The sequence below is a fragment of the Panthera leo genome, chromosome C1 (genome assembly GCF_018350215.1).
Source record: "Panthera leo isolate Ple1 chromosome C1, P.leo_Ple1_pat1.1, whole genome shotgun sequence".
NCBI lineage: Eukaryota > Metazoa > Chordata > Mammalia > Carnivora > Felidae > Panthera > Panthera leo.
Window position 1 is genome coordinate 77,026,147 of NC_056686.1, and position 72,089 is coordinate 77,098,235.

Below are 72,089 nucleotides of genomic sequence, written 5' to 3' on the forward strand. Positions count from 1 at the left end.
CACACCTTATATACAGGGCATATCTATCCTGAATGTTCATATTCTCTCACCATTGACTCTAGAGTAGCATATTCTCCTGTTTTGGGTGTTTTCTCAAAGAAGAGATATGTCTGGAGGCAAGTGCCATGTTAGTGACTTCTTGGACCAATGACTTTGACTGCTACTAGCTCTCCTCTTCAGGAGGAAGCCCAAAAGGTAGAATCAACGCTCAATCCATCACCCAGATAAAGCAGGACACACATAGGAAGCACCTTGTGTGTCCAGGGCTCACGTTGTCCCCTCCCTAACCCCTCCTTCCAAGAGGACCCACTGCTCACTAATCTACCTCCTGTAAAAATATCTACATAAAAATAAGGTAAATAGTTTTCATTGGCTAATTTGTTCCTACATCCACACATTAGAATCACTGACCTAGTTAATATTGCTTCAACCGCTTTCTCTTGCAAAGGAAACCACACTGGCAATTCTAGAAACAACATTCTTTCAGTCAAGTCAGCAATAACGAGAACATGGTTGCTACTTTTCATTCTTGTACACCTTTTAATTCATAAACAAACTATAGTCTTGCTCTCCTTTCAACATCCCTCAAGGAGATATAAACACAATATAGAAATGACTTGTACACAGCATAAAGCCTTATGAAGAAGTAGACTCGAAAAATTGAAGCTTTTCCAAAAAGAGACGATTTCAGGTCATCTATTTCAAGTTCTCGCTCTTGCTGACTCTAAACATTTATTGAATAGGTCATGCAGCTTGTAACCTCTTTCTCTTATAGTTTATTTTCTGTACTCTCCTCAAAGTGATGTTAATACAACTCAAGTTTATATTTCTCTTACCCTGATTTAACACCTTTATTAGCCCATTTTGAGGGCTAATTATTGCCCATTTTGAGAATAGCATACAAGAATGCTCATGATGAGGTCTGTGTCTACTCTCTGGCTCATCTCTCTCCAATCTTTTTCTATTTGTGTTGAAATAATACTAAATCACTTATAGTTCTGTGAAGACATTTGTCTGTTTCAGTTCTCCTTCAATGGCTAAGAGAACGCCTCTTTCTTTCCCTACTACTAGGTGTAGTGGTAAACTCATATTAATTTTTCAAACCTCAGCTTGGACTTCAATTTCCCCACAAAAAGTTCTCTGATTCATAGTTAATAACTCCCTCTTCTTTGCATTTATTCCATTTTACTCATTCATTCATTGGACAAGATTCAGTAACATTTGATAAGTATTTCCTGACTTACTTAATATATGTCAAATATTGTGCTAGGGAATCTCATCACCACTGTTATCCTCCTGGCTAATACTCTCATAGAGTTCACCGTGTGCCAGGCACTGTTCTAAACAATACACATTTATTAATTTATTCACCTAAGCACAACCTTGTGAAGTGGATACCATCACCATTGTATAAATGAAGCAACTGAATCCCCAAGAGGTTAAGTAAGTTGCCCATGGTCACCCTGGCAGTCCAGCTTCAGAATGCATGTTCCAGACCAGTCTCGTCCCCATCATAAGAGATAGCAAGTATAATGACAAAGGTCTACATTAACAAGTAATTATAACAAAATGTGACAAAAGAAAGAGTACAAGATGTTATTGAAGAATACACCTAGAGACCTAACCTGTTCAGTTGGTGAGGCTTTCTTGAGAAAGAGGTGCTTAAAGTCATATCATAAAGGATGAATATGAAAACTGTCTCCTTCAACCCTCAGATAGACTTCATGCCACTTGAGAGAGGAGTCCTCTTCTTACTCATCTCCATATGACAGGATCTATTCTATTGCTAGGCATGAGTATGAGAAAGTGTTGAATGAATGAATTAATTAAAATGTATGACTACATTAAAAAATTTTTTTAATGTTTATTATTTTTGAGAGAGAAAGAGCAAGCAGAGAAGGGGCAGAGAGAGAGAGGGAGATACAGAATCGGAAGCAGGCTCCAGGCTCTGAGCTGTCAGCACAGAGCCCGATGTGGGGCTCAAACTCACAGACCACGAGATCATGACCTGAGCTGAAGTCGGCCGCTTAACTGACTGAGCCACCCAGGTGCCCCTGTATGACTACAGTTTAATGTAAGGTATGATTAATCAATGTATGATTAATTAAAATCTATAAGCTCTACCAGAAACCTTAAATGTTTTCTTAATCTGCGTAACATTTCTGCAAGGCAGTTATTTTTTACCTCCTGCATTACTAGTTGAGAAACTGAACTTCTGTTCATTCATTTATATATTTCAAAAATCCTTGCTATTCCACTGCAGTTTCAGAATTGAGTCATAGCTCTTTAACTTTTAAATAATTTATACTTTGGGGGCACCTGGGTGGCTCAATCAGTTGAGCGTCTGACTCTTGATTTCTGCTCAGGTCATGATCTGAGGGTCATGGGATTGAGCCCCATGTTGGGCTCTGTGCTGAGCGTGGAGCCTGCTTAAGATTCTCTCTCTCTCGGGGCGCCTGGGTGGCTCAGTCGGTTAAGCGTCCAACTTCGGCTCAGGTCACGATCTCACGGTCCGTGGGTTCGAGCCCCGCGTCGGGCTCTGTGCTGACAGCTCAGAGCCTGGACCCTGCCTCAGAGCCTGGAGCCTGCTTCGGATTCTGTGTCTCCCTCTCTCTCTGCCCCTCCCCTGTTCATGCTCTGTCTCTCTCTGTCTCAAAAAAAATAAACGTTAAAAAAAAATTAAAAAAAAAGATTCTCTCTCTCTCTCTCTCTCCCCCTCCCTCTCTCTCTCTCTCCCCTTCCCTCCCTCCCTCCCTCTGCTCTCTCTCCTGAACTCTCCCATGCTCTCTCTCTATATATAAATAAATAAATATACACACACACATAAAATAATTTATGCTCTTATTTTTGAAATGGCTTCTTCCCATGAAATGCTATGTTCCATGTATATTTTACAATGAATGTGTAGAATTTTATTTTATAAGGTAGGGGTTTATTTCATTTACTTATTTTTGTTGTAGTCCATTCAGGCTGCTATACTAAAATACTGCAGATTTGGGGGCTTAAAAAACAAACATTTATTTCTCGCATTTCTGGAGGCTGGCAAGCCCAAGATCAAGGCCCAGACAGATGAGAACATATTCCAGGTCCACAGATAGCAGCTGTTCTGCAATGTCCTTACCGGGTGGAAGGGACCAGGGAGCTCCTTGGGGTGTCTTTATAAGGACACTAATCCCAATGGAGTCGTCTGCTCTTAGGACTTAATTCCCTTGCAAAGGCACCACCTCTTTACACCCATCACAGTAGGGACTAGGTTTCAAAATCAACATGTGAATGGAGGGGGCACAGAAACATTGAATCTACAGCTTTTGATTGCCCTAAGAGAAAATTTCTGTTCACATCCAAAAGCTACATATTTGCTTTATCTTTATCCTAGGTTATCTATCTTTGAGGATTTCCTGAGAGAGTGCTTCAGCTTAATAATGGAGGTAAAACACAAACAAACAAAAAGTGGGGGAGGGGATAAGACCTCCAATAACTTTTCCTGTTACTAGTTGACTGCGTGGAGAGAAAGAAAGATGAACAGAATTCTTTGAACGTTACGCTGGGAACTTATTCTGAGTTGACTATACAGCTGACAGGAACTCCCTGCTTTTTCTTGAGTGACAGACTGTACCCGATTCAAATTCCTCAACACCCAAGGTCTCCACCTGCTGGGTACCTGCTTTTTGCAGATAAGTTGTCTATAATTACTTGGCGTCTAAACACAGATTGCCTGATGCCCAAGTAGTTTCAATCCCACTAATCAGATTGTCCCCGTGAGTTCCCTATAAAGAAAGAAGAACAGTAGGAGGGTAGGACAATCTTTGCCGCAGAATAGACTCCCAATCTCACTGGCAACAAGAGGTCCATGACTTCTCTTGTTCACCGTCAGCTAATAACTTTTCCCAGTAAAGTTTATTCCTTTACCCAAACTGTGTGCCTCCGATACTACAGAATTCATTCTTAGCCACCTTGGAGGGCAGCCCTAAATGATTCCTTATTTGTCAAATAAAAATTTCTGCTTTACTTAGCACTCAGGAGCAAAAGGTTTTGAGAGGGAGCTGTGTTAAAGGATAGAGGGTGAGAGGAGGTGCGCTGACAGGGGAGAGATTTCTAACACGATAGGATAAACACAAGAGGACTTGGGGCCATATGGTACCCAGGCCCCAGCCCAGGTAGACAATAGCTAATTGTCCCCCTAACTTGCTCACTCCTCTAATGGAAAATGAACAGGTTTGGGGACATAAAGAGGAGAATCATAAATCCTGACTCATTTACTGTTGCATGAACTTATTGATCAGGTTCAAGTTCCAACTCAGCTGTTCAAAAAACTGCTGCAATTATTTATCTGAATCCGATTTCATTTACCTCCGAGACATCATTCTGCTGAGATGGTAAGAAATTCAATCTCTGCATCCCCTCTAATCCTGGCAGGAATTATGCAAAGATTCGGGGTGGGAGTGGGGAGTCTCATGCAGCACCAAGGCACTGGGGAAACCACCTGTTAGTGATAAGGTACCCACTGTCCAGCCCACTTGGTCCTTCCCTGCTCCTGTCAACAGGGATGAGCATCTTGCCAGGTCTGGGAAGCAGTCTTCCTGTAACTGCTGAGTCATTTCTCCATTCAAGATTTCCACCTCCCCCTCCAGTGGACAGGACCTACCAACCTGGTCACACCCCTCTGAAGGACGCTTATCTCCTCCCCTATTTACTTTAAAAAATTTTTTTTTTAATGTTTTATTTATTTCTGAGACAGAGAGCGACAGAGCATGAGCAGGGGAGGGGCAGAGAGAGAGGGAGACACAGAATCCGAAGCAGGCTCCAGGCTCTGAGGCAGGGTCCAGGCTCTGAGCTGTCAGCACAGAGCCCAATGTGGGGCTCGAACTCACAGACCCCGAGATCATGACCTGAGCCAAAGTCGGACGCTCAACTGACTGAGCCACCCAGGCGCCCCAATCCCCTATTTACTTTTTCCCTTCCATGCAGAACATCTAGAATAATAAGATTAAAGCCAGCACAGTGATCTGTATTTTCATATGTTAATTCCCTTTTCTACTTCCACTTTCTCTTTCTTACTTCCCTTTCCCATTCCCTATCTCTTACTTTTGAAGATGAAGAAGTCAAAACATTTATTTTACATAGTCATTGTCTTTTCTCTGACCCAGTTTAGAACCATAAAAGGACCTATGTAATAATAAGCCCTGTTCTGATATCAATTGCCGAAAATCATTGCAGAGCTTTCTCATGCCTTTGAAATAAGACTACCTCCTAGATCCTTAACTGTCTCCTGTGGAAGTGGAGGAAAGAGAAAACAACCTACTGGATAAACAAACTCCCTTCCTCAGAATATGAATTCATCTAAATAGGATAAAAAGACTCAGTACATATATTCTACACTTGAAACTAATATAACACTGTATATTAACTAACTGGAATTAAAGTAAAAGCTTAATTGGGGGGGTAGGGGAAAAGGGAAAATGGCTAAAGCGCATTGAGGAGGAGGGCACTTGTTGGATGAGCATTGGGTGTTCTATGTAAGCGATGAACCACAGGAATCTACCCCCAAAACCAAGAGCACACTTTACTAACACTGTGTGTTAGCCAACTTGACAACAAATCATATTTTAAAAAATAATAAATACAAATTAGGAATAATTATTATAGAAAAAATAAAAATAAAAAATAAAAACTTAAAAAACTCAGTACATGTTGATGATGACTGCAAAAAGCATTAGTAAAACAACTACTCTGTGGCTAGCATGGAATTAAGTGCTATGAAGAATTAAAGAAATCCTTGGAAGACAAGGTCCTTCACAAGATTGCAGTCAAGTTGGAACATGAAACGCACAGAAGAGCAGTGTACCTCAGAGAACATGAAAGTATGTTTAATAAGGAACTAAAGTGTCCAGTGCAGTTAATTAGAAAACAAAACAGCATGTGATAAGTTTACTTGTAGATGGTCCATAAAGAGTTAACCATGAGGAAAGGGACAAATCCTCAGCAGGGATATCTGAAGAAATGGAACCTTCACTAACTTTGGAGGATGCATAGGTACAAACAAAAGATAAAAAGAAGACACACACACACGCACACACACACACACAGGCCTGTGGAGTCTGAATAAACATGCTGTGAAGGAAAAATAGTGAAGGCACTGATCTGACCCTAAAGAAAACTTTGTGTTACATAGTTACCAACATCCCTAAGTAACAACTATTAAGTCAACCCACAAGTCAAAAATTACTAAATTTTTATTTAATAATTAAATGTCAAGTATATGCCCATTTATATTATTAAACTGAATTTTATAATCAAAATTCAACAATCAACCCATCTTCAATTTGCGCTTGGAGATATAAATGTAACCATTTAAAACCTAAACTCTAATTGTTCATTAATTCCACAGCTATTTTTTGTGTCTCTACTATGTGGATGGCACTGGGGATAGGACATAGGGAAAGGGGAAAAAAACCCTACTGTAAATTAAATGAGCTAACATAGTCAGGCCTGCTATGCTAAGCACTTTACATGTTTTATCTCACTTTATCTAACTCAATCCCTCACGCCAAACCAAGCAAGAACTGTGTCCATTTTACATTTTTGAAATAGAGACTGAGTGTCAGAGATACTGAGTAATTCATGCAGGCTACACAGCTAGTATAAAGCTTATAAATAATTTGAGACACAAGGTACAGTCATTCAAAGAAGTAGTTACTGCACACTTAGTATAAAAGATACAAAGAAGAAGTTAAAGATTGTACAAGTATATAATTGAGGAGAAATAACTTTGGCAAGGATTATGATAACAGGCTTTACAGATTAATGTGACCAAATCTAAATTAGTGGTTTTCACTCTGTTGCACATTGTAGTCAAATGGGGGAGCTTTAAAAGAATCTGATGTTTGGGGGCACCTGGATGGCTCAGTTAGCTGAATGTTCAACTCTTGATGTCGGATCAGGTCACGATCCCAGGGCCACGTGTCAGGCTCCTCACTGAGTGTGGAGCCTGCTAAAGATTCTCTCTGCCCCCTCCCCTCCTTGTGTGTTCTCTCTCTAAAAAATAAAATAAAATAAAATAAAATAAAATAAAATAAAATAAAATAAAATAAAATAGTAAAGTATAAAGTAAAGCAGGGTAAAATAAAATAAAATAAAATAAAATAAAATAGGAGTCTGATGTTTGGATTCCACCCCCAGAAATTCCTTTAAAAAAAAATTTTTTTTAAATGTGTTTATTTATTTTTGAGACAGAGAGAGACAGAGGATGAGCAGGGGAGGGGCAGAGAGAGAGGGAGACACAGAATCTGAAGCAGGCTCCAGGCTCTGAGCTGTCAGCACAGGGCCCGATGTGGGGCTCGAACTCACAGACTCACAGATCGTGACCTGAGATGAAGTCGGATGCCTAACCGACTGAGCCACCCAGGTGCCCCTCCACCCCCCAGAAATTCTGATGTAATTGATCTGAGGTGTAGTTTGGGCTTCAGAATTTTTAACAGTTTCTCAGGTGATTCTAACGTGCAGGCAAGGTTGAGAATCAGTGTTCTGGAACAGTGCTTCTGGGGCTCCAGAAATCATACAAATAACCTGGAGACCCTATTATACTGAAGATTCTGATTCAGTAGGTCTGTGGTGGTTCCCAGATTCTTCATTTCTTTCTTATACCTGTGTCCTAAAATGGCAGCATGCATAAAATGCTAATGGGACCCAAAGGAGGGCTATTACTGCCTGGGGAGAAAATGGATTAAGCAAAATAACTGATACCTTCCTGGCCTGAGCATGGGTTTTGGACTCAGGATAATACAATCTGTTCACACCAAAACAGATCTCCCCTCCCCCCGCCTCTCCCCTCACCCCTGCCGCAAAGTTAACTACCCTCTCGAATGCTCTTATCTAAGAAAACCCAATTTTCATCACCCCATGCCCCATCTGCTAGCTCTATCCTTCTAACTCAACCATATACTTCAATGATATCAATTCTTACACTACAGAGAGAGTTCCAATCCATAGTTCCCAGCACTTTGTATTTGTCTATGTATCGACCTGTCAATCTATATACCAGTTATCTATCACCTTCCTATATAACTTTTCCTTCTTGCCTGCCAAAGATTCCATGGTGCATTATTCCAATCACTTCATTGTAAACACCCTCACTTGCCCCTGTGATATTTATCCTTAGTTAAATCCAACCATTCTTTTCCATGTCTGCATACTCTTGACTGAAGGTTGAGAAGATCATACCAGTATGCCATCTGGACTGTATATATTTTTAAAGTTTATTTATTTTGAGAGAGAGAGAGAGAGAGCAGATGACAGAGAGAATCCCAGGCCGGCTCCCTGGCACTGTCAGCGCAAAGCCAAACTCAGGGCTCAAGTCCACAAACCGTGAGATCACGACCTGAACCGAAACCAAGAGTCAGACACATAACTGACTGAGCAAGCTACCCCGGTGCCCCCAGACTACTTTAAATTGAAAATGGGCACTCAACCATGCTGGCAATAGCACAATCTTTCCACAGTTCACCTTCTTACTCTCAGAACATCCCTCTGGTCTTCTCACTCCTCCAACCTCTTATACCCTCTCTTGCCTCATTCTCAGCTGAAGACCTCATCTCATTTTATTAAGAAAATGTATGTGATCTGGTTGGAACTACTTTATCCCCCCACCCACACACAAACCACCTGCATCTGAATTCATCTTATGTTTTTCCCTTGTGTTAAAAGGATGGGAATCTGGGTTGTTTTCAAAGGCCCACTTATGCTTTGGATCCATTCCTTCATTCTCCCCTATAATTTCATTCCTGTAGGTATTCCCCTTTTATCCAACATCAACAATTTCTTTCTGTACTACATCATTCCCACCATAATATAAGCATTTATCTGCCAGCACAACAACAGTAACAAAAAATTTCCCTTGCTCTACTTAACCCACCAGCCACCATCTTATTTCTCTAATCTTCATCCTCCTCCCCACCAAAAAAAAACAACCAAAGAAACAAAACCTTAAGACTTGTCGCTGATTGTACATCTTTTGTTCTTCAACACACTTGTCTTTCTGTCTCACTACACCTTGAAATTATTCTTGCCAGAGATTCTAATGATTGCCATGTTGCCAAATCCACTGGTCATTTCTGTGTCGTCACTACTTCACTTCTGTGCAGTATTTACCATAGTTGGTCACTTCCTTTCAATTGTAAAACTTCCTTCTCTTGAATTCTATGACATCACCTTCTTACCTCACAGGCTGCTCCTTCTTGGTCTCTTGCTGGCTCTTCTTTCTTCCTCCTCCACCTAACTTTGAAATGTTGGAGGTTCTCATAGACCAGTTCTCTCTCTGAAATCTGCTTAGATAATCTCATCTAGCCCCAAGGTTTTAAGGTTCATATATAAACTCATAATTGCCAGTTTTATGTCTCCAACTGAGACTCCATTGCAGACCAATATATCCATCTGTTTACTTGACATTATTACTTGGGTACCTAATAGGCATCTCAGACTTGATTATTGTCAATGCCTACCAACCAAAGACCACTAGGAATAAACCTGTAGTTGAACAATTTGGGTTTATTGTTTCAGTAAGTGAGAATACCTACCGTGGAGAACCGTGGGTATCTCAGTAAGAGTGTTAGAAGTTTGGAGTTGTTAGGTAATTTAGGGGAGGGTTCAAGGAAGAGGAACTTTATTCTGAATTGGAAGTTGTAGGGAGGCAGGAGTAATTTTATAGTTGGGTATTTTAATAAGGAGTATTATTTACTGGGCTGAGACTATAACTGTAATAGGTAAAGAAGCAGCAGTCACTCATATTAGCCAGGATAGGAAAACATTTGCTCATTTTTGTGGTTTGGACAATGTTTTTGTTTTGCCTATGTTCAGATATGATTACAGTTATAATTACAAAAATAATTTTTATTTTTGTCTTGATTTATCATGGTCAGGGTGACTTTGTCTGATGTTGATGTTCTGTGAATTTACAGTCACACACCCCGCCAATACACCAAGTTCATTTCTACCTTTGCACTTGCTCTATCCTTTGCCTGGCAGTCTCTCTTTGTTGGCTCCCATCATGGTGCCTCCTTCCTAGTCACTAACACATCCTTCTACTTTCTTTCAGAGCACAGATGAGTATCTGAAAGAATGTTGTTCTTCATTTGTTCATTTGTTCCTTACTGGAATTTGTTCCTCCTTACTGGAATTTTACTTCACAAAGAGATGGTGGTTTTCTGTGGTGTTCACCTGTGGAACCTCAGCCTCTAGAAACCTGCCTCGCAGCCACAGGCTCAATAAATACACTGAATCAGTGTTTGAATGTCTCTGGGCTCATTTCTGCGAATAAAGTCATAAACAACCAACAATTGCAGGTTTTGTTTGTTTTACTGAAGTAGGGCACTCAACAAAAGGAAGTGAAAAGCAGGGGGTCGGGAAAGTAACCACCTTTTACTCAGAGTGTGCCCGGTTTCTTGTGTGGCCACGGTATGTCAGGATGTGTCAGTACTCCTAGAACCTGAGACTTTTCTATTTCTGAATTATCCTTCCTGATAATTGGGCTGGATCCTTAACCTCACGGTTCACTATTCTTTAGCAAAGAATCATTCCCGGGCTTTATTTCTGTAACCGCTCTTTTAACCAACCACCGCCTAGGGCAGAAAACCCAACCCTATCGCGCAAGCGCTCAATGGCTGATGCCGCGGCACCAAGGCCTTTACAGTGCGCATGAGCAACTAGAAGCAGCTAGGCGGGAAGTGTTGCGCAGGCGCTTTTGGCAGAGTCGCTAGGTGGGGATCTCTTGGCAGCGGCGACCCAGGCAGCTGGGGAGCCACAGAAGTCGTATTCCCTTAAACTGTGAGTTTCCGACGGTTTGTTCCATGGCGCGGGATTCTGAGGGATTAGAAACGAATTCTGGATCGTGACTTCGGTCTTGTCGCAGCGCAGTAACCCATCCTCCCACCCCTGTTCGGATCCCGCTGACCCACGGCGGGAAAGTCATGCGCCTGCGCACTAAGCATCCCGTTGGGTCTCGGGTCTGAAGGAGGAAGGTCCTTCCCCGCTGAGCTCGCGGCCGGTGCTCCCAGAAGGATCCCATTCATTCCCTCTTTCTCTCCCCTCCGCTGGTGGCCAGTATCGGATCAGTTCTCCATCAACTTGCATGGGGCCTTGAGCGAACCTCCTGTCGCTCCTTTTCAGTACTCATTCCTCCTTAATTTCCCTCAGGTCAAACCGCTCTCCCCATAAGGCCTGCCGTACCCGCCCCTGCTCCCCTATTTTCCAGCTGGCTTGTGTCCCGTCGCGCTGCCGCCCCAGTTACCGCCACCACCCTTCGCTCCGCCGCCGGCCGCCGAGGCGGCTCCCCTGACTAGAACATTTTCCCCTCTCCCCCTTGCCTGTGTTGCTGTAAGGTAAAAGGGAAGTAAATGTAATCCTTAGAAATGGCCCACAGTTTTACCCCCTTTGGGGATTTAGACATACGGTGCGCTTTTAAATATCTGCCCCTGTGGGGACTGGCGTTTTTTTACTGCTTGGTTCAGTGAGTGATTTAAACTTCTCATCTTCTCCAGTATTCTAATTTTCACAGCTGCTTTGCTCCCCCGGTGGACATGACCCCTTAGCTGGCATTTTGCATCCCAGTTGTTTTGTGATGGAGGCATCTTTGGGGATTCAGATGGATGAACCAATGGCTTTTTCTCCCCAGCGTGACCAGGTTCAGGCGGATGGCTCGTTAAAAAAACATGAGCAGAATTTTAAACTACCAGGTATGTGTTTAATTCCAAGGATGTGCAGGCAACAATTCTGTGATTTCGGTTATTTTTTTTAAAAGGAACTTCCCGAATGGTAAAGTGAGTTGTATGTTTACATGGGAGTGTTTTACATATCAGTAAAGCTTCCCGAGGTCTGGATTTAAGATTGGATTGCATTTTAGAAGGATTGTAATCCATCCATGTCATTTTACAGAAGTTGCTAGAGTCTAAACATTGGTGGTTATCCAAGAACAGTTTGTTGATACCCAAACTAGAATTTCTTCTCCCAGATCTATGTTCTTATCTGTCTTCATATTGCATTAAACTTGGATTTAGAAGTCGACGATGGAGGAATTTTCACTGGAAGTATTGAAAAGCAGAATTCACTGACAAATAAATAATGAAATATATGTAGCAGTACAAAAGCACTGCATCTCAGTGTACATCTCAGTGTTGACCTTAACCCAGACCCTGAAGTGAGGAGAGGGTCAAACAATACCTGATCTTATACACTAAAATGTGTGCACCTTCATTCCTGCTCTAGCAGTGCCTGGGACATAATAGGCATTTAATAAATATTTGTTAAATAGAGAAGTTCCAGGTGACCATTTCCTTTTTCCTAAAAAATAGCTAAATCTTCTTTTCCATCTTTGTTTTAAGCATGTTTTGGTTGTCCAGAAGATACTAATTTTGACCTTCTATCCATGAGATCTATTTATCCACTACAAAACAGACTTTAACAACACTCTAGAAAAATGATATCACATGCTTTTGCTTTCTGACTAAAACTTAAACTCTTCTTTGGTGTCAAAATGAGTACCCTTTCTAATGTCCCAGTTGTTCCAGTTGCCTGTGCTTAAAAACTCTAGAGTTGTCTTCGACTTAATGATTTATATTTGCTTCTCATAAGAAATTACCCAACTTTATCTTACTTCTTTTTTAATATGTATGGCATTGCTTCTTATTCCTACTTCCACCACAGTAATCTGTTCTCTTACACCATGCTCCTGAATTACAATGAAGTTTCTTACCCTAAACTGCCTGCTTTCACTTCTTTTCCATCCTCCAGTTCATTTGGTACACTGCTACTAGAATAATCTTAAAATGCCACTTCATCCAGTTTCATGGTTGCTGTCCCTCTTCCATTTGTTCTGTTCTTCACAATTCAGCTTTCTCCTGTGTCATTGGACCCATAATACAATAACAACAGTCATTGTGTTATCCTTCTTGTATCTTTTAGCATTCTGTGTATTTTGTCTTTTCATTTCTACTGTAAGCTCCTTAAAGGCAGTATCTCATATAGCTCCTGGTGTATCTTGTGCTTTAGGCAGAGTGTATGAACAGATGAATCCGACATGGCTTTAGCATTATGTTCAGGTGAAAGCTACTATTCTAATATTCTGAAAATCTGGGAAATAAAGAGTAAAGTGAATTGTAGTCTAAATTTCTAAAGTTTTGTGACTTTTATGTAACAGAACATTGAACCTTATAAGCAGTACCTGTAATAACTCATAAAACATGCTGAAATTTTATTCATACTTATTTTTAATATGATGCTTAGTAAAAGCTAAGGTTATATAAAAAATAACTTCAGTAAGGAGTAAAGCTAATGATATCCAGGCCCATAACTGTCTCATGAGCTAATATGATTCACTTTCTCTTGATGGAATAACTTTTGAATGGTAGGACCTTTTTGTATATCTTTGTATTCCCAGAACCTAATAGTATCCAGCACAGAGTAGGTGCTTAAAAATACATGAATGAATGGTTTAAGGCAAGGATATAAAGTTAAATACTTAGTGTAATGGACGAATAACATGGCCCTTTGTTTTAGGATATGTTAGCTTTTGTAGCTCTTTTTTTTTGATAAAAAGTGTATGTGATTATTGATGAAAATTTAAAAAGTGTAGAAAACTCAAATAAGGAAATAACGTCCAAATTTTATACATTATTATACAAATATTGCCCCGTTGACCTTTTGTTACAGTCCTTTAGTCATCCTGTGCATAACGAGATACATTTCAAACAAACAAAACTAAATTAGGATCGTAGCCAACTTATTTCTAGTCTTTATTTTTTACTTAGCAATATGTAACTTGAACATTTCTTATGTAAATTATCTACAGCTTGGTTTAAGTTGACTGGCTAATGTTTCATTGCATAGTATGCTACAATTTATTTAATTACCCTTTTTAGTAAACGTTTAGATTGTTTTCCATTTTTTCCTATTAAGAAAAATGCCACAGTGAACAAAATATTGGGCATAATATTGTATTTAATGTTTACTTTCCTCTGTATTGTTGAACTATAAGTTGCGCTTGTGATGTGTTATATGGATGCTCTTAGCTCTTGCTACTAAAATGGGTTATAGTATGATTTGTGTGGGACAGATCCAGTTTATGCCTGTTGTCACACTGTAATTGTTATTAGTGTCCCCTTTCACTCTCAAGAGTGCCTAAGTTTGGGCTAAATTATATGATCTTCCTAGCTTAAGAGATGTAAGTCAGACAGTACACGAAGCTTCAGAATAAGCATCACATATATTCCTAGAGTGGCAGTTTTACTCCATTGTAAGTAATTGAAAACATTTTGTTTATATGATGAATATTAAATATTATGAGCAATTACTTTTCTAGGTGCTAGAATAAATCAGTGCATAAAACAGACAAAAATCAATGCCCTCAATCTACTGGAAAGATAGATGATAAAAGAAATAATATGTTCAAAGGTGGTTAGTATTGTGAAGAAAATATAGAAGGGAAGTGGAGATAGGAAGTGTTGGAGTAGGAGATTGTGATTTTTAGGAAGTGTAATTGGTCAGAGAAGACTTCAGCGTGGTAACATTTGAACTAAGACTTGAAGGTGGTAAAGTGATGAGCTACATAGATATATGGGGGAGAGCATGCCAGGCAGAGGAAACAGCAAGGGAGAAGGCCCTGAGATGGGAGTGTGCCTAGCATTTAGGAATAGCAAGGCCTTGTCCAGGTCCTTGTCACTGGAGGCTGGAGGGTGATGGGAGTGATGGCAAAGAGAGGTATGAGGAGAGGAGGTAGTTCCTTCACCTTTATATGAAGCAAGCTGTGAAACTCTTACTAGGTTTGAGCAAAATAGTGACATGGTGACTTAGCTTTCTCAGGATCACTCTGGGTACTATGTTACGAATAGATGGTACAGGCCAGCAATGATGGAAGTTGAGAGCATAGTATTAAAGCCACTTGGATATATTATGTAGCAGGAAAAATATTTTTCCTTAAAATTTCAAAATGGAAGCCTAGACCTTCATGTTTAAAGTATAGGCATTTAGGGGTGCCTGGGTGGTTCAGCTGGTTAAGCATCTGACTCTGTTTTGGCTCTGACAGCACAGAGACCTGCTTGGGATTCTCTCTCACTCTCTCTCTGCCCCTCTCCCGCTGGCACATACTCTCTCAAAATAAATAAACTTTAAAGAAGAAATAAAGTATAGGCATGTAAATGTTTTTGGCTTGTAGACTTTTCAGGATCTTCCCCCTGATGCTCAAAGTATATATTCATTCTCGTCTCTGCCTTTAGTAGTGTTTTCTGTCATTTAACATTAATGTTCTCTTTTGCTATTTACTCTCATCTCCTTCAGAAATGAGGATTTTGCATTCAGTTTGGTTGTCAGAAAGTTTTACTGTTGTTTGAAAATGTCAGAGTTGTTCTGTAGTGACAGGAAACTAATATAAACATATTTTGAGTTTTGTAAAGATACGTAAGTGCTTAGCAAGTTAGTAGTGGCATGAAAACACCTTGAGCTTACATAGTGCTTCACGTGGCTTGTGTATTACAGTAGTTCCTTATTACATGTATTTCCTCTCTGGTGATTTCTAATAGTTAACCAGTGTCTCTATTACTGACTGCCAGCTCATGCTAATACAACGGGAAGTTCCAAAACATAGAACTCAAAGGAAAATTCATCTAATCTAACCCCTTTGATTTTCAGGTTAAGAAAATGAGTATTAATGTGGTTTAATGATAGGAGTTGAATCTGGGCTTTCTTCTATTTCAGCACCCAATAGTACCTTCTGTAATAATGGAAATGTTTCTATGTTGTCACCTATAGCTAATACGACAGGAAATTTTTAATTTTTTTAAATTTTAATTTAAATTTAAGGGGCACCTGGGTGGCTCAGTCGGATAAGCGTCCAGCTTCTGCTCAGGTCATGATCTCACAGTTCCTGAGTTTGAGCCCTGCATTGGACTCTCCATTCTCAGTGCAGAGCCTGCTTCAGATCCTTCCTCCCTCTCTTTCTGTCCCTCCCTGCTTGTGCATGTGCACTGTCTCTCTCAAAAATAAACATTTACTATAATAATAATAATAAAATCTTTAAAAAATAAATTTAGTTACATGAAACTAGAAGACAGCACAACTCTGTATCATATGACTACAGAGCTTTTAGTATTCTCATATATACACACACACAACAAAACATCCACACAAACACTTCAATACATTTTGTAGTAAAGAGACTACAAATAGGGTTCTTAACATTTCATTGTATATAAATACCATTGATTTAAAAAAAATTTTTTTTAAGTTTATTTATTTTGAGAGAGAGAGGGCACAAATAGGGGAGAAACAGAGGGAGGGAGAGAATCCCAAGCAGGCTCTGCACTGTCAGTGCAGAGCCTGATGCAGGGCTTGAACTCATGAATCGTGAGATCATGACCTGAACTGAAATCAAGAGTCAGATGCTTAACAGACTGAGCCACCCAGGTGCCCCTAAATACCATTGATTGTTAGATAACCCCATTTTATCTGCTGCTCAGAAATGCTGCCAGTTATACTATGACACAGTGCTTTCTTATCACCTAGAATTTTTTATCTTATACTTTTGAAAGAGTTCTTTTGGATGTAATTAGACAAATAATTGTATATCTCAGGTACATAATTAAAAAGGAAATTAAATATTTAACATCTTTCTTTTCTGAGTCACTTTGAGTATAGTCACACTCATTGACACCCCATTTTCCCCCTCATAATGTTCTCTATACGTTAATGATGCAGAATTTCTTTGAAGAGTTCATTTTTTAATTACCATTTGTTAATGCACTCATAAGAGCCCAATTATGTGGAGCTGACCTACATTTGATTCTGCTTCATCACCTTTACCACTTTTCCCTACAACTGTTTGCTCTTAAAGGGTTAAATGTGAATGCTCTTTTATGATTTCTTAGATTTTCGTCAAGTCACTGATACCTGTTCTGTAAGTATTGATACTGGCTGACAATAATTGTAAGTTGCATCCCAATTTCAGAGTTTTTAAAATTGTGTTTCACAATCAAGGACATGTAATATAAAATTGAATATATCATTTTTATTACCCTTTCATGGTGCCTTTCCTGTGACACTGGAATTTGAAGCTGGTTGGAATTGACACCCATTAAGAAAGATTATAATTGACTATGGCAAGAATGACTGCTAGAGGCTGGCTTTTCCCCCCTGGCTTTGGTTTTGGTTTCTAGAGTGAAGTAGTGTGGTAGCATATAGTGAGGTAGCTGCTACTGTCTTGACTTCTTCACTCTTTTGTAACGTCTAAACTTTTGCTTTTTTTCCCTTCAGCTATCTCTGAATGCCCATAATGATAGTAATAATTCATTCACTGAACAAGCATACCAGGCACTGTTCTAACTAGGAGCTGAGTGTACTGTGGTGAATTATGCACACAGGGAACAGTACTGGTGGAGCTTATGTTCTAGTGGGAAGAGGCAGAGAGCAAACAAATAAACAGGATGATTTTATAGTGGACAAGCACTCCAAAGACAATAAACAGGGTAATGAGAGGAATGCTGTTTTAAATAGGATATCAGAGAAGAACTGACCTTTGAGCCAGCCACATGAAATAATAAGGGAAAAAGATTTCAAGTAAAGGGTAAAGCAAAAGTGCTAAAGAAATAATGTTAATAACTACAACAGAATTACCACTTTTATTTAATATTTGCTATGTGTCAGGCATTGTGTTAAAAACTTCTTATGTATATTATTTCATTTAATCCTCACAGTGTCTCAGTGGCATGGGTACAGTTATTACCCGTTTTCTGTGGATGGGGAGACTAAGGCTCAATGTAATAAGCTGTGTGCTCAAGGAAAGTCGTACCTAGTCTGGTAAATAATGGAGCCAGGATTTTAATTTAGTCCTCTCATCTCCAAAACTGGTACTCATAATTACTGTTCTAGTATTGCCTCGTGTATTGAAACCCATGAAGCTTCTCCAGTTACCCATGAAGTAGATGGGAAAGTAAGTTCTTCCCATTTCCTTAGATGGATTGATACAATGGAAAGAATACTAGATCTTCTTGGACTAGATCTTGGCTTGTTATTTAGTTTCCAGCTCTTAATGTTCTTCTTCCCCCTCAAATTCATCCTCTACTTGTCATCTTCCTGCTTAAAAGTTTTCCATGGCTTTCAATTGCATTCTTTCCCTCTCCCTTCTTCAGCCACATTGAATTTCATTACCTCCCTCACCGACCTCTCCCCTTGGATAAAATAATCCATGCCTTTTTCCTTTTCCATGCCTTTGTGTACATAGTTCCTTCTTCGTAAAATGCCTTCATCCACTTTTTCTACTTGGTGAGTGCTTCAAAACACAGCTTAATTGTCACCTGAAGCTTGCTGTGTTCATTCCCCTCCCCTTCCTTATATCTAGTAACATATGCATTCTTGTATTATTATAGTTACTGTCTTGTGTTCAGAGCTTTTAACACCTGACTTTTCCACTAGACTAAGCTCTTAGAGAACAGAAGTTGCACCAAATTTGTTAATTTTTTTTTTTAACATTCTCATTGTTGAGCATTTTTAAAAAATTTATTTATTTTGAGAGAAAGAGTGAGGGAGGGGCAGAAAGAGAGGGAGAGAGAGAGAGTCCCAAGCAGGCTCCACAGTGTCAGCATGGAGCCCAATTCGGGGCTCAATCCCATGAACTGCAAGACCATGACCTGAGCCGAAATTGAGAGTCAGACACCCTACCAACTGGACCACCCAGAGGACCCTGAGCACTTTTTAAAACACAGTGTTAAAAGGACACATAATTTCACTTTCCTAAATAGGGTTTTCTTATCTGAAAATCAGGATAATTCCTGTTTTGCCAGTATCCCAGTGCTGTTGTGAAGATCTGAAAAGAATACATGTGAAAGTGGTTTGAAAATGTCTTAAACCATTATATACGTTATTTACATTATTACTATTATAACTTAAAAAGTAGCTGATGTTTGTCTTAGATACTGTAATAAAATCCGATAACTCTTAAGTATGTAGTTTTCTTTTATATCCAGTAGTTTATCACATTTGGTATTACTGCCTTTCTTATTTTAACCATGTATATTTTTGTAAAGAGTTTATATGTATTTAAAAGTAGCAGTTTATCTTATCTGGTCTCAAAGATAAAGGATACTATTGATAATTGGGATAGTTGTTTTTTAAAAAATATTTTTAACATTCCTGAGAGCTTTGGTAGAATTTCTCTCTGAGGGTACACTGTGAATACTCAATATATAAAACTTTCCCAAGCTTGTAAGATTTTGTATCTTTGGGGAAGAGAAATAGTTTTCAAGAAGATTACATTGTGTCCTTGTCATGCCATCTAGTGATCACAGCACAAATTGTTTAGTTATTTTTTAAATTAAGCTTCTTTATTGTGTTGTACTCTATGGAGTGACAGTGTATCTGTTAATATAATTCTGAGTAATAGAAATTTGATGTGTGTGATTCTGGGACTTAACAGTTTTATGTTTTTTCAAGAAGTGTGTTACAGCAAGTTAACAGGGTTTTAAATATTTTTGTCATGATTTTAAGGTTTATTATAGCCACTTTTTAACTTTTTAATTATGTTTTAGAATTTATTTCATTGAGGTTTTTTAACTTAAAGTATAAAATATACTTTCATTAATTATAACTATAAATTCTTTTTCCTTGATAGGTGTTAAAAAAGATATTGAGAAGCTTTATGAAGCTGTACCACAGCTTGGTAATCTGTTTAAGATTAAGGACAAAATTGGAGAAGGTAACTTAGAGATCTACTTTATTTAAAAGTTTTTTTCCCTTATGTTTTGCTTTGTATAATCTTGATTTTCATTACTATTTCCTTTTGAAAAGTATATACTTTTTAAAATAATGACATCATGGTCATATTACTAATTATGACATCAGGTTTTCTTTTTCCCCTGGAAAGAATGAAAGAATAAATATTTACAGTAAAATGAATAGTCCTATTTTAATCTTTATGCTGTTATACCATTAAAAGTGTTGATATACTAATGTATTGTTAAGGATAATTATTGAAAATGAAAAATTTAAGATTCATGTGGGGGAATTTGATCAAGGAAAGTCCTTTTTCTTTCTCTGTTGTAGTTAGGTAGAACTGTATGTTGAAACAGAGAAATCTAAGGTGACAAAATGATGGGAATCAAGTGGTAACAATATTTATAAGATGGTCAGTATCGACATAAATGTCATTGAGAGACTGGCAGTCTTGTTGATTAAATGAAGGGTGAATTTATCAGATGTGAAGTGAATGAGAAGGTAAAAGATAATAAAAGGTTTTGGTGGCTATGTTAGGAAATGCCTGAATAGTTAAAAACAAAAAAGCTTCCATTTACTTCATTGTTTGCTTTTCACAATGAAAAGTGTCAAACACAAAGAAGCCTAGGTCATTGGGCAAAAAAATTAGAAGGTGAGATGTTTTGGGATGTAAGAAGCAGATCTTTACATCTTTACCTTTTTTGAACACTGACTTAGTGTTCAAAAATTTTGTTCTGGAAAACACTGCTGTCCTCCTAACATTAATAGCTATTCCTGGAGAGGGGGAGGGAAGAAGGGTGTTCTAAGGCTAAATAAGTTTGGAAAATGTAGTATGTATGGCTCCCTTTTGGTTATTTGTGATGTACTTAAACACACAAAGCACACAAAGCTCTAGCTTTGGAAATTTTTGTAGTAAAGAAATTTATCAATTTGTTTTAACTCAGTTTTCTCAAATTTAACTGACCACCAGCTCTTTTATTTTTTCTATTTAGTTTAATGCTAAATTTAAAAGCCCAGGTGGTTTTGTAATTTTTTCCCCCCAAGACTGTTAACAAGTCTACTTCTAACAGACCTGTATCCAACTCTAAAGGAAGTAATTTCAAATGACAGTACTATAGAAAAATACTTGCTAGAATGGATCATGACCATGGAAATATTTTATGCTAACCCAGGCAGATTTACTGTAGAGCTTTGGTAAATTAATATATCCCCTAAAGAATTGAAGACAGTTAAGAATTTATTACAAATTGAAAGTCCTATTTTTAGGTGTTTTTGCTCTTCATGTATAATATCTTTAAATATATTAATGATAGATTAGGATAATTTCATGGGCTCCAGTTTTGGGATCTATTTTAGCATTGTTTCATTAACATTTTTAAAAACCAAATATTGAAAAATTGAATACATTGTTTTACAGGCACTTTTAGCTCTGTTTATTTGGCCACAGCACAGTTACAAGTAGGACCTGAAGAGAAAATAGCTCTGAAACATTTAATTCCAACAAGTCATCCTATAAGAATTGCAGCTGAACTTCAGTGCCTAACAGTGGCTGGGTATGCATTATCTTTAACTGAACTGCCTGTATATTTAAGATTTTTAAGGGGATATCTAACAGAGGTGGTTAGATTGTCCATGAATTCAATATATTTTTCAGTCAGGAGTCTGCAGTTTGGTAGCACTTTTCCCCTCTAATGTTCGGATGGTTAATTAAATTTATATTTTTAGAATGGATTATCCTTGAGGCTCAGCTTGACTTCCTGTTCTCTGACCACTTCTTTTTCTAATCTTCCTGCCAAATCAAACCGTGGTCTAGATATTTTTTAAAATGTAGGGAACTCCTATTTCACATCTCCCCAGCTATTGACAGCCCCATCTCATATTTTATTTGAACAGCAGAATCATCTGGCATGTCTTTCCCATTGGTCTTTCTCTTCTAGGTCATTCCTATCAACAAACATACATGATCTAGTATTTCTTATCCCCCTGTACTGCCATCCCTCTTCCATCTGTTTCATCATTTCTTTGCTGCTTTTCCCAGCCAGACCTCTCAAAAATGATCTATACATACTATTTTCACTTCCATACCCTACCTTCACTACTCTCACCGTGTGTCTACTTTTCTCTATACTAAACTGAAACTACTTTAGATAAGAGTCCACTGTGACTTCCATCTTGCCAGTTTCTTTTTCTGTTCACATGAACCCTAGGCAGAGTTTAACATAATTGATTTGAACCAATGTCTTTTGACTTCTATACTGTCACATACTTCTTGTTTTTTTCCTGCTTTATTTGGCCTTTCATTGTCAATATCTTTTGCCAGTTCTTCCTCTTCTACGTGACATCTAAATGTTGGAGTTTCTTGGTGCCTTATCCTAGGCTTTCTTGCTCTGTACTCTTCCCTGGGTAGTATGTATTTCCATGTGGCTTTAAGTGTATGATAGTGATTCCCATAAGTGTATATCTTGCCTCAGACCTCTTATCTGCAGATTTGTATATACCCACCTACTGATTTGACATTTCTACTTGAGTACCTAATAATTATCTCAAACCTAATGTGCTGAAAATTAAATTTTAATACTCCTTTGCCTGCCAAAACCCCCACAAAAACGCCTACTACAACAGCCTGTTTTCATCTGCTCATCTCAGCCTCCATCATCAAGTCCTGGCTATTTTTGCCTCCAAAATATATGTAAAAACCCATTCATGTCTATTTTCTCAACCACTACCTCAGACCAAACCTAGATTACTACAATAGCCTGCTTCTTCTCTTTCCCCCTGAATCCCATGGTCACAGAACAGCTAGAGTAATCTTTAATATAAAAATTTGTATGTATGTAATATAAATTGTATACTGTTATTTCCCCCTCTTAAAATCCTTCAGTGGTTTCCCAGTATTCTTTGAAAAAAAAAAATCCAACCTTATATCATGCACTCTTCCCACCTCCCTCTCTGTGCTCTAGTCACATTAGTTCCCTCAGATTTGTCTCAAGCTTTCTCATCTCAGGGTCACTACCCATTACTGTTCCCTGGTCACTAAGTCCTCTCCCAGTTTTTGCAGGCTGATCTTTCTGATCTGAGCAAGCTTCAAAGATGTCATCTGAATTAAATTAGATTCACCTGTTTGTTATTGTCACAGCACCTTTTGATCTCTTTCAAAACCCTCATAATCTGTCCTTTGTTGTCTTGTTTATTATCTGTTACTGTTCATTAGATAGTAAACTCCATGAGGGCAGAAATCATGTTAAGTTTAATTCACCTTCCCATCCCTAATATCTAACATACTGTCTGCCAAATAACCATGCCCAGTAAATATTTATTGCGTGAATGGACAATCCTATTTCTTTGTTTTGCCCCTATGTTTATTAGAGAAGACAAAAGAATGAGATGGCCTCTGTAAGGCATAATTACATACATTCTACTCCCTTGAATAAAATTGTTCCTTTTTCCCTGTTTTAAATATTTTTCTCTACCACTTTTCTATTCCATGTACTTCAAAAAAAGTTCATGCTAAAAAAAAGTCTTTATCTGATCTTGCTTCCTTTCTAGCTCCCACACTGGTTTTTCTTCTTTTTTTTGCCAGATATTTTAGGCAAATTGTATGTTCTACTTCCAGTGTATCTTATTTTCCCTTCTTAAGTCCTGTTTGGCCTCTTCCTTTCCACTTAAATTATTCTCAGAACAATTACCAGTTAATTCCTCTTTGCCAAACTAAAAGCCTTCCCTCAGTCCTTATTCTCTATGACCTTCATACTGATGACTACTTCTTTTAAAATTCCTCATCTGGGTGACATCCCTTTCTGGGCTCTCTGCCCCTTTTTCCTTATTTTGCCCTCCAACTTGGCAATTTTCCAAGGCTCATTTGCTCTTCTCTCTAATCATTTTCACAGCTTTAGGTATCACTTCTCCACAAGCACTGTCACTGACCTCTCACTTCTCACATAAGATTTAGTTCTGTATCTAGAACTTCTTATCAAAAAGAGGGAGGTCTTCGTTTTTGATGCTTCTTTTCCTGATCTCTCTACATTTTTAGGTGGTATCCATGTTGTTCTACTGACTCAAAACCATGTAAAGTTAATTTCCTCATCTTTTATGATGCAATATAGCATAGTAGTTAAGAGCATAAGACCTAGAGCAAGCTGTCTGGATTCAGATCCTGGCTCCATGACTTACTAGTTTAGTTAAGTTCCTTAACTTAACTTGGGGGGAAGTTCCTTAACCTCTCTGTGCCTTAATTTCCTTAACTGTAAAAAAAGGGGGGAGGAAATAATAGCACTTTCCTCATAGGGCTGTTGTGAGGATTAAGTGAATTAGTTAATAGATGTAAACTGCTTACTTAGATCAAAGCTTGGCAAATATAGTGAATGCTTAATAAATGTTAGCTATTATTTTTTAATTAACTTATTCATTACTATTGCCATTTTATCTGCTACAAAGGCTTATTAATTCATTATTGTTTTTCATCTTGTCCTTCTCATTCTGTTACTTCCCCAATTAAAACTAATGATCTCATGTTTGAATTATTATACTAACCTCATAAATGGTGCTATTTTTGTACAAGTCAGTTAAACATGTATACTGTCATACAAGAGAGTAGTTTTAAGTAGTTTTCCAGCATTTTATGCATAGCTAAAGTTGCATTTTTAAAGAAACTTAGCATAAGGTTTTATTTCATTTGACCTTTCCTTTAAAGTTCATTATGCATTTTTCCACTAGGGGGCAAGACAATGTCATGGGAGTTAAATACTGCTTTAGGAAAAATGATCATGTGGTTATTGCTATGCCGTATCTGGAGCATGAGTCCTTTTTGGTAGGTTTTAATACTTACTGACTTTTTATTGGCTAAATATTTAATTGAAAGCAATTTTATGATCTTATTCATAACTTTATTTTAGGACATTTTGAATTCTCTTTCTTTTCAAGAAGTACGGGAATATATGTTTAATCTGTTCAGAGCTTTGAAACGCATTCATCAGTTTGGTATTGTTCACCGTGATGTTAAACCCAGCAATTTTTTATATAATAGGCGCCTAAAAAAGTAAGTATGAAAAGTTACTAGAAGATATTTACACTTGAATGAATTTGTGCTATGGGGTTCACCTGGGAGATAGAGAACATACTATGACAGCCATGCACAGATTTTTTTGTTTTAAATTTTCATTGTGGTTGGGGAATGGAAATACAGTGAAACAAAAGATAAAATTATATTAGTAAAGCAGTGTCCATTATTAGATACACCATGGTTCAGTGGAAATAGCACTTAGCTAAAATAAACTTAAAAACGGTATAGGCCTTTTTAACTTTCACATTTCTCTTATCTCTGGGCTTCATGAGGGAATTAGAGCACATGATAGCCAATTTCCTGTTTCAACACTGAAGTTCTGTTATTATGTAAGTTTGTATTGTATATGTTTATATACATATATGTTTTTTATACTGATAGAGGTGTTGTAAAGCTGAAAACCTGGCTTAAATACTGTTTATTATATGATGGATCCTACTGAGAGTGGTAGGAGGTATAGAACTATAACTTCTTGGATTTTACACTTCTGACTTTTCTCTTTAATTTTCTTTAATTGAATCAAGTTTTAAGCCTATGGTTTTATTTTATTTTTTTCTCTTAAGTTTATTTTTTGAGAGAGAGAGCAAGAATGGTGGAGGGGCAGAGAGGAGAGGGAGAGAGAGAGAATCCCAAGCAGCAGGGAGCCCGATGTGCAGCTCAAACCCACAGATCATGAGATTATGACCTGAGGCAAAATCAAGAGGCAGGCGCTTAACCAACCTGAGCCACCCAGGTGCCCCTAAACCCATGATTTTAATTAATTTTTCTTTTAAGCTTGTTAATTAAAAAGTATCTACTGTGATGCCATCTTAACCATCATAAGAGAACAAAGAATTGGGCTTATATCCTGCAGTCCTTGTCTGTCTTGTCAGCACAGGCCATTGGAGAAAAGGGAGAAAGATTTTTGTGTGTGTATGGGATGTATCATTCCTTAATTTTCAAGCCTAGTTAGCTTTTAAACCATTACCTTGGCTATAAACTCATTTTTCTTGTCTTTTTTCAAGAATGTTATAAATTGTTTGTTTTTTTTTAAACGTTTATTTATGGAGAGAGAGAGAGAGTGGGGGGGAGGGGCAGAGAGAGAGCGGGAAAGAGAATCCCAAGCAGGCTCCCTGTGGGCAGCACTGAGCCTGATGCAGGGCTTAAACTCATGAACGGGGAGATCATGACCTGAGCTGAAATCAAGAGTTGGACACTCAATCGACTGAGCAGGTGCCCCAAGAATGTTATAAATTCTTAATCCCCTAAAGAATTATACTTTTTGTGTAAATATGATTAGAGCATATTATGATGTTACTATGCTTTAGTTGTTACAAAGAAGTAAAAATGCTTGCTTTTGTTTCTTAGGTATGCATTGGTAGACTTTGGTTTGGCCCAAGGAACCCATGATACCAAAATAGAGCTTCTCAAACTTGTCCATTCTGAAGCTCAACAGGAGAGTTGTTCACAAAATAAATCCCATATAATCACAGGAAACAAGATTTCCTTGAGTGGCCCAGCAGCACCTAAGGAGCTCGATCAGCAGCCTACCATGAAGACTGTGAAAAGGCCCTATACAAATGCACAAAGTCAGATTAAACAAGGAAAAGATGGAAAGGTTCTACCTCTTTTATTTAAGTATTAATACGGTTTTAGAAATGTACTTCTTCATCCAACAGAGGGAGATGTAATACCAGGATAATACTTGCAATTAAAAAATTTGTTTTTACATTTGTTACATATTCAATTGATTAGATTCCACTAAGACTTAATAATAGATCGTTTCAAAACAAATTACTTGGTAGATTTATAATGTCTCTATGTTACATTATGTAACAAAAATGGAAAATAATTTTTCCCTGCATGTTATAAAGTTCAGATTAATTATCCTTTTTTAAAGAAAACATTAGTTATAGGGGAAAAATTCTGAAGTGTCTATCTCCATTTTAGCTGCACAGCAAAATGTAACATCCATGCAGGTGGTTTTTAAATTTTTTAGTTATATATATTTGTGGATTATGGTAACAGTTATATGGGTGTTAAGAGTTCTGTCTAGACTATTTTCTCCTTTCACAGAAGTGTTTTGGTGCCTGAGAATGACTTGGATGCAGCTGTTTTTGTTTCATGTCACTTAACTCTTTCAAAACTGGCAGAGTACAGCTGGCAGAAAGTGTTACAGATATAATCCTTATTTTCCTTGTTTTTGTTGGTATTGTAGGAGGGATCTGTAGGCCTTTCTGTCCAGCGCTCTGTTTTTGGAGAAAGAAATTTCAATATACACAGCTCCATTTCACATGAGAGCCCTGCAGTGAAAGTAAGTAATGTAGCTTAATAGTGCAATCATCAGTCAGTACACTGAAGAGAATTTAGGGATTGGTAGACTAGCGTTTATTATTACTCCGTTTTTAAAAGTAGAGTTTTGCTGTGGCAGAAGGTATTACTGCTTTGAGCATCTTGTCAACACTTTTATTTTCTCCAGTTTTTTTCCTGAACTTTTCTGGTGGAATTTTTCATCATTTTTGGTTAGCTGACTGTTTGTTGTTGCTGTTTTCTAAAGGAACATTTAGAACATTAAGGCCTTTTCTCTCATTACTAGGATGTGAGCTCCTAATAACTAACACATTTCTGACACACAGTTGATGGTGTAAAGATGTTTATAAAGTTTACAAAATTGTCATCAATATTAAACGGTTTTAAATTGACTTACGATATCCTATAACAGCTAGATAGCATAAGCAACAAATTAAAACTGATTTTAGCCAATGTAATTGTGCAGTTTACAGTTCTGAAATGGAGTTAGACACTAGAACGTAACTGTATTATACTTGTGTAACCTATCAGGAAAAATTCTAATAAAGTGTAAGTCACATATTTACCAATTGAGGACTGATTAGTAAATTTTAATACATTTATTCCACAGAAGAAAACTAAAAAGATTTTAAATACTTTAATAGACAACTGTTTACTTACAATCCAACAGCACATTCAGCAGTTTTAAAAGTTATGTTTCTGCTGTTACGTTTTGCCATGCTAGCATTTGAAGGCATTAGGTTAAATATCACAGAAATAGGAAATGTGACTTTTCTTTTACAGCTTATGAAGCAGTCAAAGACTGTGGATGTACTATCTAGAAAGTTAGCAACAAAAAAGAAGCCTATTTCTACAAAAGTTATGACTAGTGGTGTGATGAGGAAAACTGCCAGTTCTTGCCCAGCTAGCCTGACCTGTGACTGCTATGCAACAGATAAAGTTTGCAGCATTTGCCTTTCAAGGTAATGTGATTTAATGCTGCTACAAAATCATCAGCATGCTGCCAGACATGATTAGAAATTGCATTGATTTGGTGGGCAGTTGATTTAGTGCAAGGAAGAGAACAACACGGTTCTGTGAACTACGCAGACACTAATGTGGAGAGGTATGATGATGAGCAAATGATAACTATTGTCATCTAGTGTTCATTTGACATGAATTGCTCATTGGAAAACACATTTGCTCTTGTATGCAAGTAATTTTGGTGGGGGCAGGGATGGTTTCTTTGGAACCTTGGATTTGCACATTTTACTTGCTGATTTAATCTTTTGTTACCTTATTCCCGCCTGTGTAGAATAATCAGAACCAAATAATAGGGTGTCTCTCTCACTCCCACCTCCTACTCTTAGTCTCATAAATTCCTCCCTTTCTTTCAAAACTTGCATGAGCTTTCTTGAGCCTTTCCTGATTAACTTAAGTATATAAGTCAATAAGTATGTCAAATTAATTTTCTAATATCACTCCAAACAGAAGTGATTTTTATGCCTCTGAATTCTGTTGCATTCAATTCTGGTGTATTTTATTTTTCTCTTACGGTTCTTATAATCTGCTACCTCCTTTTACACCTGGAAGTTACCTTAAAATTTTTCTGGAATAAGGCCTGGTAACTTGAGGGGTGGGGAGTGGGGGAGGGACCAGTAGGAAGCAGAATCTAGGATTTTCATCACACTAGATTATGATTTGCTTTATAAATAACTTTTATTTATATAGATATCAAGGCAGAACTTATTGTAAAATAAATAGATAAATGTTACTTTTTGGTCTTAAATAATTAAACTTTAACATAACTAGAAAACTCTTATTTCGTCATCATAAGGCGACAACAGGTTGCCCCTAGGGCAGGTACACCAGGATTCAGAGCACCAGAGGTTTTGACAAAGTGCCCCAATCAAACCACAGGTATGTTGCACTAGAAATACAGAACCCAATTAGAATTGGTTATCCCAGGTATATTTTATTTTATGACCTTTATGTTTTACTAATATTAAGTTTTTCTGCTTTTAATAAGTTATGTAAGTAGTTCTAGCAGTGTGGCAGTCCCATTTTTGAGATAATGCTATTGAAAATTTCTACTCCTAGTGTTGGGTTTGTTTTTGCTTTTTTTTTGTTTTTTTCTTGTAACAGACTTTTTCCTGTACAATGCATCTTGCTTATCTATTTACAAGATGATTTTGCTACGAATTTTGTTAATGTCATATTTGTAGAAGAAAAATTGTGTTTAGTAGTCTTTGCTAACTTAAGACTTGCAGCATTTTATCTGTTTGCCCAGTACCCCCCAAAAGTCTTCTGTGCTGCACTGCACATAAGATTGTGTATTTGATTAAAATTATTTTTTGTTATTGTGAAAATAATACAGTAGAATTAAAGAGTTTTGAAAAAGGAAAAAAATCTAGAATCTACCAAAGTTGTCATGAAGCCAGAACCCAGGAAAAAAATCTCATTGAGTAAATGAATCCTCCCATTCCCCTAGATAATGGACTTGAAAGAAATGCATTTGTCCATTGTGTGTATTCTGTACTTGCTAATGATACCAAAAAAAAAAAAAAAAAAAATTATCTGCTTATACTCTCAAATAATTGTAACCTGTTGAGCATGATTGTAAATCTTCATATGAGGTATTTTAGGGATATTTATTCCTTTTTGAAGGGAATATGGAAGGAAGTTCATTGAAGAGAAAACCACTGAGAAGAGAACTTAAATTGGAGTAGATGGTTGGCATTGATGCATGAGCAGAGAATCTGAAGAAACAGCATGGTCTAGTCTAGTCAATAGGAAACAAGTTTAGTGTTGCTAGAATGTAAGATGGAAGTGAAGGAATGGTGAGAAATAAACCTGATAATAGGTAGGCAAGTCAGATCACACATGTTAAACAGCTTGGACTATATCCTATAGGTGTTGGGAAGTTATTCAAGGGAAAGAGATGGTAATAATTATGTTTTTTAAGTTTATTTATTTTTTAATGTTTATTTATTTTTGAGAGAGAGAGAGAGAGAGAGCGAGCATGAGTGGGAGGATGGGCATAGAGAGACGGAGACACAGAATCGGAAGCAGGCTCTAGACTCTGAGCTGTCAGCACAGAGCCCATTGTTGGGCTTGAAGCCACCAACTGTGAGATCATGACTTGAGCCGGTGTCAGCCACCCAGGTGTCCCTTATTTACTTATTTTTGAGAGAGAGAGCACACGTGCCCAAGAACAAGGGAGGGGCATAGAGGGGGAGAAGGAATCCCAAGCAGGCTCCATGCTGTCAGCTCAGAGCCTGACACAGGGCTTGATCCCACAAACTGCAAGATCATGACCTGAGCTGATATCAAGAGTCAGATGCTTAACCAGCTGAGCCACCCCGATGCCCTGATAATTATGTTTTAACTGCATTATTCTGGCAGGTGTGCAGACAGCATAGGTTTTGGAGAGTTGGGGCCTGCTGTGGTCCAGGTGAGAGATGATGAAAGCCTGAATGAGGGCACTAGTAATAGGAAAGAAAAGAAAGGTAAAGGAAAGGCAGAATTTATTGGATAACTGGATGTGAGATTTGGGTGTGGGGTGGTGAAGGAAAAGGCACCCAGGATGTTTATCAGATTTCTAGCTTGGGGGACTTGAATGGGTATCAGTAGCCAAGGGGGAGAATAAAGAAGTGACTGGTTTACAGGGAAAGATAAGGTGAATTGGCTTGGGATATTGGTGGGGACACCAAGATAGAGATGTCCAACAGAGTAAAAGTCAAACTTAGGGAAGTCTAGGCTGGAAATACAGTTAAATGTCATCAGTATATAAAAGATGGTTGAAGCTGTGAAGTAGATGGGGTCAGTCCAGGGAAGAGGTTGGAACTGTGGGGAACCTCAGCCTTAAGGGGTGGGGAAAATGTTGAAGGAGCAGGCAGAGCTACAGAGGGAACAAAGAAAGGCAGGTGATACAATGGCCAAGGTAATGGAGAGCAAATAACTTGGTGATACTGGGAGGTCAGCAGTTAGGAGAGATGTCCCTAAAAGAAAAAATTAGTTTAACATGAACTTAACTTAGTTAACATGAACATTAACTTAATGTTAATGTCAGAATTCTAGAGATTAAAGATTGTATAGCAGAAGTTAGGGTAAGCACCTGGCTGAAGAAAAGCTTCTAATATTCAATACTTTTCACTAAAATAAGCCACTTTCACTATGGTACATAATTCTTGAGGAACATCCAGATTTTTCCACATAGCTATTTTTGGATTTCTTTTGATCTTACAAAGTACATATCTACTTAGTGTTTTATAATGATGAAATGTCCTTTTAAACTTACCAACATGTTGCTCAAGAAAGAAAATATTGTATTTTGTATTAAGGATGTTAGACTAGGGTTTCTCAATCATGGTATTACACTCTAAGCATCTGAGGAACTTAAAAAATTCTGATGCCTGAGCCCTACTCCATAATTAAGTCAGAATCTCTGAGGGATTGGGCCTGGACATCAGAATGTTTTTTAAGGCTCAAGATTTGCATAGCAAAGGTTGAGAACTATAGATGTAACAATGATGTAAATTGACTACTGATGATAAAATTATAGATATGGAATTTTTTTAAAGTTTGTTTTCTGTTACAGCAATTGACATGTGGTCTGCAGGTGTCATATTCCTTTCTTTGCTTAGTGGGCGGTATCCATTTTATAAAGCAAGTGATGATTTAACTGCTTTGGCTCAAATTATGACAATTCGTGGATCCAGGGAAACTATCCAAGCAGCTAAAACTTTTGGTAAGCAGTTTTATATTATAGAACAAAAGAAATGCCTTTTTAAATTTCCTATAAATCAAATTATTAAGAAATTCTCTGATGTTATGTAGAAAATTTCTCTGTTGCTTGAAAACTAATAGCATTGTGTAAGAAAATAATTTATCCATTTTTCTTCTATATAATCATTTAATCTCAGCAAGCACAAAGTGCTATTTAAATATTTTAAAGTTCAACTTTATAATCTTAAAAGGATAAGGAATAAAATCTTAACTCCCTGTAGTTATGATTTGACTTTATTACATAAATATTTCTAATAGTATATGTTTTAGTTTATTATATGTTTATTAAGCATCAGGTGTTCTTGGGCTTGCCTTAATTGATCTTAGTTTATACTAACAAGTAAACAGTTAATTATGAGACAGAATAATAAGGACTCAGTAGGGAAGATAATAAAATGTGGGTTGTTAGGTTCCTTAGGGTTAGGGGAGCAAGGAAGAGAAGTGTGCAGAACACCTTTGCTGATGGAGTATTATTTTAAGCATATAAATAATATGTTGTGGGAAGTCATCTCCTTAGTTACACAAGTTCTTATACTTCTAAGACTTCATGGGGCACCTGTGAATTCTCTCAACATTGTTCTGGCCAATGACTTTAACTCACATGTTCACCTTGTGTTTATTCTCCATGCACAGTTATAGTTAATATTTTCCAAAGTGGGTGGCTGTGATTGTACCACACAATATAGAATACCCCTGTGGGACAAAATTTCAAACAACCCACTTCATAAGTAGCTGGGTTGCCTTGTGCCCAGCTCCAGGATCAGTAGGTCTTAATCGGGTCCATATCAGAATTATCTAAAGAACTTAAATACATATGCCTATCTCACTCTACTCCTTCCTAGAAAATAAGATTCAGGAAAATATGATACATAGGAAGGGCCTAGCCTTGTTAGTTTGGAAAAACAAGTGATTTTAACCAAGAACTACTTCTAAGAACCACTGCAAAAATGATTGCCCCTTACTTAGACACCATTGCTATGGTCTAATCCATCAGAAAAGCTTGGTGGTGGTTATGAAGAAAGCTCCGTGATGGAGGCTTACCAAAAAGTGTTTCTTCAGCAAAGTCAATCCACAACTTCTCACTTTCTTGCACCTAGTATAAGAAAATTTTATCAAAGGATAATAGGTTGAAATAATACACATACACAAAGGGAAAATGACCATAAATGGAAAGCAAGATGGATTGATACCTTGGAAATTGTATTCTTACGTGAGTATGTTTACTCTCAACTGATTGAGAAAACTTTTCGTCTAGTGTTGAAAAACTTCATGAGAAGTTTATGAAGTTTATCAGAGAATGGACATCAAAACATTTTGTTGAAGAGCTTAACTCTCCCTTATCTGTAGTCAAAGTTATAATGAGGACCAACAATGGAAGCACAACAAGTGATGCAAAAGCATTTAAGGGCAAGTGTCATGATAGCAGTCCTAGGCTTTTAAAGATTTATGATCATAATGTTTGTTCTCATATTAGAAACTAATAATGCCACGTAGTTTTTGTCTCGGTTTATTAGTATGACTTCTGCAGCTGTTTCAGTCAAATCTTACTATAACTTTGGGCTGAATACAGAAGGACTCAAAACTTCAGTAGTCACCTTTGTGTTCTCCTTTATGACCCAATGAAATGACTTGCTTGGGATTAGCAGTGAGAGTACTTGTACTTCTCTTGTGTATAACGTGCCTCACTGTCCTCAACACCTAGACCTGGCCCCACTGTGGATTGTCATCAAGGACTCGTTATATCAAATAAATTCAAAAGAAGGGCGCCTGGGTGGCTCAGTCAGTTAAGCAACTGACTTTGGTTCAGGTCACGATCTCGCAGTTCGTGGGTTTGAGCCCCGCATTGGGCTCTGTGCTGACAGCTCAGAGCCTGGAACCTGCTTCAGATTCTGTGTCTCCCTCTCTCTCTGTTCCTCCCCTGCTCATTCTCTGTCTCTTCTGTGTCTCTTGAGCTAAAACAAATGCCTGACACTTGGTCTGTAACAAAATATTTTTGATTGAATGTATTATTTTCCCTGAATGAGCCTTCCTTTGATCATGTGAAAAAATTTAAGCATGTTGTATAACTTAGGGAGATATTGTAATACATACTGTTAATTATTTCATAACTTCAGCATAGCCTATATATTAATGAGTAAAACTATATGACTATTTTCCTCTGCCTATAATTTTCTAGAGAGAATAAGAATGATAGAATAGATTTAGAGTAAAAAAGGATTGCCATGTTGTATCCTGAGCAGACTTAGTTTTTGGTCATTTGTTTTCCTTGGTCTCTTCCCTGCCTGCCACCTCCTCCTCCCTTCTTTCCCTGCCTTAGAACACCCAATCCAGTAGTTAGATCAGGACATGTAAAAGTAACTTTATAGCATCCAGAGATAGATTGCTTTTTTAACAACCCATGTACCCCAGAAATCTGTATGCTGTGCTACTCCATTGTTTAGAGCCACATTTCTGTTTAATAAGGAAATCTATAAGGCAAATACAATACACTTTTGCCTGTTTGTGTGCTTAGCTTATGTTTGCCCATATGTGAATAATTCTGTCAGGAAATTGTTTCAGAGACATTTATATTTTTAAAAACTAAGATCTGGCTTATTAACTCATTCAGAAACATTTATTGGGACTTTATGTGGCCCAGGTAGTATTGTTGAATCTGTTCTTACAGAACTTAAATTCTAACCGGGGAGACAAATCTGTCAGACAAATGAGTAGTATTGAGAAAGATAAAATAGGAGAAAGGGAGAGAAGAGGGCTCAGCTGTTTCAGATGGGTCGGTCAAGGACCCAAGTATCTGTCAGGATGTGATATTTGAACAATGACCTGAGAGACTGAATAAAGCTTTTTTATCCAGTCCAGCCACCATTAATTGAGGACCTAGTATGTACTAGACATTGTCTAGGCTTTGAGGATTCAAAAGTAAATAAAATAGACCCTGTCTTCAAAGAGCTCAGAGTCTAGTAGGGGAGAGAGCTCTACAGTTACAATACAGGCTAACAAAAGTGATAGAAATTTTCACAGTTTGCAACACAAGTTTAGAATGTTCAATTCTGTCAGAGTGTCAGGCCTCACAGAGGCCTGAAGCTGAGTGAGGATATAAGTTGGAGTATCCCGAGCACATGGGGGAGCACAGGGGATCCTAGGCAAAGACAGGAACCAGATAGCCAGAGGAATGTAAAAGCTAGGAAGGGGGAGAGGGAACAGGAGCTGCAGCTGAGGGAAGATTACAGAAGGATATGGTGAAGCTGAAGGAGTTGACAGTCAAGTGAGTCCCTTACATAGCTTAGTAAGTCACTGCTTTCTACTTACCACCGCCCACTTTATGATTTGACCTTCAACTATGTAGTACAAGACACAAATATTAGCATGTGGTACTCTAGCTCTTACACAGGGCAAATATATCCCCAAAGCACACAATTGGGCATGGATGTTTCCCATTAGAGAGGCTTCTGGTATACTCAAATAATGTACATGTATTTATTCTTTTTTAGGCAAGTCGATATTGTGTAGCAAAGAAGTCCCAGCACAAGACTTGAGAAAACTTTGTGAGAAGCTCAGAGGTATAGATTCTAACACTCTGAAATTAACAAGCGATGTACAAGGGCCTGCTTCTCGTGACCCAACATTTTCAGAGAAGACTGACCATAAAGTTTCTCACCTTATACAAACACCTGAAGCACAGCATTCAGGAAATTCATTGTATAAAGGAGACAGTAATGGCTGTGGGGGTGGTTTGGATACAGATACTACCAATTTAGCAGGCTGGAATGAGGTACCTGATGAAGCTTATGACCTGCTTGATAAACTTCTAGATCTAAATCCAGCTTCAAGAATAACAGCTGAAGAGGCATTGTTGCACCCTTTTTTTAAAGATATGAGCTTGTGATTATCGTTCCTTATTTATAATGTTTGCTATTTGTGTATTATGAGATGGGGTGAAAAAGAGTTTTTTGTAATAGCCATAAGTTCTTGATTAGAGACCAGGGCAGGATGAATAATTTATTTTAAAATTTTAGTATTTGCTGTCTGGCAAATGCTGAAATACGGACTAAGATCAAAGATGCCTAGGATAGTTCTTAGGGCTAACTACATGATCTTTGAGTTAGATCTACCCAAGTAGAACTAGATCTTCAGCTTCCTTAATTACTTGTCACTGCCCTATGCAGAGAAAGAAGCTATTTTAGCCTTAGTACATAGAGGTTTGAGGTACAAATCTTAAAATTAATGGATGTGATCTTAAAATTAATGGATGTAATGGGGACTAAATGAGTCAAAAGACTTACTTTATTGGTTTCTTTAAGCAATGAGCTATGCGTACTTTTAGAAAACTCAACCTGGTGTTGGTGCTCTAACCATTCTATAGGTAAAGGCAATCATTTCCTCTTCTAGAGGCATATATTACACCTTTTATGAACACTAAAATAACTAATGAGAAAATGTTGGCGGTAATACCACTTAAAATTGAATTTATCCATTTTTTAATGTATTTTGTTAAAGTATTTTTTGTGTGAATTGCCACATTAATGGTTTCTCTCTTGATTTTCTTGCCTTCTCTACCCGCACCTAAATTCTCCCTGAAAATAACATGGTGCTTTCCACAAAGTTTCTGTGTGCTTTGTTAAATATTGCACGTGTTTACAGTTGGGTACTTCATGCATACACGGATTGATTAAAGGAAAGCTGCAGGGCCAAGGTGAAGACTGATAGTCCAAAATGCTTTTATTTTTCTCACCATCCTAGGTGTAATTAGGTAGCTGCTAAAAGGAATAGTGAATACAGCTTTGAGAATATTATTGGAGAGTCTCTCCTCTGCGTGGAGCCATCAGGATCTCTATATCCTATTATAAATAAGTTGCTCCTGCTCAAAGAAGATTGATTACTACAGTCTTGGGCTGATTGGGAAGAGAGATAATGAAGTGGGCAGAGTAGAAGAGGACCAGAGGTAGACTTATGAATTACTACATTCCAAAATGATGTATATCAGTGACAGCATATCAAACTCTTTGTGGGAAATAAGTTTGGGTGTGTGGATCCACGGAGAAGTTTCCCATTCAGTAAGGATAGAATATAGAAACAGCTTATGGATACAGAACATTTTGTTATTTTGTACATTCAAGTCAGTGTGTCTACCTACTCTGGTAAGTATGGCATATGTTTAGCCATTACCACTGATGTACTCGTTCTTCTCATACTATAATCTTTAAAAAAAAAAAAAAAAACTTGAATGTTCTTGAATTTGTATGTTTAATAAAGTTATTCTTTTCTATTTTTTATGTCAAACTATTCATTTGAAAAATACCTCTTTTTAAAAACACATTTGTCACTGGAAATATTTTCCTCTTGAGACTAATGAATGCTGTCTCTCCAGCAAATAGTAGACAGATTAACAAAAATTGACCTGGCTCAACAAATATATGAAAAATGGAAGTAGATTGTTTTATAGAAAAGGTGCTCATTGACCTCATTTATAGGAAATTTGTCACAAAATAGTAAAACAATAAGTCATCTCAGTAACAGAAAGAAGTCTTAGCTAAAAAAAATTTTCTTGGTGTGATTCACAATCAAGTTAACATATTCTAAGAAAATTAACGAAGAAAAATTTAACTACCAAAAGTGCAGGGAAGGAGACATTCTCTAAGAGAATTTAATATCTAAGAAAGAACATTTCAGGGCGCCTGGGTGGCTCACTTGGTTAAGCATCCGACTTCAGGTCATGATACATGGTTCGTGGGTTCAAGCCCCGCATCAGGCTCTGTGCTGACAGCTTGGAGCCTGGAGCCTGCTTCACATTCTGTGTCTCCCTCTCTCTGTCCCTCCCCTGCTCACACTCGGTCTCTCTCAAAAATAAACATTAAAAGAAAAAAAATTTTTCCACTTTTTATCAATATCACTGTTAGAATAGAACTTGGTTGATATGGAAGGGGAGGTGAGAGGTAAAAGGGAGCCAGTGCTATAAATCAGTTCTTGGGGATCTCAGTCCCACTAGGGAATCCTGCCTCCATCTGTGGTGCTGTATAGGCAGAAATTAATAAGGAGCTTCCATACACCTGTTCTTCCAAGTTTTTCAGCCTTCTAAACACCATTTTATAATGGTGGATATCGCCCTACAAGATTTTAGTCAAAATAGTCATTTCTAGGGAAAGGTTAAGAAGGTAACTAGTTAATGCCATTTCCTATTATGATGGAAGTTCCCAGAATATTCAGCTATTTTTCATTGTCAGCTTTTTAAAATTCTTATTGCTCACACTATTGAGATAAAACTGTTAAGGGTGTTTTCATTTAATAAGGCTTAGACATTTAGAACTATTAATATAACAAATACAAGCGTTGGTTTTTGAAACAGATTGCAGCTCTCTAGCATTTTTAATGAAACTTTTCCTTATATGGAGATGATTATGGTTGTCTTAATGACCTAAATAAAAATGTGGCTCAACAATGATTATTCCAAAGAATTAAACTTAGTTTGTTTCAAAATCTGAACAAAAGTCATCAAGTGATGTTAATCTCATGTTTCTGGCATTAGCATTTTAGGAACAAAATGGTGTTACAGATGTCAGAAAATTGATTGCATAAAATCTTGAAACCCACAAAACATGTAGGCTTAGGTCTTAGTAATTTCTGCTGTTTATGTAGTTTCGGCCCTACGCGTCACCGAGAAGTTATTTATCTTAAGAAACTGTGGCCAAATTTGGCGGGTAATGCTGTCTGCCAGTGTCTGCAGATGTATTGTTTCCGCCTACATTTGTGCGTGCCGTCTGTGGTCTTTAAAGAACACTATCTAACATTCGGCAGAAATGTCAACTCAACTGTTCAGATTTTTTTCTCTGTTCTAAGAACTGATGTTGCCATTTCCTAATTTTGTCAAATTCTGTTTGAACTGCCTGCCTTTCTTGAAAGGTGGGTATTATCACCCATGTGGTAGATAAGTAATCAGAAGTAGTTAATGCTGTGTCAAATTACAGCAAGATTTTCAACAAAGTAACCACAAAGGTCAGTGCTAAGGCAAGTATTTACTAAATAATGACATTTTAGGTATCTAAAATGAAAAGACATTATTTTAGGAAAGCAGTTGCAGATTGGATGAGAAGTTCAGAAAAGTGAAGGCAAAAGCTTAATGTGACCTAAATTTTTCTCAATAGAAGAAAATGCATTAGAAGAATAAATTGTCCTTGACAACTGTTTTAAGTGTTTTAGAAAATTAATAAAATAATGTATGGAAAAGAATTCAAAAGGATAAGTAAAAATCTCATGGGTGTGTGTGTGTGTGTGTACATAGCTTTTCTAAGGCAAGGAAGAGGACTAGAAAACAGTTGTAAGTGGTTTAGAATTCAGATTTAAGAATATACCATGTGCAAGTGCCATTTTAAGTTTAACACACCATCCCAAGCCCTTAAAGTGGATTCTATCTTGGACCCTACTGAAGCAAATTGAGAAAAGTAGCAAGTTTAGCACTAGAAAATTTAATACTATCTTATGAAGGAAAACAGAATAAATAACTTCTAGATTCATCTCTAATTCTAGATTTAGAGAAGGCAAGTGTCACTCCCTCTAGTAGGAAACCCAAAATGAATCAAGGGATGGGCTTTTGACACCTGAAATCAACAGAAAAAGCACTGTCAGCTGGTGAATGAGTTGCAGAAATCAGAAAATGCAAGAGCCACCTTATAATTTCTTTCCAATCAGAATTTTTGTATATATTCCTTACCTACATTCTACTGATGTGTTTTTATAGGTGTATAATTATGTATTCATCTTTTGTATAAATTTCTTCTGTCACTTCTCTTAAGACTAGAAATGACTCCAGCTCGGACAAGACTAAGACAGTAGATCAGAAGCAGATGTAGGGCTATGTAGCCTCACATTGTTTTTTTAGCTCCATCCATAAGCAAAAGGAGGGGAATCCAGCCACCTCCAGATTTCTCTAGATACTCACTTTAATGCTTTTTTGCCCATAAGTTTCTGTATTTCTTCTGGCATGTAGCTGGTCTTCCTACCCTCAAATATTCTGATTAAAAACAAAACCAGCCCCACTGTATATGTGTGTGTGTGTGTGTGTGTGTGTGTGTGTGTGTATATGAGTAATCCTTAGACAAATATTAGCAATACTCCTTTACAGTTTTCCCCCAAGTTTTGTGAAATAAATGCCTGGTGTTTCTGTGAGTGTCCTGTCTTTTTAACTTCTTATTTTATTGTAATGTTTGTTTATTTTTGAGAGGGGGGAGGTGCAGAGAGACGGAGACACACAATCCGATGCAGGCTCCATGCTGTGAGCTGTCAGCACAGAGCCCGACACGGGGCTCTAACTCACAAATCGCTAGATCATGACCTGAGCCAGAGTTGGACACTTAACTGAGCCACCCAGGGGTCCCTAATTTCTGAAAACTCCAGGGGTGGGGTTTATATACCCACCTTAGCATTTGGAGGAATGTAAGAAGCATGCTCCCTCAGTAGAATGTTGACACAGTACATAATTATTTTCCTTCCTTCCTTTCTTTCTTCCCCTTTCATTTCCCCCACTACAGGGGATCCTGGCCTAAGAATATTCTTACATATTTCTTCCTTAACTTTTCTTTTTCAAGCTCCTATTAGGACTTTTTAAACCACTGAATCGAAGATTGCCATAATCTGGGATGCTGTGAGCCTGACACTAGTAGCTCATTTTCTATACCTGGTGATGTTCTATCCACCAGATGGCAGGAGTTCCTCTGGCATGTTCTATCAGTTGTCCTGACATGTTTGGACTGGTGCATCAGTAAGGCTATTAAAACAAACAAACAAAACATACACAAAAATAATGGCCCTTACACAATTAAAACAATTTTGCCAGGCAAAGGGGAATGTGGGTGGGGTGGCTAGTGATCATATACCACACCCTCATCTTTTCCAGCCACAAACTTCTCATATGTTCTACTCTTTCTCCCCTGGGCTTTTTCATATCCTCCTTCCTTTGCCTGGAATACTTCGTTAAACGACGGCCTTGGTCACCTGAATAACTCCTGTTCATTCTAAGGGCTCAGCTCAGACATCACCACCTTTAGGAATCCTTCCTTGACCTCTCATTCTGAGTTTAGTGCCCCATGCCTTTCCTCCCTAACCCTCAGATCCTGCTCATCATTAGTATCCTGTTCAAATGTTGCCTCCTCAAACAGGTCTCCCACTTATTTATCATCTCTTCCTCTAGAACCTAGAGCAGTGCTTTGGACAAGCGGACCATCAAAACCCTGTGGTAAGAAATGATGGTACTTCCACAGCACCCTGTAGCCTCCAGTCATTCCTATGTGGCATTCACGGCGTAAATCATCAGTCTCTTACCTGTATCATTTACTAGATTGTAAAGTTCATGACAACGAGAATCGTGCCTATTTCATGAACCACTGTATCTTCAATGCCTAGCATGCAGTGAGGCCTCAGTAAATATTTGTTGAAAACTGAGCATACATAACACTAATATATGCCTGTACACAGTGGGACTAGAGTGAAGCAAATTGTGTTTTGAGGAGCTCAGTGAAGCAGAGGAAGAGACACAGTCGCAGGGCTACTATTTATGCTCGGCTTTTTCCCTGCTACAACAGCATCTGTGTGTGAGTGCTTATTGTGAGCCTCCAGACAAAAGCATTCTAAGCTCTTTGCCCCATGGGTGAAGACTGAACACCTGGCTGAAAGAAAGCCACGTTCTAGAGATGAAGCCTCTGTATGGTTTAAGGGTGAGGAGATGCCTGATCAAAGTAAGTCTCCAAGTACAAATGCTGGAGGCTTCTCTGTTCCCAACTAAGTTCCCAAGTGGAAGAAAATGCAGCAGGGCCTGACACGTAGTATGCCTGCAGAAATATCGAGTGGCTCATTTTCTCCCCCCGTGCTCCCTACTGCTGAAGTTAACACTGATTCTGTTTTGCCCACTCTCCCCCACCTCAGCAGTGAAAATGGGGCTGAGCAATTCTCCCTGCTCCTTCTTACCTCCTCCTGCCTCCGGCTCCCTACTCACCTGCTTCTTCAGCCTTTCCTTCCTGTACATCCCCCCGGCCCCGCCTCTTGCTGTAGCCACTGACCAAAGGTAAGCCAAGATTGGTAGTAAGTGAAAAGGCCATGGTATTTCCCACCCCAACATCAAATCCTAAACTGATTTTCCCTGACCCTGAGGAATCATGAGGTGCACCTGGTGCCCTCAATAAAGCCAAGTTGTTTTGATCACCCCAGTGGGACCAAGATGTTTACGTTCTTCTCTCTCTCACCACCACAATGTGAGATGGATCCAAATATGTTGCAACAGCGTGGCCTTGGGCCTGCGGCTCTTGAGTTACGAAATGTTGTGGCAAACTCTCCTTGTACAGCGATGTTATCAGCAAAGGACTCCGTCCTGAACCCTATCAGTAAGGATGCGAGAGGGCTTTCTTCTTGTCTGTGCTTGCAGATTTTCAAAAAGCGTCTCCCTGATGGAACAAACACCTGAAATCCTTGCGGAAATATAGGCAAGAATCCTCTAGCAATTCCCTTTTTCCTTCCCAGACACCATGTTTATACAGTCCATCTAAGCGGGGGCTTGGCAGTGGCACATGAGCCCCCTGAACCTGATGCTTCCCTAAGTGCACATTTAAGGGGTGACAGATGTTTGAATTGGCGGCTGGACCGCAGTAGGTGGAAATAAGAACACCGTGTTCCTTTCCATGTGGAATCATGGATAGTTTCTCCAGCATGCGATAAAGTCGCAGTGAGAAGGAAAATCTGAATTTTAGTTTTTTGGTTTTCCTCTGGATATAAATTTTAGGAAATCTCTCCATATTGCAAAATCTCATAGGACTTTCTCCCTCCTTTAGAGCCTTGCATTGTCCTGATTTATATGCCTAGTTTATCCTTGAGCCATGTCTCATTGGTGTTCACATTCCAAACTCATCCTTTTCCCCACCCAGTGTCCGACATAGGTTTTACACTGAATAGGCATTCAGTGACTCTGTGGGATAGTTCCAGTCGCTTTAGAGCTGTTTTCATCCAAGCCTTCCATTACCCAGTCTGATTTGGGGAATTCAATATTTAAGATGCTAGAAATACGACTGTAGGAGACTCAAGTTGGGGTACATGCTTAAGTCTCAACAGCTCCCTTTTTCTTTGGGGAACTCCCTAATACACAGGAGTGGTCCCCCAGTGATCATATCAGTGTTGTTACCCTGCCCACTCCCGAACACACCCCACCAAAGCTGATTTATCCCAGGCTCACACCTGACCAGGCAGGTTTCCTTCAAATTTTTACTTCCAGATGTTTGAAACTTTGAGGGAGTGGGCTTGAGCTGGGTCCTATTAAAGACTGGGATCTTAAGGGAAGATTCAGACTTTCATTCCCAGGTCTGTGCTGGTTCACGCTTCACCTGCGATCTGGCCTTCAGCTCCTTCAGTTATGTAAGCTGCCCTAGCATCCTTCCAGGAAATCCTTTTGTGCTCAGGTGGGCTAGGGTTAGTTTCTTCTGCACATACTCAAAGGATCTGAGCCAATGCAGTGATGGAAAAGCACTCAAAGAAAGCCTGCTGGGCTTTGAGACCTGACACTACCTTCCACTTGCTGTGTGTTATAATACAAGTCATGCCCTACTCTGAACCTCACACATTCATCTTTACGTGAATGATCCAGACCAATGCTGGTGAGAATGCACTGAAGTTTGGATGCAATTGTAAGATGTGGAAATGGCAGAGGGAGTTCGTTCTGAGAATGACAAATAGCATAGGCAAAGACATGTATGCAGGAAAGCAGGAACCTGTTTGGGAAGCAGAGAGCTCTTCTGGAGGATGAGACTCCTTGTATTTATTTATTTATTTATTTATTTATTTATTTATTTATTTGAGACTCCTCGTTCTAAAGTAAAAGTTGTATTATTACTTAAGTATGACAAGGCTGACAGGAGAAGACTGCCTTTGAAAAGAGTTATACTCACAATCCCAGGAGAAAGGGCATACCATGCCCCAGGGGGCCACATGGGGAAGCATCACAGCTGGTCAGGAGCAGGGCAAAACATGGCCAAGAGCCTTCAGTGTGGTTTCCATGGGAAGGAATAGGCAAGATGGGATGAGCATGTTTAGTGCTCGGTTAGGTGGAGTAACCACCTAGGTTGGGGGGTTCAGGGGCCTAGGGGCTGGCCCTGGGGTGTTTCAGGCAGAGGAGGGTCGTCCTGAGGGTGAGAGACTGATAAAGGAGGTGGTTGGGGTGTGGGCTCTGGACTGGGTTTTTGTTTTGTTTTGTTTTTAAGTAAACTCTATATCTGATGTGGGGGCTTGAACTCATGACCCCAAGATCAAGAGTCACATGCTCTACTGAGCCAGACAGGTGCCCTGATTTGTCTTTTTTTTTAAATTTTTATTTATTTATTTTGAGAGAGGGCATATGCACACACGTGTGTGCACGCGTGCTCACACACACACACACACACATGGTTGTGGCTGAATACCACAACTGTAAGATCATGACCTGAGCCTAAATCAAGAGTCTGACACTTAACAGACTGAGCCACCCAGGCACCCTGGTTTGCCTTTTTTAAAGTAAACCCTACACCTAACGTGGGGCTCAAACTCACAACCTTGAGATCAAGAGTCTCACCATCAAATGAGGCAGCCAACTGCCCCCGGTTTGCCTTTCAAAGGTGAACTCTGGGGCTAGTTGTTTACTATCCTAGGAATTAGTAGGCCCTAGGAGGGGCAGTCCCTCCAGAGTCAGCAAGGCCTAGATGTCGAAGAATCACAATACAAAAACAAACAACCAAAAAACAAAAAGCCATGGTTGATACCTCCCTGTAGGAAAGAAGAAGGACTTGAGAGAGGACATGGGAGTTGGGATTAGATCATTAGGCACCACAGACATTAAGCTAAGGGGTTTGGGTTTCATTTTATAAATTCTTCTGCAGCACCCTGAAGGACTTTAAGCAGGGGGATGATATAAGAGCTCTCTATTAGGAATGCTATTCTGGGGAACTTGGGTGGCTCAGTCGGTTAAACATCCAACTCCTGGTTTCGGCTCGGGTCATGATCTCCCAGTTCATGAGATTGAGCCCCACCTCGGGCTCCATGCTGACAGTGCAGAGCCTGCTTGGGGTTCTCTCTATCTCCTTCTCTCTGCACCCCCTCCCCACTCTCTCTCTCTCTCAAAATTAATAAATAAACTTAAAAAAAAAGGACTACTATTCTGGTGCCTTTGGACAGGATGAGGTAGAATTTAAGAATTAGATCAACAGGACCTAGTGACTAACTGGATTTGGGGAGGTGGGAGAAGAAAGGGGTAAAAACTAACTCCAATATTTCAAGCCTTTGTGATTAGAAGATGGTATTACTATCAATAGATAGGGGCATCTGAGGAGCAGGCACCCCCAACAGGAGACTTGGGAGGGAAGTGGGCAGAAATGATGGGATAGGTTTCACAGATGTCAGGAGGGAAATGGCACCAGCACACATTGTGCTGTGTGACGGTGGTCAATAGGCAGTTCCCAAGTATTGTTGCTTTGTGTGATTATATGGCACTATGCGTATCTCAGCTCCCCAGCTATTTCAAAAGAACCCTAAAAGACTTGTGTCTTACCGTCTTTGTCTTACCCCAACACACAGCACAGAGCCCCACTCCCTTTGTCCCTGCCCTTTGGAAGGTTAACCTAGACTATTTGTCAGAAGGTACAGCCACCAGACTTGTCCACCGAAAACAGAACCAGTCTCTGTCACTGCCTACCAAAGGTGTCAGAAAGTTACACACTCAGGATACTGATAACAGACTGCCTTACCTCTGCAAATGAAGGGGCTTTCTAGATGTCCTCTAAGATCTTTTCTCAGGCTAACAGGAATCATTTCTAACAAATTTATGAATTTTAAGACTTTGTGATGCTAGAAAGGTACCTAGTGGTACCAGACCTTGTTAGCCTTAGAAGCAGTCAATTGTAAAGGTGTAAGTGCTTTCCTATTCCCTTTCCCATCCCCCTAACCTTGGCCTCCATTTATGCCTGGGTAAGCCCACATGTTGGGGTGAGTGGCTTCCAACTTCTGCCTCAGACACAATAAGCAGAATCTCATCAGGACTTCTCTGGAGTATCCTAATTCTACTGTAAGAACATGGCAAAGATCATTCAGTGGTGAAGGTATCAGGATGAAGAAGAAAGGAGAAAGAAAGGGAAAAGGAAGTCACATTAAGGTCCTTCCATATGTGGCCCTCTACTGGGTTCTTTGAATCCCCTTATTAACCACTCCTACAGTGCCTTGTACCATACAGAATAACATCATCAGACTTGTAAACCTAGGTTCACTGTCTCTCTTCCCATTAGAGTGTCCCTCCATGAAGACAGGGACTGTATTCTGTCTTGTTCACAAAGTCCCTGTTCTCATTCCTCATAGAGTATCAAGAAAACGGTGGCTATGAGTAAATATTAAATGAATGAGTGAATAAATATATTTCATCCTAATAGTTCTACAAAGAAAGAGTATTTCCATTCTGCTGAAGAAGCTGAGGCTCTGATGGATTTAGTAGCTTGCCTGTGGCCACATGGTCATCCTTCTCGGGCACGTCCTTCCCTGCCAAGCTCCATGTTGGTTCTTTGAAATGGAAATGGACCACAGCTAACTTAAGCAAAACAGAACTTCTTGGGATGATATCAGGGGCTCATAAAATAGAAGAAGAGTTAAGAACCTGGGGCAGAAGCTGGTATAAGTAAAGGTTGAGTGAGGGCCTGGAGTCAGATCCTCTCCAATCCATTTGGTTCCATTCTTATGGATAACAGCTCAACTCAGAGTCCAAGAGGGAGAGTTTCCTTGGCCAGAGGAGGGCAGCCTACCTGTATTGATGGTCCCACCAAGAGTGTAGTAACGGGGAGAGGAAATTCCCCCCCAGAAAGAATCCACATGATCTCACCAGAAAAAAGTAGGAGTGTGTCCTGGGCATCCATGGAGGACTGCCAGCATCCTGGGCCAGAAATGAGTTGTCCCCTCAAGCTGCTACTTTTCCATCTGCTCCTCCAGCAGGTGTTAATGGAGGAGCGCAGAGGGTGTGGAGGAATCTGTCACGAAGCCATCTTTGAATGCCTGATGGGCTCCTCCTTAGAAGTTCCCAAAGCATTGAAGAAAGTGAGAACTCACGTGTCTCCCAACCCAACACCCCCCTGGCAGACCTGGCCTGGCTGCCTTTGTTTGTTGCCTCTGTTGTTATTCACACTTCCCGTGGGATCATTTCAAATCCCTGTTTCCTGATGGTCCAACATCCTTCTGCAATCAACTGGCAGGGGGTGAAGCCTGCCAAAACCTCAGGTAGCAGCCCTGCCCAGCACCATTTTCAGCAACATCCTGTGTTCACAGCTTCCCAGTTCAGCTCCAAATGCCAATTTTGGTTTGTGAAAATTTCCACGGCCTCCCGCTAGGCTGATGTTCACATATCCCAGCACATAGGCACAGTAACCTTGGCCAGACTGTGTTCCTCTCACACTGGACCCCAGCCCTGACTCTGTGCTCTGTGCTATCATTCCCTTATACAGAACACTTTTAATGTTGGCAATAAGCTCTGACTTCCGGAACATCCTGGCAACCTGTTTGGTAAGTAGACCTACCTCAGGAGCCTAGAGAGCTTAAGAAACCCCCTTAGAGTCATATGGTGTGATGTGGTAGAACCAGTGCTGGAAACCAAGCCTTTTGGACAATGGTCCCAGGCTTCTTCATTAATAAGGCTGCTAAATCAGGTCAGCGAGAGGCTTGTAATTCTGCTATGATACACCCAGAGAGCCCATAATTTTATAGTTAAAACAAAGCCCTGAAATTTCTGTAGAAGTAATTGGTTTAGAAATTTCTCTCACCAAGTACCTATTATGTTGTCAGACCCTCAGCGAAGCACTTTACGTACATTGCCTTCAGTGCTCACAGCTAGCTTAGTATTTACTATTAGCCCCACTTCATGGAAGCTCAGAGGTTAAGTAATTTGTCTGAAGTCCTTACAGGTAGTAGTAAGTGGTAGATGCCAGATCCAGACCCAGCGGTCTGGCTCCAGAACCCCTGTGTTTTTCCACTGCACTTAAATTCATAACTACCTCCCGTGGGTGTTTTCTCTCTTCCTGTAACGCACGCACACACACACACACACACACACACACACACACACACCAAAGACCTCTCTAGGAGCCTCCCTGTCCTTCAAAGCTTTATTGAAGTATAATTTACACACTATAAAATTCACTCATCATATGTGTACAGCCTGATTACACAAACTTATATTTTTTGAATTTTTACTATTACTTTTTTACTTTAGAGGGTGAGAGAGCAAGCAAGAGAGAGGGGCAGAGGGAGAGAGAGAGAGAGACAGAGAGAGAGAGACAGAGAGAGTCTCAAGCAGGCTCCACACTCAACACGGAACTCAATGCAGGGCTCCATCTCACAACCCTGGGATCATGACCTGAGCCAAAATCAAGAGTCTGACACTTACCCAACAAAGCCACCAAGGTGCCCTTTGATTAAGTAAATGTAAACAGCGGTCCAATCACAATTATCATAATAATCCAGTTTTAGAATGCCTTAGTCCCTCCAAAATGGTCCCTCTTGTTCTTAAGCAGTTCATTCCCACTTCTACCTCCACTCCTCTCATCTGCTTTCTGTCTCTATACCGTTGCCCTTCCTAAAAATTCCATATAAACGAAATCATACAAAAAATGTTGTCTTCTCAGTAACCTTTTCTGCTATGCACGTTTTTGAAGTTCATCTCTGTTGCTGCATAGATCAGCAGCTCATTCCTTTTTATTGTTGTGTAGTTGTCCCTCCCCTTGTATGGATAAACCAGATTTTGTTTATTTACACACTAGTTGATGGACATTTGATTATTTCCACTTTGGGGTTCAGGGAAGGAAAAACCATTTTCCCTCTACTTTTCTGACTACTTGGCCAAGACCCCTGTAATAAAAAACAAATGAACAAGAGACAAACAAACAGTTTATTAACATGTATACCTTGTGCATACATGGGAGACACCCAGGGAATAATGCGTAATACCCTGAGGTGGCCTAAACTTCCAGCTGAAATACCATTTTTGGCTAAAGAAAGAAGAAAGTCGTGTGTGGGGAAGGAGTGTAGGGATGGAGGCCAGTTAGTTATGGGAGGTTACTAGAAAAAGCATGGTAAAACAGGGGAAGATTTGTTATGTAGCTTTAGGTCAGTGCCCTCTCTATTAATAAGATTCTCTTGTAATTTAGAAACATCCTTCTCTTCCTGGTACAGAAAGGGATACATCGTTACAAATGGAGATTTCTTTATAAATGTAAATTTCCCTTCCAAAGGGGTAATTTGCTATTTTCAGAGCTTCTCCTGTGTCTGACGTTTCTTAAAATAATCCTTATACCAAAGAGGCATATTTTGGGGTGGCATATTCTGCTACCCTTCAGGGGCTGTTATGAATAATGTAGTTATGAAAATTTGCACTTAAGTGTTTGTGTGGATATGTCTTCATTACTTTTGGGTAGATAGTTTGAAGTGGAATGGCTGGGTCATATAGGAAATATATATTTAACATCTTACTATTTTTATTTTTTGAGAGAGAGAGTGTGTGTGCATGCATGGGGAAGGGGTACAGAGAGGGAGAGAGAGAATCCCAAGCAGTCTCTATGGCCAGAGCAGAGCCCGACCTGGGGCTCAGTCTGACAAACCTGAGATGATGACCTGAGTAAAAATCAAGAGTTGGACGCTTAACCAACTAGGCCACCCAGGTGCCCCTTAACATTTTAGAAACTGCCAAATTGTTATCCAAATTAGTTGTACTATTTTGTTTCCAAAACCCAGGTAGGAAAGTTCCAATTTCTCCACATCCTGGTCAATACTTGATATTGTCAATGATATCATAGCCATCCTAGTGTAGGTAATATCAGTTCATTTCAGTTTTAATTTGCATTTTCTTGTGGCTATTGTTGAGTATCTTTTCATATGTTCTTTGATCATTTGTATATCTACTTTAGTGAAGTCCCTATTCAATCAAATCTTTTGCCCATTTTTTAAAAATCAATTTTCTTCTTATTGAGTTGTAAGAGTTATTTCTATATTCTGGACACAAGTTCTTTATGGGATATATGATTTGCAAATATTTTCCCCTGTTCTGTGGCTTGTCTTTTTATTTTTTCAATAGCATCTCCTGAAAAGCAAAAGTTTTTAATTTTGAGGAAGTCCAATTATCAATATTTTTCCTTTAAGGATTATGTTTTTTGGTGTCATATCTTTGCCTAATCCGTGCTCTCAAAGCCTTTCTCCTATGCTTTCTTCTAGAAGTTTTTATAGTTCCAGCTCTTACATTTAGCTCTATGATTCATTTTGAGTTAATTTTTGCATATGGTGTGGGGGAAAGATATGTCTGTTTGTTTATTTATTTTGAGAGAGAGAGTGTGCAACTGAGGAGGGACAGAGAGAGGGAGAGTGAGAGAGAGAATCTTAAGCAGGCTCCACACCCAGTATGGAGCCCGACACAGGGCTCAATCTCATGACCATGAGATCAGGACCTGAGCCAAAATAAAGAGTTGGATGCTTAACCAACTGAGCCACTCAGGTGCTCCATTATAAGTTGCTTTCTTTTTTCTTTATTTCTTTCTTTTTTTTTTTTTTTTTGCTATGGATATTCAATTGTTTCATTGCCATTTATTGAAAAGACTATTGAATTGCTCTGACACCTTTATTTTTTTAGGTTTATTTATTTATTTTGAGATAGAGAGAGTGTGCTTATGCGCATGAGTGGGGAAGGGGCAGAGAGAGAAAGAGAAAGAGAGAGAGAGAGAGAGAGAGAGAGAGAGAGAATACCAAGCAACCTCTGTGCTATCAGTGCAGAGCCCAATGTAGGGCTCCAGCCCACAAACTGTAAGATCATGACCTGAGCAGAGATCAAGAGTCAGATGCTTAACTGACTGAGCCACCTAGGCACCCCAGCTTTGACACCTTTAGATCAAAATCAATTGACTGTAAACTTAAAGGTTTATTTCTGGAGTCTATTCTGTCCCACTGATCTATATGCCTATCTTTAGGTCAATACCACACTATCTTGATTCCTTTAACTTTATAATAGATCCTCCAAATTTGTTCTTCTTTTTCAAAAGTATTTTGATTTCTCTAGATCTTCTGCATTTTCATATAAATTTTAGGCAGCTTGTCAAAATCTACAGAAAAAAAAGCTGGTAGGATGATTTTCATATGGATGGTTTTGAAACTATAGATCAATTTGGGGACAATTCCTATCTTAACAGTATTGAATCTTTCAATTCATGGACACTTCATATCTCTATATTTGTCTAGATCTTCACTTTCTCTCAGGAATGTTTTGAGCTTTTAGGTGTACAGGTCTTATATTTCTTTTATTAGAGTTATTGCTAAATATTTTATCCTTTTTTGCTATTGCGAATGGAATTTTAAAAATTTCATTGTTTGGGCATTTGTTAATAATGATCCTGCAATTCTATTAAACTTGCTTTTTAGTTCTCTCTTTTTTTTTTAATGTTTTTATTTACTTTTGAGAGAAAGAGCACAAGCGAGAGAGGGGCAGAGAGAGAAGGGAACAGAGGATCCAAAGCGGGCTCTGTGCTGACCACAGAGAGCCTGATGCAGGGCTCGAACTTGCAAACCACGAGATCATGACCTGAGCTGAAGTCAGATGCTTAACCAACTGAGACACGCAGATGCCCCTAAACTTGTTTATTAGCTCTAATAGACTTTTGTAGACTCTTTAGGCTTTTCTGCATATAAGAGCATGTCACCTAAAAAAAAAGAACAGTTTTGCTTCTTCTTCTCTAATCTGTATGTATAGTTTTTAATGTCTTTTTCTTGCTCAACCATATTGGCTAGGATCTCCTGTATAAAGTTGATTTGAAGCGGTGAGAACAAACATTCTTGCTATTTCTCTGTCCTGTCCTTTTGACAGATCTTGGATGATCTCTTTTCAAAGGGATCCCTGATGCCTCTTCCAGAAAAGGAGGAGTTACTGCAGATACCCAGGATCTCATTATAGCAACTTTCTACCAGTGGCTTGAGACTCTTGTCATCTCTCTTCTCTCCAAACCCTGCCCCCTATCTTAAAGCCCAGTTTCCTTCCACCACAGCCAGGTGACTCTCAACACCAGTTTTAGTATCTCAGTGGAGCACCTGCTGTTTTGGCTCCTTTCCACAGGGTTCAGTAAGGGGGAATTAAAAATCAACTGAGGTACTTGGAACTCTGACGAAAGATCTCCCAAAGCCCTAAAAGTTGCTCGGGATGAGTCTCATGAGAAGACCCTGACAGCTGAGACCCTCCCAGGCACTGTGAGGTCCTGCAATGAGCTCTTTGCCCAGTGCCTGTGCTTTCTTCTCTCCCATGCTCTTGAGAGCACCTGCTGAACCCAAACAGCCTAATCCCTCTAAAGCACCATAAACTCACCATGTTTATCTCATGGTCTTTGGTTATGCTGCCCCCTCCCTCCTGGAATGCCTTCCCACTTTCCTTTGCCTGTCCATAGCCTACCTATCCATCAGCACCTAACTCCAATTTCCTGACCACTCTGGGCCCTAGGGAGCTCTCCACCTCACCACAGTTGTACTCAACTGCCACCCAATTCACGCCAGGTTTGTGCTGTATAATTAGTACAGATTTTCCCAGATCACTTGGTTGTGAGAAACTTCACATTTATTTGTTCTAAACATGATCTCCAGCTTGGAAGTACCCAACAACACTGACGATTAATTCAATTTCGGCCACCAACCCCCTCTTTGGGGTTCTTGTAGTCGCTGTGGGGGCAAGTCTTCACTATACTCCATCACTGCTAAGTTACTCACTATCTATGCCTCAAAGCCCATGAGTTAGTTAGGCAGTGGGAGCAAAGTGCAGTTGTCATGCTGAGCCCAGTAATGTCTTGTTGACCAACTGACAGATGGAGGGCACTGGATTCCCTCCTCCTATCACCTGACCTGTTCTTGGTGCCTTCCCTCCCTACAGAGCAGCCTCCTGGCTCCCCTTGACACCTTGCAGAACCCCGCAGTGGCCATCCCGGATTGGCTAACATTGACCCATGTGATCATAGAAGTGGGTGGTGCCAGCCCTTATGGCCCAGCAGGTGGTGCTGGGGGAGCTGTAGACCCTGGGGCCTACAGGGTCGACCAAGCCCCTCCCCTGGCAGTCCCTGCCTCCCTGAGGCTCCCCTGGCCCTTGAGGTTCCCATCCTTGACCCTGGGACCCGAAATTGTCTCATCGTTCATGCTCTTTCTGCCTGCAAATTACATGCTTGTCTCCCTGCCTTGCCAGCATTTCCATAGCACGCAGAGGGCCGTGAATTACAAAAGTTACTTTTCTCCAGTCAATTCAAGCCAGCCTGGCACTCATCCCTCATTCTCTTTTGTCAATGAGGCAAAGACTCAATTGTTCACCCAGCTTTGTCTTGCAGCAAGGCAGCCCTTTCCTGTCCTTCCTCTCTCCCCAGAAGCCCTGATTGTGCCTTTCACTTGACCCTCCTCTGAGGAAAATCAACGTGGGGCCCCTCCGGGGTAGGTGAGAATTGGGACAGGGAGGGAGGAAGGTGGTGGAAAGATTTTGCAGTTGGCAACTCATTAGTTGGGTGTTATTTTGCTGCTGGGCAAGAATGATCAAAATAACACCCTTGGGGAGGTCTCCAAAACCCTGGGCACTGTGTGCTGCTGGACCATCATGATCTGGAGGACAGGATGTGGGCTGGTCGCTGTCCCAGGGGTTCACCCTTGGAAGTAATAGAGTGCCCTGTGGGTCCTTGACAGACTGAGGTATTTTTTTCCGAATTGATGGCTCTCCAGGGAGGCTGCTCCTACAGCTTGTTCCTTCCTGCCTCCGCACCTCCACCTTCCAGCCCCTCAACCCAGCAGCCTCCTTCATCCCTTTCACTAATCCCCCTGGATTATCTCCTGCAAACCCTGTGTGCATTTCTACCTGTAACTCTTTCTTTTCTAATGCCATCCAGTCCAGTTCCCTACATGTTTGATTTCTTTTGCATGCGTTTAGTCAGGGCTTTCAAAGGATCTGAAATCTTACCTCTTAATTGAAAGACAGAGGTCATTCCTTCCCCATCCTGCACAGTGCCTCTTTCACTTCTTGGCCCAGAGTATACTGACCAACTTCCACAAAGCCTCCCATGTGCCTCACAACCAAACCCTAGGACATCTGAAGGAAAACTCCAGAGGATTCCTTGGACCTGGTAGAGCTACTACCCTCCCAAGACCCACCGTCTCAGAACTGTCGGGTCACCTGATACTTCCTCCTGCATGTAGACCAAGGTATATTCATTAGGTTGATAGTTAATTTTCTGTTTGTACTTCCTAATCCAAAGAAAGGGTTTGGTAGAAAAGGCAAGTAGAAACTCCTGAAGGGAAGCTATTTATTTCAGTGCAGGTCTATGGTTGCTAGAAGGAGTCAAAACATGTTTGTGGGAACAAGGAGAACTGTTAACAGCCTATGGGGCTGGTGTGAGGAGGAGACCACGGTATCTGCCACAACCCTTTATTCCATGACCACCACATACCCGCCACCTCCTGTGGAGGTCTCCCCCAGGAACCGGTTACTATGAATGTTCAGCTCCTACATCATGGTTCCATTTTTTTCTAGTTCTTGACATTGTGACTTTTTAATCCTGTTCTAGAACTTAGTTTGCTTCCCGGTTTCCAATCTGATTCTCTCATTAACCTTCAAAACTTCAACAGATAATTCTTTTAGTACCTTCTGTATAACCCTGGTAAGCAGTGAGGATTCAAAGTGAATCCGAGACCCAATCCCTGTGTCTCAAAGGGCTTCCAGCATTGCGTGGATGCTCTTACTACTGTGCTAAATACTTCACTTAAACAATCTAACTTAATTTTCACAGTCGTAACTGTGAGGTTGTCCCTACTTTCTCACTGAAGGAGCTGAGCTCAAAGAGTCAAGTGATCCTCCCCACCACCACAGCTAATTAGTGGCCCAGGCAGGATTTAAGCCCAAGCCTGATTGCTTCAAGTATGTCTTAAAGTGGACTATAATAGACTGTCTTCTCATCGCTGTTTCTCCAGTGTTCAGGACAGTGCCTAGGCATGTGTCACACAATCAGCATTTGTGGAAAGAAGGAAAAATGTTGTTTTGAGTCATCGTTTGGGTTCCACCCTTCAACACAGAGTCCCATCAAGCTCAGCCATGAAATCCCTCAGCATCTCTTGGGCATCACAGTCTTCCTGACCCACAGAGCTTCCCCCCACAAACCCCCATCTGGGGCCTCCCTGATTTGCCTCTGCCTCTCAGGGACAGACAGCCAGACCAAGAAGTCCCTTTCCATCTTGTCTGAGTATAATGTATATGGAGTTGATTTAAGACTTATATCAACCAGAAAATGACAAAGAAATACCATCCGGAGTCTTTATAATTTATATAGCAGATAATAAAAATGCTGAAGGAATTTAAGTAGATGGATATGGCACAACTCCTACTCTCCTGGTGCTCTAAGGGCTTCCACACATGCCAGCTGCCTCCCACCATGGCTGTGAGGTGAGAACCTGCTGTCCACCCCCTCTCCCAATCTACCTCCTGATCCTCCTCAGCATAGATCATGAGACCTTCCCTTTTCTATGCCTCTAAAGGGAAAAAGCACAGTACAGGCCACAAAGAATGATTTCTTGTAGTGTAGACGAGATTTTGATTGTATTGTGATTCTATTGTGACATGTCTTTTTTGCTGTGTACGTAGTGGATAGTGAAAAAAAAAAAAAAAAACCCTGGAGACTAAAATGGGTCGAAACTGTTTAGATAACCTAAATTAGAATCTTCCCCTTTGTTAGGCCTTTCAGAAAGCTTCTCAGGACTGGGAAATATAGGAGACAGATTAGTCCCATCTTATAGACCAGGAAACTGAGACAGAGAGAAGGTGAGTGAGGACCTGAAGTCATACCAATGGTTAATACAGGAGTGAGGCAGGACACAGAGGCTTTGACATGCTTTCCTCTTTCCACTATACCAAATACTGTCTCCTGAGTTGCACATTTTGATCCCTTTTATTATAAGAAGACTCAAATGAAATATATCTATAATGTTTTCATAGCCCGTGTTTGCTTGTTTTTTGTTTTTATTTTTTGCCACTCCCAAAGTGTTCCATTTTCTTATGACAATTACAATGTATGTTAAGATTGGAGAGTTGGAGAGGTTACGGGTAAAACCTTGAACCTGAGAGTCAGGAAAATCTGTCTGTACAAGTTAATTAACCTGTTTCATGGCCTATAGATAGAAATTACTAACCCCTCCCTCACTGGCACATGTCATGAGGAATTAAGTGAGATGATGTATGTAAAGCACTTGACAGAGGGCTTGCCACACAGCGAGCACCCAGTAAATGTTAGTTGTTTTAACTGTTACTAAACTTATTACTATATAGACCTCTCTTTAGTGCTTGGTTAGCTTGGTTTGAAATGAGCCCACTCATGCGGCTTCCTGAGAAGCCCATCTTGTTTGGTGAACCAGCAAGGCTAGTCCTTGGAAGGCCCAGTTCCATGTAGTTTTTGCTTGGCTTTTTTTTTAAAAAATTTTTTTAAGAGTTCAGGTTTTATTGGGCTTTAGGAAGATACTGAGAAGGGTTGTTTTTTGTTTTTGTTTTTTTAAGTTTATTTATTTATTTTGAGAAAGAGAGAGTGCACAAGCTGGGAAGTAGCAGAGAAAGAGGGGGAGAGAGAGAGAGATTCTCAAGCAGGCTCTGTGCCATCAGCACAGAGCCTGATGCGGGGCTCAGTCTCACCAACTGAGATCATGACCTGAGCCAAGATCAAGAGGTGGATGCTTAACCTACTGCGCCACCTAGGCGCCCCTGGGAATTTTTTCTTGACCTATTTTCTGGCTATAGCTTCTAGCTTCAGGATTACAGCCACATCCTTTTAGTCTTTACATTACCAGATATGACTTTCAAAACTGAGATTTTAGCTGATTGTCTGAAGACAATATTAGGTCATGTTCTTATGATTTCCTGATAATTCTAATCTGAAATGCCCATGCCTCAGGGTCCAGAGAAATTAAGTCAGATAGAAGAAGTCCAAGTTCAAGAATTCATGTCCCTTTTGAAAGACAGTTCTTGCTTCTTTTAGCGTCTACAGCAAAAAATTGCTTCTTGGGCATTGAATTGTCTAAGACATGTTGCAAAAAAGAGGGTTAACATACATGAATAACATTAAATTCAAAACCATTTACATCTGTAGGACTTTGTCAAGAAGGAATTCTCCAGAAATGGACTTGTTCCTGTGTGTCTTCTGAGAAAATTTAATTTCAAAAGATAAGATATTGATGCCAATTGACATCGGTTTTTCTTTGATGCAAAATGATAAACATGGCCACTTCACTGTTCTCGTTTGGGACACATCCCAAGCTTGGCCATCTGTAAACAGATATTTACAAATCTGCTTTGAAATAAAACATTTGCTTTTTTACTCCTGTTTGGCCACATGCCATTCATTTACTTTGATAAACATGTATGGAGCTCCTACTATGTGCTAGCCACTGTTCACCATGCTGGAGATAATGTCAAACACTGTGCTGGAGATAACATTCTTTTCTCCATTCTAGTGTGAGGAGACAGCTGCTAATAAAACAAACAAAATTCATAAACAAGAGAACTATCAGAGAGTGAGGAGAACTGCAGAGAGAATTAGAACTGCAGAGAGAGTAGAGAGTAACTGGGAGACTGCTTTATATCAAGGTGTCAGAAAGCATTCTCTGAGAAAGCAAGTGATAAGAAGAGCCTTCCTGGAAGGGGAAAGAAATCTAGGTGCCGGCTCTGGGATTTGAATGAACTTGGTATTCTCTTCCTGCTCTCCTCTATTCTACCTCATTAAGTTGTAAACTCCAAATAGTCAAGGACTGGATGATCCATTACTGTGGTGAGAAAGTGATTCTTTCAATTAAACTATTACCTTCTTCAGTCATATTAAAACTTTCTAAAGGGTGAATTAGAATTTTTCAGGAAATCTCTACAGTATCTATTTTGGTGAATGCAACCACTATACCCAGTTGTTCAAATTGAAACCTGGGGTTCGTTCAAGACTTTGGTATTTGGTCAAAATATTTTGTGTGGTAAGTTGGTTCTTTTTAATATAGTTTTTTTTTTCTAGCTACAAAAATATAATTAAAAGTGGCCACATTACCTGACTTAGCCAAGACAATTTATCCTTTAACACTAAGTTTAAACTTAGACATCCTTATGTTTAGAGGGTATGCATAAGGTAAGGAAGGCGAGGCTAGGTTATAACAAATAAATTCCACACCACAGTCCTTCCGTGGCTCTCCTCCAAGTGGTAACTCAGGGTTCCACATGCCTTGCATCTTATATTGATGCCATCTGGATTCGCCACAGAAGGGAATGTGAGACCCAGGACAATTGCACAAGGAATTTTATGGCCAGGCCTGAGAGTAACATACACCATTTCTGCTCCTTCCTAATAGGTAGAATCTAGTCACGTGGGCCCAACCAAATAAGGAAGTCTAAGTGTATCCGGGAAATGTAGTTTTCCTGTGTGTTGGGGGAAGAGGTGAATGGCAAGAGATTAGGTAAACTGTAAGCATTGGCTTTGCTAAAGGGAAGTCTCCCTTACTGTACCCAGCTCCTCTCCCCTTACTCTACCTCAGAGTTAGGTTGGGTTAGGCTCCCCTCTTTGAGGGTAGCACAAATTCTGACATGCAGCAGTAGGCACTAAATAAATATTATTGGTTGGATGCTAGGAGTGGTGGATAGATTGTAACCTAAGGTCTTATAGCTAGTAAAAGAGTGAACTACAATAAATATTTGTGGAGTTTATTAGCTAATTAATAGGAAATTAATTCACATTTTGCCCTAGAATTATAACAAGAAACCAAAACCACACTGTTCAAAAATAGACTAGAATTTCCCTAGGAAATTCTTTTTATTATTTCATATTATTTCAACATACAGCCTTGCTAGCCAAAGTCACTCCATCTCTCCTCCCCTCTGAATTACTCTGGCAATCACTCTGCAGTTATTTCAAAATTGGGAAATTATTCTGAAGACAGATGGCCTGTCGATGGCATTGACTTTGACCCCCCTTGCCATCACTCCTAGTGTTACCATAAACCTGTTTTTAAGGCCCTGAAGTTGGCTGCTCTTGAAATGAAATGGGAAAACCTGAGTTTGTGGGCCAGCTTGGTCTCCAGCCCAGTTCCCCAGCCAAAGAGAGTGAACAATCCTACATTTGTGGCACCCTGAGCCTGCAGTGACCTTCCGGGCCAGCCAGGATTGCCGGAGGGAACACACATTCTCTGAAATGACAGTAGAGGAAGAACCAACCCATTGCCCAAGGACTGATAAATGGGCCCCTCTTTTCCCCTGGGACAGCCTCAGCAAGGCTCCCCATGCAGGGCTTAACTCTTTCCTCTCTTGAGCTGTATATATAGAATCTCATCTATCCTGTCTCTTAACTGAAAATAAATCAGCCTGGAAATAGACAATAATTAGTCCTCAGTGCTAACAACTGTTACTTGAGTGATTGATTAATGCATTTCTCCACCTTTGTTCCAGAGGGCAAGGACAATGTCTGCTTCATCATTTTATTTTCTAGTACATAGCACAGTGCATGGAGAAGAACAGATACTATGAGGGCATCTCCATGGCTCAGTCAGTGGAGAAGTGACTCTTGATTTTGGCTCAGGTCATGATCTTACAGTTTGTGGGTTCAAACCCTGTACCAGCCTCTGCATTGACAGTGCAGGCCTGCTTGGGATTCTCTGTTTCCCTCTCTCTCTCTGCCCCTCCCCACCATCTCTCAAAAACAAATAAACATTAAAAAAAGAATACATACTATGGGAATATTTATTAAATGCAGAATGACTAGTGGCAAACCTGTCTTAATGCTTATGCTCTCATTTTGCTTTGTTTTAGCACCATCTTCCCCAGAAGTGATTATTTTCCCTTCTCATTTTTTTTCTTAAAATTTTTTTTTAATGTTTATTTATTTTTGAGAGATTGGGAGAGAGACAGAGAGCTAGCAGGGAAGGGGCACAGAGAGAAGGAGACGCAGAATCCAAAGCAGGCTCCAGGCTCCAAGCTGTCAGCATAGACCCCAATGCAGGGCTTAAACCCACAGACTGTGAGATCGGGACCTGAGCCAAAGTTGGACGCTCAACCAACTGAGTCACCCAGGCACCCCTTTCCTTCCCATTATAAACAAAAGTATCTATCAAGTGGCTTCTACTTTTTGTATTTGACTCAGTGAGCCTCAGAACCATCAAGACAGAAGCCTGGGGTCAGCCCCTTCACCAACTTTCAATTTGGGGCTGGTGGTGAAAACTTCTTTGCTTTCAAATCGTTCATGTGTACACATACTCTGGAGGTGACAACCCATAGGACTACTCACAAACCTGAGGGCAAATACTATCATGTTTAGTTTAGTTTTTTTTTTTGTTTGTTTTTCGGGTTTTTTTTTACACAGAACAAGAGACTTAAATTCCTGTGGTTTAGCAGATTGTGGGATTTACAGAAAGTCCAGCCATCTCTGTCTTGGGGCTGTCTCCCATCCTGTGACTCGTCCAGAATCTCAAAGACTCACATAATCCGTAAAGAGAGATCAGCCTGACTTCTACACCCCAGTAGCAGACTTGTTGCTGAACACTGACTGCCATGCGGCTGTGGATGGTGCCCGATAGAGCCTTCAGATGACGGTGGTCTAGGGCTCTGCACAGACTGCTAAAGAGTATGGGGAAAATGATCCTCTACCTTGTGTTCAGCTCAGCACACGTTCCCCGAATTGCAGCTTTTCCTGCTAACTTTCAGTCCTTTATGTGATCTTTCCTCAAAGATCCAGTCACCCAAATAGGCTGCATCAGATTCTACCAGGCTGTCCAGCCCTGTAGACCCTAAACTTCTGTCTATGTTCCATCCCCAGGGATCACACTACTGCAGGCCCAGCAACTTTTCCTTTTCAACCCTTGAAACACAAAAGGTCCTCGTCATTCCTCATTTCCAGCAGATAGGGCTACCCAACACTTCTTAAGATTGGTCACCCTGATGGTCTCTATGGGGCCTTATTGCCCACAGGAGGAGGGAGCTAATGCAGTTCCTCAGGACATTTCACCCTCCCAGGCTTTATAGTACCTTTCTTGGTAGGAAGAGAAGCAAGAAGAGGAGATGAGGAAAAAGAAGAGTGAGAACAGAAGCTAAATATCCTCATGTCGTGCCACCACACAGCTCTTCACACACTGAATGCAAGGCAAATTCCCTGCTTTCCCTGAGCAGAAGGCAGACTTCCTTCTCTAAATTTTACACAGCCCAAAATACAGTGCTTCACAATCAGAATCTTCACAATCAGAAAGAAAACTGAGAGATCGTCCTGTTGAGTTGTCTGGCTTCAAGGTGCTGAACCCTGGCTAGACGTTATAGTAGAATAACTGAAATTTTAATGCAAAATAATATTTCAGGTGATGGAGGAGATAGGCTCCTGGGGCGGAATAACAGTGTGCTTGGGGCTTGGGGGTCAAATTTTTCCTTTCTGGAATAAGAGTCGGTTTTACTTTGTTGTTGTGAAAACAGTGTTGGGGGACAGTTCCACAGACACTGCAGCGTGCCCGGGGTTCCTGGGTCTGACTCGGGGCTCCTTTTAGGGCCTCTGGCAGGCACATCCTCCAGGTCCTATCGCCATCTTAAAGATATTACCTGGCACCTAATCACTGCTGTCAGCTTCTGGCTGTGGCAGGAGAGGAACAAGAACTGACTCAGAGGTGTAATCCAAAGCACTGACCGTCAGGTGTCATCAAACCATGGGGGACGTGGGAGAAGTTGTCACAAGTGGTTGATTCTTGAGACAAAACTTTAAGGCTAATGGAAATATCCCAAAACTTACCTCACTCTGTGAGTCTGCTGTGAGAAACAAATGAACCAAGAAATCAAGCACAGAAGCCTCCAGGTGTCACAGAAACGGGCCCCTGTTTCTGCCTCCAACCCCAAGACATCAGAGCATGTGACACCTGTGAGTGAGAGGGATTGAGTTTCAGGGATTAAGAGCCTGTGAGTTAAACCAACCTGCGCGTCTCCTGGAATGTGCCCCGTCACTAAATTGTGATGGTAGGTTTTTTTTTTTTTCTTGTATGATTTGCTTCTCTAACAATCACTTCAGAGGTTAAACAGTAACTACCACCCGTTTCCTCTTTTAGTCCTGCCTTTTAACAGGCAAAAAGCAGGAGCTGCTGGCCTCCCTGAGGATTCGCAGAGGGGAGTTTGACTGTGAGGGGGTTGTCGCTGGTCTCCTTGAGTTGACTGAATGTGATTTGATTCCATTCCATTCCAAGCAGGCAGTGAGCATGTGTGCAGGTGGGATGTGTCATCGAGCAGGGCCACTGCTATGGAGACTAGTAACTACCACATGGAGCAGAGGAGGGAGCGATGATACCTTTTGCCCCAGGGTGAGTCAGGGAGGGCTGGTGAGAAGGTGATGTTTGTGCTGGGTCTTGAAGGATGAACTGGCCTTGTAGGCAACAGAAAAAAGGGCCAGTAAGCTGAGGGAAAGCATTAATGGAGGTATAGTCACCTCAAAGTATGTGGGGTATGTGCAGCAGGTAGGGGGTGGGGTGGGTGGTAGAACAGTGATATTCAAGAGTGGGGTTCCTGGATGTGAAGGAGCTTGATCTTTGCTCAGGACTTAGGCTTCAGGCAGAAGCTCACTTGTCTAGGCCAAAACCTGGTTGCCCTCCAGGGAATGCCCTAGGTGCCCAGCTCTCACAGGAGCCTGGCTCAGGACTGAAGCTGTTTCCTGGAGACCTGGAGGCTGGTGCCAGAAATTCCCAGCATTCCGCCAACTCCTCAGAGGCCTTCTGGAAACATGCATATACCTGCTCCCTGAAGGGAGTAACACATTAATGATTGGACCCTGCCCCCTTGCACTCAAAGTCACCAACAGCTGACAATTCTGGAGCTCAAAGGCAGGCTCTAGAGCTAGGGTGCCTGGGTTCAAAGCCCAGCTCTGCCGCTTGCAGTTGTGGAGCCTGGGGCAAGCTACCTAACCAGTGAGGCACCAGTATGTGAGGCACAGACTCCAGCGGCCTCATGTAGCGAACATGGGCACAGCTGCTTTTCTTTGCTCACCACACTGCTTCAGGCAGACTGCTCTAGAATAGTGTTGACCAACAGAAGTACAATGTGAGCCACATATATGATTTTAAAAAGCTGATTTCAAAAAAGTGGGAAGAGTTGACATTAATAACATTTATTAACCAAATATATCCAAAATATTGTCATTTTTAACGTGTAGTTAATATAAAAATTATTAGATAGTTTACATCTTTTTTGGCATCTAAGTCTTTAAAATCTGGTGTATATTTTATGTTTACGGTACATCTCAATGTGGACTAGCCACAATTCAAGTGACCACATGTGGCTCAATAGTCCATGTGGCTAGTTGCTACCATATTGGAGAGCCCAGCTGTCCCCACAATTGGACCAAAATAAGAACAATAGCTACTATTTCTTTTTTCTCCCTTTCCTTCCTTTCCTTCCTCTCCCTCTTCCTTCCTTCTTTCCTTCTTTCCTTCCTTCCTTCCTTCCTTCCTTCCTTCCTTCCTTCCTTCCCTCCCTCCCTCCATGTCTAGCATAGAGCCCAATGTGGGGCTTGAATTCATGACCTGAGCTGAAATCAGAAGTCTGATGTTTAACCAACTGACCCACCCAGGTGCCCCAATAGCTAATATTTCTTGATCACCAGCTGAGAAACAGGCAAATTACTAACCCTGTGCCTGTTTCCTCCTTTGTAAAAGAGAAGTAATAATAAAACCTAACATATTCATGTGAGCCTTAAATTGAGACATATATCTGAAGCTCGCACCCAGATTCCTCAGCTTGGAATGCCTTTCTTCTCCATCTGCAAATCCTTATTCACTCATTAGGACCTTGTTCAATGTCACCTCCTCTGTGAAGCCTACCTTCCTTGCCTCTTGCATCAGTTGTTCCTGGCTGTGGACCAACCTAGCACACTGTTCAAATGTGATGATGCTTCTTCCCTTGCTTTGTGTTGATTTCAACCTGCCTACTGGGTAATTCTGGAAGGGATTACTGCATCTCATTCATTCTAAGATGCAGATTTTCCATTTTTTAGCATCTCTGGAATCCAGATGCATTTATATTACAATTGGCAGTGTTTTGTTCTTTTTTGGTGACACTACTCCCAAAAAAGGAGTAGTGGTGAGACAGTAATATACGATATAGATTTGATAAATTTTAGTATTTACCTTTGTGTCCCCAGGCACTGGGCTCAGTAAATGCAATAAATGTGTTGAATGTACTGACAACAGTAATAAAAGTTTACTGCAATTACCACACGTGTAAATTATTTGGCTGGCTGCCTCTCCTCCACTCTGGATGGTAATCTCTCCAAGGGCAGAGACTATGGGCTCTTTCACAGTAATGGGCTGGACATCTTATGGGAAGCCAAAAGGCAATACCTGGTTTTTGAGAAAAATGTGCCCTTGAGTTACATGCAAGGAAAGAAATCTCACCTTCCTCACTACAGCACGATTAGGCTTTAAAATTTCCTTCACCAAAATATCTGATTACTGCATCAGGAAGCAGAGCGATCCAGTGAGAGCACTGGGTTGAGAAATGTGCACTTGTGGGACCAGGGGAGAGAGAGCGCGTTTCCCCTCAAAGCTGCATGTTTCCTCAGAAACCCCATAAGGCCTCAAACAGATTATCTTTCAAAGGACTCATTACAAGGCAGAAAGGGCTTTTAAATTCCAAGTGTTTTAACAAAATCTTTTATATCTACAAGCTCTACTGTCAAATTGTGCCATCATTCCCCAATTCATAAAATGATACACATATAAGCCAAACCATGCCAAAACCCCTCTTATTGAGAGCTCCTACTACTGCCAAATACCAATCATTAGAGAGTTTAAAATTCATGCTTTGTCCAGAAAAAGAGGGGGAAGGGAGGGAAATAGGGACCTTCTGATGAGTGGTGATCTGCAAACTGTACTTCATCAGAAACAGGGAATTTTAATTTTTAAATGTTTATTTATTTTTGAGAGCAAGAATAATGAGTGGGGGAGGGGCAGAGAGAGAGGGAGACCCAGAATCCAAAGCAGGCTCCAGGCTCTGAGCTGGCAGCACAGAGACCAACAAGGGGCTCGAACCTACGAAACATGAGATCATGACCTGAGCCGAAATCGGACGCTCATCTGAATGGGCCACCCAGGCACCCCTCATCTTTTCTTTTCTTAACTTTTTTTATGTTGGAAACAAGGAATTTTTAAATACCAATGTATGAAATATGTGGAATATGCATAGAGTTTCTATAAGCCAATATTGGCTTTTAAGTCTTTGAGGTTATCTCAAAAGTGTTGTTTGAAGGTAGACCTTGATTATCCCTTGATGAGTGGGTTGGAATTTCTACTGAGTAGCAAAAGGACACAGTCTTTGCGTGCTCTATTCAAGTTGGGGGAATCTACCCAATTAAATGTACGCACAGGGGCGCATGGGTGGCTCAGTCAGTTGAGTGTTCGACTCTTGATTTTGGCTCGGGTGGTGATCTCATGGTTTATAGGATCAAACCCCACATTGGGCTCTGTGCTGACTGTGTGGAGCCTGCTCGGCAGTCTCTCTCCCTCTCTCTCTGCCCCTCCCCCACGCAGGGTCTCTGTCTCTCTCTCAAAATAAATAAACATTTAAAAATAAAGAAGTAAATGCACACGGAGACACCATCCCCCAAAATTCCACCATCCCTCCTAAGGGGAAATTGTGTCTGTTCTATCTTTGGCAAGCAGGGCAAACACTCGGATTGCACTAAGGTTTTACCTGTTTTTGTTTGTTGCCAGAAAAGAAAACACAGCTTTAAAATGCTGTTAAGGTAAATTGCCCCCTGCCTCACCAAGCTCTCAGATAGACTCAGAACTAGAGTGTCAGGATTGGGCCTGGCTCCATTCCAGCTGCAGGGGCTCCTGACAGTATTAGCCAACCTGAGCTCCTGCATTCTGGACATGAAAGGAAACCAATCACAAATTCTTTAACTTTCCAATTTCCCCCCTCTTCCTTCTCTCCTCAAGTTCAGTTTAAATTTTTTTTTTAATGTTTATTTATTTTTGACAGAGAGAGAGAGAGAGACAGAGCATGAGCCGGGAGGGGAAGAGAGAGAGGGAGACATGGAATCCCAAGCAGGCTCCAGGTTCTGAGCTGTCAGCACAGAGCCCGACGTGGGGCTCGAACTCACAGACCACAAAATCATGACCTGAGCCGAAGTCGGACACTCAAGCGACTGAGCCACCCAAGCGCCCCTCAAGTTCAGTTTAAATGAAATTACTCTGGCTGATGGACCTGAAGGCATCATCAATAGATGGTTACCCGGTCCTTCTCCTTTCTTCTCCCATATCGATTGTGCCCTCACCCAGCTTCTTTCTGGAAAACATTCCTGCTGTCTGAAGGAAGCCCCCCTAAGCAGGGCAACTAATGGGTTGCATAGCTGAGAGTCATATTAATGTGAGGCTATTCAGCACATGCCATTCCCCTTGCTCAGCTCTGATAAGACTTCACAGTCCCCACCCAGGAGGCACCCCCAGGCCCACAAAGAAGGAGACACTGTCAGGTCCAATAGGGTAGGGCCTGTAGCGGGCTATGAGCAGAGCCCTGATAGGAGGAAGGAGGAGCTCCTAACTGTCTACATAGCAGCTATCCATCCAGTGCTTGCTATGTTTAAGCATCTTTGATACATGATTTCATTCCGTTTGTATTTAAGAGCCAGTTGATGAGTTTGACTCCTGAAGAAGGTAGACCCATCATACCAGCCCTCCTTCTTGACCAGCTCTTTTGACCAATCCTTTTTCCCCTTTAGTTCAACTGAAACAAAGCTGGATTATTTTCCCCCCTGCAAATAACTGTATTGGAACTAAAGAGGAAGCTAAGGAGGGACAATACAAAAACACAGAAGCAGAGGAGTTTACAGAGTCACAGATTTCTTATCTGGCAGAGCTTCCTGGGGAATTGGCTTCCTTTCCCCTACCCGCACCCTTCATTAAAAGAGGCCTTCATCCATTGTGTACAATGAGATAAACATATTTTCAAAGGAGATGAGCCCCTCTCTTCCAGAGATACTTCCCTCCCTTCATCTTGCTCCACCGTCTCCCCCAAGATCCTGACGCTACCTAAGAAGAACATGATCAACATTAATTTAATACACCTTAAAAAACAAAACAAAACAAAACAACCAAAAAAAAACCTGGCAGTTCTATGAACCCAAATTGGGGCACATACAACAAAGTAACTGACTTTTCATCATCATCAAACATATAGAGGTCATGAAAAGTAAGGAAAGAGAAAACTGTTGCAAAATAAGACACTAAGAGTTGGGGGACACCAGTGTGCACTGTGTGATTCTACACTGGATCCTTGTGCTTAAAAAAAAAAATACAATTGCCGAAGACTGAATGGAGTCCAAGGATTAGATGGTAGCATTAGGCTAATGTTAATTTCCTGATTTCGATAGTTATGTTTCTGTTATGAGGACAAATATCTTTGCTTATAGGGAAAATACTAAAGTATTCACTGGTGATAATGCATCATATTGGCAACTTACCCTCAAATGGTGCCGGAAAAAAAAAAATGTTCTTTGTATTCTATTTGCAAATTTTCTTTAAGTTTGAGATTGTTAAAAAAGCTTTTTAAACTACTCTGTATCTAGCAATCCTATTTTTAGGAATCTATTCCAAAGATATACTGTTGAAAATACAGAAAGAAAGAAGAAAGAGTACAAGACTATTGTTATTTTTGCCAAAAAAGATGAAACAACTCAAATATTCATTATTAAAGTAAGGAATAAGAAAAGAGTAAGATATCTCTATGTACCACTATGGAGTGATCTTTAAGCTACAGTAAGTAAAAAAAGCAGAGTAGTGTAATTTGTGTATTGTATACATCTGAGAAAAGGAAGTGTATATCTGTGTGTATGCATACTTTTAAAAAAAATAGAACAAATCATAAAATTTTAAAATAAATGATTTCCTCTAAGATATAGGAGAAAATAGGTAAAGGAGATATGAAATAGAAGTTAGGTTACTTTTTTTTTTTTTAATTTTTTTTTTTTAACGTTTATTTATTTTTGAGACAGAGAGAGACAGAGCATGAACGGGGAGGGCAGAGAGAGAGGGAGACACAGAATCTGAAACAGGCTCCGGGCTGTCAGCACAGAGCCCGATGCGGGGCTCGAACCCACAGACCGCGAGATCATGACCTGGGCTGAAGTCGGATGCTTAACGATTGAGCCACCCAGGCGCCCCATGAAGTTAGGTTACTTTAAATATACTTTGTTTTATAGATTTGACTTTGTAACCATGTAAATATTTTATTAACTCAATTAAAAAATAATTCTGGAAAAGAAAAATGAAACAAGTGATTCTAAATGTGAATGCACTTTGCATAACCTCACACAGAGGAACTATTCCATGGGACTTGAAAACTTCAGCTTGACTACAGGTCCCTTAGGGGGACATACTCTAGGGGTAATAAGAACTACAAGGGCAAGAAGAAAACCCACTTAAACTCTTTTCAGGAATCATATTGTCGGTGGCAATGTTGGCAATTTTTCTGAGGTGTGCGTGTGTGTTGTATGGAACATGTGCATAATTATGTGATTTTTTGAAAAGCTGGATTGTCTTTGAAAATCAAGATTCTCAACTTTGGGAGAAAAGAGATATAGGATGGAAGATGTTAAGCAGAATCCCAGTGATCCTGATTCTAAATTGGAAGTATCAGTATGAACTCATGATATATTTATCTTAAGAAAGGAACTATTTCCTGGTCCTGTCTACTAAAAAGGCCTAGAAAAATGAGCAGCCAGTTAGCATAGAGCACCCTGATGCCCAGAATGAGCTCCAGAAACACCATTTCCCACTGAGAGGCACATGGCTCTTTGAAGAAACAGTTGACTCCAGATTTAGAGCAGGAGATGCACACGATATGCCTGGAACATCTTGTCATACCAGATAGGAAGTCATTGAAAACTACTAGGATTGCATCCAGGGACTAAAAAGCCAACTTTATGGATGGACCTAGAGGATATCATGCTAAATGAAATAAGTCAGACAGAGAAAGACACATACCATATGATTTCACTCATATGTGGAATATAAAAAACAAAACAATTGAATAAACAAACAAAAAGCAGAATCAGACCCATAAATACAGAAAACAAACTGATGGTTGCCAGAAGGAAGGGGAGTGTGGGTTGGACAAAATGAGTGAAGGGGAGTGGAAAGTACAGGCTTCCAGTTATGGAATGAGTAAGTCACAGGGATGAAAGGCACAGCATAGGGAATAGAGTCAGTGGTATTGTGACAGTGTTGCATGGTGACAAATGGTAGCTACACGTGAGGTGAACACAGCATAACACAGAGAGAAGCTGAATCACTATGTTATACACCTGAAACTGATGCAACGTCGTGTGTCAACTATACTTAAACTAAAAAGAAAAAAGGAAAGAAAAAAAAAAAGCCTCTTAAAGAGACTCCAATGACCAGAAATGGGATGGTTTGAAAGTCAATAGTACCTGCAATAGATTAAAATGTATCAAATACATTTAAATTCATGAATTCATGTTGATTCTAAAAGATAATCATTGTTCACACTTGAAGGAGGGTGGTGAATCAATTTTTTTCTTTTTTAATCAGTGATAAATACGGGAGAAAAAAAATCAAGCATTTATCTTGCCTTTCCTGCATTGATGATTGTACTGGCTAATCAAGCAGTAGGTAAGAAGTTTCTCTTCTCTTGATAGAAGTGTTACAGCTAATAAATGAGGAAGTAATGGTAGAATTAGAGTATCATCATCACCATTTTGCAACTTCTAATGAATTAATGCATCATTAATTTATCATTAGTAGCTGCTAGTATCACAAAAAGAGAGAAGCCAGATACTATATACTTCCTGATGGGAGAATACCACGTCTATAAAGCAGTCCTACCAAAAAAAAAAAAAATAAAAATCAGAGCTGAAGCTGATGAAGCCTAAGATCCAACTACCAATTTATTGGAAAAACAGAAGGCGAACATAAGAAAGTAAGGAACATAATCAACTAAGGAAACTAAAAAAAATTATGATGGTCATGAGACAACTTAAAATCTGAACACTGGCTAGATATTTGATGAAACAAGGATTGTTGCTATTTTGTAGATGTGATAATGGAATTGTAGCTATGAGGTTTTGGGGGGCAGGTTGTTTGTTTGCTTTAAGTAGGCTCCAGGCCCAGCATGGAGCCCAATGCAGGGCTTGAACTCATGACCCTGAGATTAAGACCTGAGCTGAGATGAAGGCCTGAGCTGAATTCAAGAGTCAGACACTTAACTGGCTGAGCCACCCAGGAGCCCCTTGGTTGTTTTTTTGTTTTTTTGTTTTTCCTTCCCCTAAAGAGTCTTTCTCTTTCAGAGATTCCTGCAGAGCTGTTTATAGAAGAAACTGTGATGTCTGGAATTTGCTACAAAATAATGTAGATAGGGTAGAGGAAGTGAGTGTGGGGGTGTGTATAAAACACTACTGGTCATGAGTTCACAAATGTTGAGGCTGAGCGATAGGTACCTTTGTTATGCCTGAAATCTTCTTGTATATTCTACCTTTATACATGCTTGAATTTTCCATAATAAAAGTTAGGAAATGATACCTACTATGTACCAGGGACTAGGCGGTTATTGCCATACCTAAGGTATGAGTTGGCATTACAGAAAAACACAGTCAGAACTTTTCCTTCCTGACTCGCACATGTGGGAAGGGAGAAGAATTTGGTGGCAACGCCCTTAACTCTCCCCTTACTTGATGAGATGAATATGCAGTTTCCTTTGCCAAGTTGGAAATCGAGAGCAGAATGCAACCCTGTCTAAACGGCTCCTCCTCGACCTCGTTGTCGGCCGGAACCACTTCGCGGGACCAGCTGCACAGCATTCTCACCCACCCAGAAACACATGCAGATATGCGCGAGAGCAAAACAGGCCCACATGTGGGTTTTAACAAAGAACAACCAGACAAAAACCCCACAGACGCATCTGACCTCTCCCTTGGCCTCTGGGCCTTGCATGGAAATGTGAACTTTCCTTTGACACTCGCAGGACACCCTTGGGCTGTTAACAAGAGTCCTTTAGAGAGTGGGCAGTGGCCTTTGGCTGCATCAGGGGCAGAGGGCCCAGCGCTCTAAATCGCTGACATTCACACCACAATCTTCTCTTATTTCTGGGTCCCACCCTATTTGCAGTTTAGCTCCAGGGTCCTTAAGGGTAGAAACATAAATTCAGCTGGACAGTCCCGTGCCCAGAGTGATGACCTTTATCGTACATGCCTGGGACATTTTCCCAAGGAATCCAAGAGAAAATGGCCTCACCAGAGAGACATGCGGCACCACAGAAACGCACAGCAGAGGCATGGGCCTGGGCACAGGTCTCCACAGGCTTGTACTGGACTTGCACTTGGCTTGCGGTGGTGGAGCATTCCTGTGGGGCTCTGTATGGCCATCTCTTCATTCAAGCACCTACTGAGCCTGAGCATTAGAAACCAGGGGAGATGTATGGATACAGTCTTTGCCCAGAAAAGCTATCAGGCAGCTTCCTTTAGGTCAGGGTGTGATCAGATCATGACAGGAATTCAGGGGAGGGAGAGACAGTTTCCAATTACATCAGTGATGTTGCAGGAGGTTAGGTGTGAAGCAGACCCTACCAGATGGACGATGTTTCCAATTTCAATAGGCAAGTGACTGGGGAGATGGGATACATGAACAGAGCTGGATTCCTGGTAGAGGAATTGTCTCGAAAAAAGAAATGCAAATAGGATTTTATTAAATCCCCTGCAAGTATAATGAGTGAAACCAGTGGTGGGAGGGGGCCTCCATTAATGCAAAGGGTACCTCCCACCCTCAGGAGCTGCCATGGCCTATTTTAGCTCCTGGGTGCTATTCACGGGCCTTTCAGAATGCTGGTGATCTTCTCTGCGGAAAAAAAAAGATAAAAGTGCGGGGGTCAAAGTAGTCAAATATTGCTGGATAATACAAGCAGCAGATGAAACAACCCTGAAAGGAGAATTTGAGAATTGGGTCAAAATGATGTGCAGCTTAGCTCCGCTTATCCAGACCAAAGAGGCTGTTTGCTAACCTCCTGAATCCAGCTCTTGCCAGTCTCATGTTGGATCAAATATCTCATCAAATCCTTGGTAAACAATGGGAGATCCACATGGTTTGGTTTTTATGAACCTCAGCACTATTAACATTTTGAGCTCGATAATCCTTTTTTTTTATAGGGTCCTGTCCTATGCATTGCAGGATGTTA

The 72,089-nt window shown here is 40.2% G+C and overlaps 1 protein-coding gene across 4 annotated transcripts; it reads left to right on the forward strand.

The window, feature by feature from the left end:
- The first annotated feature begins 10,730 nt into the window (after positions 1-10,730).
- Positions 10,731-37,063, forward strand: CDC7 (cell division cycle 7). Of its 4 annotated transcripts, none has more exons than XM_042952787.1 (12): positions 10,731-10,818; positions 11,532-11,726; positions 19,646-19,729; positions 21,164-21,299; positions 24,460-24,553; positions 24,639-24,781; positions 26,153-26,402; positions 27,003-27,098; positions 27,878-28,056; positions 28,911-28,993; positions 31,674-31,823; positions 35,350-37,063. In XM_042952787.1, exons 2-12 carry the CDS (start codon positions 11,612-11,614, stop codon positions 35,742-35,744), a joined length of 1,725 nt encoding a protein of 574 aa, XP_042808721.1. In that variant the 5' UTR covers positions 10,731-10,818; positions 11,532-11,611; the 3' UTR covers positions 35,745-37,063. The 4 variants fall into 4 exon arrangements, with proteins under 4 accessions (XP_042808721.1, XP_042808723.1, XP_042808724.1 ...); XM_042952789.1 differs by having other exon boundaries at positions 11,549-11,726; XM_042952788.1 differs by lacking the exon at positions 10,731-10,818 and adding an exon at positions 10,825-11,187.
- Positions 37,064-72,089: the final 35,026 nt, after the last annotated feature.

Coding starts and splice junctions, on each gene's coding strand:
- CDC7 (XM_042952787.1), top strand. CDS start 11,612: ATGGAGGCATCTTTGGGGATTCAGATGGATGAACCAATGGCTTTTTCT. Junction 19,730..21,163: donor TAAGGACAAAATTGGAGAAG/GTAACTTAGAGA, acceptor ATTGTTTTACAG/GCACTTTTAGCTCTGTTTAT. Junction 31,824..35,349: donor CCAAGCAGCTAAAACTTTTG/GTAAGCAGTTTT, acceptor ATTCTTTTTTAG/GCAAGTCGATATTGTGTAGC.